This window comes from Cupressus sempervirens, chromosome 10 (assembly GCF_028749045.1).
Source record: "Cupressus sempervirens isolate cs-2001-9-10 chromosome 10, ASM2874904v1, whole genome shotgun sequence".
NCBI lineage: Eukaryota > Viridiplantae > Streptophyta > Pinopsida > Cupressales > Cupressaceae > Cupressus > Cupressus sempervirens.
Window position 1 is genome coordinate 49,364,686 of NC_143127.1, and position 72,089 is coordinate 49,436,774.

Consider the following 72,089-nt stretch of genomic DNA (forward strand, 5'->3'; position numbering starts at 1 on the left):
CCCAATACTGAGTCATCCTCATCTGAGGAGGTGAAGGCTTCCAATGATGACAAGGCATCTGAGAACAACCAACCCAAACCTACCCAATCTGTATCTAACATGGATGATCCTAATACCTCCCTTGGTCTTGATCCTATGTTTCTCGACATGGATAGCCTACCTATGGAAGATAAACATGTCAATCCACCCGTCATTCAAACCAATTCTTCACCTTGGATCTAAACATTCTAGGATCCAAGCCCTCCTACTTCTGAACATGATCCTGATGACATCACTAAAGCAAATATCCATATGTATGCCTTTGACCAAAGCTTATTCAACATCGATGATGGAATTTCCTTAGTTTTCCCTGAACTTATTGATTAGGACCAACAAGGACCACCAATGTTTCACCAGTTTGAAAATGATGATGCCATCATAGAATTCTTTGAGCTCCATGAAGATGTACCACAAGGTGATCACAAGTCTAGATTTTCCATTGATCTCAACATCATGGCATATTTTGGGGAGTCAACTCCATCTTCCAGTCGCAAAATGGAGAAAATAACAAAAAAAGACACAAGTAGGTCTCTTGGTGAAAACCTAAAGGCACCATTAGACCATGAAAAAGTAAAAATAAAGGACATATCTAAGGGTGAAAACCTCTTTGAGGCACCCAAGGATGGAAGATTGGACACACCCCCATTAAAGGAAAGATCAACATTACTTATGGAGATGACAAAAGAGATTAATCTGGGAACTCCTAACAACCCCAAAGTCATACACTTTGCAGCCTCATTATCACCAGAAGAAAAGGATGAATTTTTCAAATTCTTTCTAGAGAGGCAGATCAACTTTGCTTGGTCTTATGAAAACATGCCTAGATTAGATCTTGAACTAGTCCTTCATCACTTACCACTAAAACTAGGAATGAAACCAATAAAGCAAAAGTTGAGAAAAATGCATCCTCAAGTTGCCCTCCTTGTCAAAGTTGAATTGAAGAAACTATTGGATGTTAGCTTCATAAGACCCATTGATTATGTAGAGTGGATATCTAATCTAGTACCAGTAAGCAAACACTCTAGGGGCATCTAGATATGCACTGACTTTCATGATCTTAACAAAGCATGTCCCAAGGATGATTTTCCTTTACCAAACATAGATATCATTGTAGACATGATAGCTGGGTATGAGATGTTATCACTAATGGATGGCTTTTCTAGCTATAATCAAATAAGAATAGCCCCTAAATATCAACACAAGAAAGCTTTTACATGCCCTTGGGGAACATACTACTGGAATGTCATGCCATTTGGTCTTTAAAATGTTGGTACAACATATTAAAGAGCAATGACCACCATCTTCCATGATTTCATGCACATCCTCATGGAAGACTATGTTGATGATTTACTTTGCAAATCCTATAAAAGGAAAGATCATTTGAGCATCCTAATCATATATTCACTAGAATGGAAAGCTATAAGCTTCATCTAAATCCAAAAAAGTGTGTAGTTGGAGTTGTCTCTAGAAAGCTCCTAGGCCACATTGTTTCACAATGAGGCATTGAAGTGGATTTTGAGAAAGTAAAAGCAATACTTGACATGCCTCCTCCAATAAATCTAAAAACCATAAGAAGACTACAAGGAAGATTGCAGTCTATCCATAGATTCATTGCACAATTGGCAGATAAGTGTCACCCCTTTAAACACCTCTTATGTAAAGGAGTATCCTTTCAATGGAACAAGAAATGCCAAGAATATTTCCAATAGCTTAAGGATTATCTTCTACATCCACCGGTTTTAATGGCTCCCATTCCCAACAAGCCATTCATCCTATACATAGCTGCTATAGATACAACATTAGGAGCTCTCTTAGCACAAAATAATGAATAAGGAAGAGAGCGAGCCATATATTACATCAATAGAACATTTGTGGGCTATGAGCTAAATTATTCACTAATTGAGCAAGCATGTCTTTCTATTGTCTTTGCAGCCCAAAAGCTTATACATTACATGCTCCATTAGAAAATAATGCTCATCTCTAAGATTGACCCACTGAAGTATCTCCTAAGTAGGGCTGCTCTCACATGATGACTAGCCAAATGGCTCATGATCCTTAGTGAATTTGACATAGAATATGTAGCTAGAAAAGCAATCAAAGGGCAAGTGATAGCAAATCAGTTAGCAGAAGCACCTATGTCAGATGATCATCCCATGCTAATAGAATTTCCAGATGAAGCCATATTTCACATGGATGTAGCTAATGAATGGAAGCTTTATTTTGATGGATCACATACACAAAAGGGTTTAGGAGCTAGCATTATGTTTATCACTCCTCAAGGATACATAATCCCCAAGTCATATAAGATAGCATTTCATTGTACAAACAACATAGCAGAATATAATGCACTAATCACAAGACTTAAGATAGCCATCCAATAGAACATTCAACATTTTCAAGTCTTTGGGGATTCCCAGCTGGTCATCCACCAAGTCAATGATGACTATGAAACCAAAGATGATAAACTAATTCCCTACAAGTAGATGACAGACTTCCTTAAGTCTAAATTTTTCACTATCTCTTTTTGTCAGCTACTAAGAATACACAATAAGCAAGCTAATGCTATGGCCACCATTACTTCTATGATTGATATGCCTCAAAATGTGGGACACTGTGAATTCCTTGTTGAGCAACTTTTGATTTTGGCATTTGAGCTCCCTCAATCTGAGTTTGTGTGTGAACTTGTTGGTCCCAATTCTCCCTTGTATCAAGACATTTACAATTACCTACATGCCCAAATCCTATCACCCAACTTATCCAAAAATAATCATCATGCTTTTATCCATCAAGCTGCTAGATATGTCATCATCGGTGACACCCTTTATAAGAGATCCTTTGACCAAACCCTTCTCAGATTCCTTGACTCGCAAGAAGCTGAAACTGCCTTGCATGAGGTTCACAAAGGTATATGTGGAGGCCATTTCAATGGTCTGAATCTAGCCAAGAAACTTGTCAGAATTGGGTATTATTGGCCTACCATGGAAGAGGATGCCCATAACTTTGCCAAAACATGTCATAAGTGTTATAGACATAGCAATCTGATCCATGCACTAGCACAAGAATTATAGCCAGTCATAGCACCATGGCCCTTTTCACAATGGGCATTTGATCTTATTGGAGTTGTTTCTCCTCCATCTTCTAATGGTCATAAGTTCATTATCATAGCAATAGAATATTTTACCAAGTGGGTTGAAGCTATCCCTTTGACCTTCACCTAGCTATTATTACTGACCATGGTAGTCCATTTCAAAATAAAGATGTAGAAAAGCTCTATATGAAGTACAACATATACCATGGATATTCTAGTATTTACCATCCATAGGGCAATGACCAAGTAGAAGCATCTAACAAGACCATTGTTAAGATTCTTCAAAACACTGTCAATGATTTGGGTTGAGACTGGCACCTCCAACTAAATCTAGCTCTCTGGGCATATCAAAAAAGTGTGTGTGCTCCTACTTGTACAACACCATACTCTCTCATCTATGGCATTGAGGCCATAGTTCCCATTGAAGTTGAAATTCTATCATTGAGGGTGTCCCTACAAGATGTTATTGATGATGAAACCTACCGAATATCTAGACTCCATGAGCTAGAAATGCTTGATGAATGGAGATGAGTTGACATGACACATTTGCAAGCTTACCAAAACTAATTCAAATGGAGCTATAATATAAAAATATAAGGGAATAATTTTGAGGTTGGTGATCTGGTCCTAAAGATGAACTACAAGACTTAGCAGCATAGAGAAAAACAAGGCAAATTTGAGCCAAATTGGGAAGGACCTTATGTAGTTACTACATCATTTGGGTCTGGAGTATATCAGCTTGTGATGCTAGAGGGTGACCCATTTCCCATTTCCATCAACAAGATGCATCTTCACAAGTACTACACTTGATTCTATCTAAAAGTCCTAAAAAAATTGAAAAAAAATTGAAAAAAGTCCTTAAAAATATCAAAAAATAGCAAAAAAGTACTAAACAAAAAAGAAAAAAGTGAAAAAGTTCATGAAAAAATGGATGTCTTGATGAAAACCTTGCAAAAAAGCATCTTGGTACAAAAATTTGAATCAAGAGAAAAATCCTATCCAAAAGTGAAAACTTGACAAATAGGTTCTTTGGGTAAGTACCATGCTAAAAACCTAGCAAATAGGTGCCATGTGTAATCAGTTGTTGCTCCTCCATCTATCAAGATTCCATCTAGTTTGTTCCCCTTTTTTCATTCCTTGATCATGTCCATCATCTACAAGACATCCTTGGCTCCTTGACCATGGCTCATGAATTGGTTAGTGTCCTTTGTTATCTTGCCTAAGCATCACTAGTCTACACACACTCTGTCATTAGTCTTTGTACATAGTTTATGTCTTGTCTAGGGGCATATTACCTACATGGTGCATGAAATTGAATTAGAACTAGGGGAATATCCCTAAGAACTTTTTATCCATTGGACCTATCACATAACAAATTGGAGCTAACACTTGTATATGCTTTTACGATCCTATAAAAATCCTTTAAAAAAAATCAAATACAATCCTGAAAAAATCCTAAAAATCACATAATTTCCTAAAAAAATCATTAAAAATCATATAATGTCCTAAAAAAGAACTAAAAAAATCGTAAAATGTCCTAAAAAAACTACTAAAAATCATAAAATGTCCTAAAGAAATTGATCATGCAAAAACATCAAATATCCTCAAAAATCCTAAAAATCACAAAACCCATCAAAAATTTGCAATAAATCTTGTACATATTCACTGTGGATAACCATCCCTTTTGTATAACCATTTGCACTTTGTAGATTAAAACTCAAAGCACAACACTTTCAAGACAGTCACACTATCTGAGCAACATGAATGAACAATCAATCCAACATATCACTACGAACCTATCAACTAAATCAACAACCAGAACTATCACACCATCAACATGTCAAACACTATCTGAACACCTCAAAAATTAAAAAGAAAGTAATAATGGACAAGAATAGTTGTTGGCTCATGCTATTTAGTGAGTGATTTATGTTTGGCTTTGTTTTTCTTTGATCATGTTCCTATGCCACTCAATGATATAAGCTAATCTATGAGAGTGGTCGGGATGGTTCATGGTCATCTTTTTCTATTTCTATCTATTACAATGTACCTTTGAGGGTCTGGGGCATGTACATATGCATCAGGAAGGACAAGGTCATTCTCTATCTACATCATGTTTTTTTATGTAAAAGGTTTACACTTGCGCTCTAGCCCTTTATGCCATGATGTGTTGCATTCCATTTTCCATATCAAAATAAAGCTCCATTTGACATATAGTGCACTTTACAAAAACAAAAGTCTTCCCATCATACTAACTACTTCTTGTCTCATCTTCTCCTTCTTTTGTGTCTCCTTCTTCTACTACCTTGGTCTCATACTCTGATACACCAAAAGCATTGTCATCCCGCATTCCTACATGTGTCCAAAGTCCAAAATGATCCAAAGCAATAAACGTAACATTTATATTATATTCATGTTTCATCTGTATCCATTTTACATTTCAGTTGCATTCATTCCCTATCGTATTCACATTTCATTTGCATTCATTTCATTTCATTTACATTCATAAAAACATGTGGCAAAAATAAAAGATGGCATTTCCTACACATAACATGTGATAAATCAAGGCATGATGTCATAATATTAAAACCCACATATCAAAAGCATAAATGCATCCATATAAAACATATAAAGCATATGCATAACATAACATATAGGCATCATAACATAAGTCATCATCTAGTCCATCTCATATCATCATCATAATATAGGTACATCTCATAAATGTTACACAAAATTATCAGAGTACATGACCATGGTTTACATTAATACTAACTACCCGTAGGTGTGAACCATGAAAGAGCATAACTGAAACCAAAGAGAAAAATAGAAAAGCCCCTCTATACATGAGTATGTTAGTGTTATCCCATGCTATCCCTAGCCTCGTGACCTTTTTCTAGCCTCAAGGAGGATCCCTTGGCTCTCTATGGTGGCCTCATAGGCCCCATCACCCCCACACTACTCTTTGTCCTCTATGTCCTATGGGAATGAGATCTAGATGCATGAAAACTCTCTATTGTATACCCTGGTGGCACCACTCTCTCATACTGATCTCACCAATATTGTGCCTCCATGTGAGCCTTGCTCATCATCATTTCCATATCTTGGAAGTTCATATCTCTAATGCTACTAATGAACTCCTGAGACTCTTGTGCTACCATCTTTTTCCTGTGCATAGCTGCATCTCTCTTAGCCCTAGCCTGGTCTCTCTTAGCCATCGCCTGATCTCTCTCCACCATAACTGCATCCCTCTTTGCCACAACTTGATCCAATTGAATCTATAGCCCTCTGATCACCTCCAAAAGATCTAACAAACTAGGCCCTACCTATACTAGTACTAGTGCCCTATTAGTGTAGTCCATGGGATCCCTCTCCACATCCATCGTAGTTGCATCCCTATCCTCTGAGTAGTCATCCCCATCCCCACCCCCACTCCCTCCACCCTCCTCATCATCATCTCCCTCATCCTCTTCGCTAGCATCCTCCTCATCATCACCCTCATCCTCACCCTCATCATCACCCTCATCATCCCCCACATCATGCTAATCATCCTTATCATCACCTTCATCATCCCCCCTCTCATCATCCTTAGTATCATATCCCTCCTCATCCTCCTCATCCTCCCCCTCCTCATCATTGCCATCATCAAATCCCTCCTCATCCTCCTCCTCATCTTGTGGCCTCCCTTAGGGTATTGGTATGGCTAGATCTATCAAAGGTCTCAACTAATGTTATGCAAACCACCTCTCATACACTATTGTCATGCTTACATCCACTATATCCGCTACTGCCCCCCATAGTCTCAACTATAACTCTACTAATTGTGTGTATTCTACTTGTGTCCTAATGGGTGGTCCCCACTCTCAAACCTCTACTCTAGATTGGGAAAATCATGCGAGGCCATTTGGTACATCTTGTGTCTCCCCAAACTATCTTTGTACCTACTTTGGTAGGTACATCTCTATAACTAGGTGACTAATCACTGTGCGCCCTATGAGGTAGCACTCCTACCTATAGTATGGTAAGTGGTTATCATCATCATCCCATCCATGGAAATCTTTGTATGGTCTCCATATGAATTATGTCATCGTGTCTATCTAATGGTGAAAGTATGTCACATATCCCAATGGTCCTCGGGCTAGTACACCTCTATAGTTGTAAGCATATGGCATATATTCCACCAACTCTCACTCTAGCAAAGGCATAAATATGACAATGTGCTCATAGGCCCAAATTTGTAGCAATGTCCTACCAGTGCTAAAGGATAGTCCACCTCTATATGCTATCTAATGTAGATAATAATATAACATCCCCAACATGCATGGGCCCCAAGCAAACATGGTACCCTCCATGATCATCTGCTCAAGTACTCGACCCCATCCAACTAGGAATCTATGTCCCTATCTATCTGGTATAAAAAATTCTCTAATTGACTAGAAAATCACAATCGTCAACTACTCATGGCATGCCACCAATAGGTCCTATCCGATCTCATAGTCTCAGATCCCTAACTCTGCATCTCTGCATCCAAATAGACTGTGTAGAGCTACTCATCCTATAACTGGGTCATACACTACTAAGTCTCCATGGATAGGGATCCTAAGGATGTGCTTTACATCCTCTAGTGTCATAGTTGTCTCCCCAATTGGTAGGTTGAATGAACTAGTCTATGAGTGCCACCTCTCTATCAAAGTTGTCAGCAAAGCCTTGTTTCCCCTCACCTCTAGCATAAATGTCACATGATATAATCCTAACCCAACCAATATCCCCCACTCACTGGGCATCATTTGATGATGTAGTGCAACGCTTTGTGGCCTATGTCACCATATCCATAATAGGGGCAGCTCCTCTTACATAATCATATAGCCTATGTCAACCTCTTATGGTTTTGCATCTAGTTTACCCTACTTTTGACCCAAATTTCACTTAGTTTGACTAAATTTGACATTTTTCCTAAGAATTTTTAACTTTCTAAGAATTTTTAACTAATTTGACTTATTTTTTGAACTCTTCCTAGGGTTTTGAACATGTTTGCCAAGTTTCAGGTCATTTTGAGCTCATTTGCATCATTTTGACCCTATCCCTATCCATCGATCAACCCTTCTCCTCCATCATATCTAAGTTTGACCAAGTTTAAATTTTTTCCCACTATCCAAGCCTTAGTTAACCTATTTTTTCAAATCTTAATAGGGTTTTGAATATGTCCTCCAAATTTTGAGTCATTTTGAGTCTGTTTGCACCCTTTCGGGCCCTTTGCACTATTCATTATCATCATTTACCCAAGTTTGACCAAATTCTAAGAATTTTGACCACCTTTGACTATATTTTAGCATGTTTCTAGCATCCCCCTAGGGTTATACTAGCCTCTGCCAAGTTTTTTCTTAATCCAGGACCATCCAGACCCCAATCGGAGCCCCAGAGCATCCTAGCGCACAGTTGGGGTTCCCAACTGCGTCATGGACACAATTTTTCATGCCAACTATGTATAGGATTCACTTGGGAATTCCAACTACATCATGGATGCACTTGGTTTCATTTTGGGCATAGTTGGGGCATTTGGAAGCCCTACTTGGCCTAGAGACCCCTATTTGACCCCTGTTTCCCCCTGAAAAAATCCTAGGTACCTAAAAAGCATGGAAAAACATGAAAAAGTAGTAAAAAGTATGAAAAATAATAAATAGCCACAAAGATAGCCTTGATGTAATCATCAAAGTTCTAGCATCTACTCGTCATCGAAAGGTTCATACCCATTCACCACGGTGTTGCTCCCTCGATAGTTGATCCATTCTCCTTGCTCCAAAGCTCTTTTCTTCCAAATGAGAGAGTGAAAATGACCTTCAAAACCCTCTCAAATCCCTTTTGTAACTTTCTACTACCTAGATGGATGTGCATGAGGTCCTTTCTGTGTTGGTTGCAATGCCCCTTTTCACTCACCAGCCCAATGAGATCAACCTATCATATTCCTATGTTGGTCAATTTCTCAAGGGGGCATAAATATATAACACATTTCTAGGGCATGCTTTTTTGGCTTTTTCATTAGCATTCTTTGACATAGTGCTCTAAATCACATTGTATCAAAGAGGGGCAAAATGTAGATGCTCAAAAATGGTTTGCAACTATGGTTTCATCCTTCCATACTAATTTTTCTCATTTTCTCATTCTACCAACTTCAATCTTTTGGCTGAATAGATCATACTTTATCATTTGTATCCTCTTTCACATCAATTTTGTGTCACTTAAAAATCATTTCATAACAACTCAAAACCATTTCATATCAATTCAAAATCACCATAAATCAACTCAAAACCAATCCTAATCAACCTAAAACATATCAAAAATCCCAAATCTATCATCATTTATCCAATCCTTGGTATTTTTGTGGCTTTCAATGCCTTGGAAACCTATCAACCTATCGATCTTATCAATCTGGCCTTAGTACTGTCGTGGCTCTCAGTGCTAGGTCAAACTATCATTCATGTCATCTGATCTTTGATGTTGTTGAGGCTTTCAATGTCAAATCATGGCATTATCAACCATTTTAATAATATTGATGGTGTTTGTTGATGTTATTATGATCAAACCTTTTCAATCAATTTCAATCCTATAGCATTTACAATGTCGATTAAATGTTACATATCAATCAATTTATGTCATGTCTCCTTGGCATGTTATCAACTCCAATCAATCAATCTAACCATGGCTTTGGTCTACTTGTCATCATCTTATTCGATCTATATTATCATCACATTTTCATCAAAGGATACTATTGCATTTATTTAATCAATTTGGCCAATCATTTACTAATTTTCTCTATAGGATTGAATAACTCATAATTTAATCCTATTATTCTTTCTAATTATTCTTCCTAATTATTATCCTCAATTAATTAATTTTATTAATTAATTGATTTATCATTCACAAACCATGGAAATTCTTAATTTCCTAAGTCACATTTTCCATCATTAATTCCATTTTTACTAATTCCTATTTTGTGGAATAAAAGGATTTTAAATTCAGATATTCCATAGAATATTGGCATCATCTTCATGACACTTGAATATGACACCTCATGGATTCTCCTTTGACACTTGGCTAAGATATGTCATAATCAAACATTCTTATTCTCTTACGCATGTCCATATTTGGCTTATTTGTCATAGATTCTTGGCTTTAAGTGGGTTGAGGTGTCTTATGATGCATCATAGATTCTCTTCCACATTTAGCCAAGTTTGAATTTCATGTGTGATATAATCCTAGATTTGGCATCTTTTGTCATATGTGTCATGGATTCTCAAAGGAATTTCTTACCACATCGCATATCCAAGGGTGACAAATTTGATGCTCTCATCCTCCATGCCAATTATAAAATGAGCATTCTTTCTCAAATTTTTGGTCCTTAGGTCCTAATTCTTGATTCTTAGAGTCCCTAGCTTCTTTGAATTTTGCGTTCTTGCTCTTACACTAAAATCACACTTCTAGTATTCTCATGACATTATCCCTGTCATAAACTTTGCTTCGATATTGTGTGCACTATAGGCAAGTTGGAGCTACATCATTTGGAGAAGAAAGAAGGACATGGGAGCTACAAATGAAAGAGGGAGTTTTAATTTTGTTTTCTTTCTTTATTAGTTTTTCTTTCATGGTAGACTAGTGGGTGCTAATGTATGTTGATTGAGTTTGTGATTTTCTCATAGTATGTTATGCATTTAGCCCATTTATAGATACTATAGGCACTTCTGTTATCACAATAGAGTATCACAAGTTTAGTTACCTCTTCCTTCATACCTTGAAAAATATGTTTAATCCATACAATATTGGTAGAGTTGATAGTAGTAGCAACATACTCAGCTTCTGCTATGGACTATGAGGTACAACTTTTCTTTTTGCTGGTCCAAGTGACCAATCTTTTACCTAAGAAAAGTGCTCCTCCACGGGTGCTTTTTCTATCATCAATATTACCTCCCCAATTTGAATTAGTGTAGGCTTTCAACTGAAACTTTTCTCTCTTCTTGTAGTATAATCCAAAGTCATCAGTTCCTTTTATGTACCTCAATATTCTTTTTACTACCATAAGATGATTTTCTCTTAGATTTGTAGAAAATCTTGCCACTATTCCAATAGCTAATGCAATGTCTGGTGTACTATACACAACATACTATAACTTTTCAATCATTGATCTATACATTATCTAATTTACTTCAGCTGACTCATCATTCTTGGATAACTTATGTCCTGTTACCATTGGTGTACTGACTAGTTTTTAATCTTGTAAGCCAAATGTCTTGAGTATCTCCTTGGTATATTTTTATTGGGTTAAAAATATGCCATGCTTCAGTTGATGTACTCGCAATCCAACAAAGAATTTGATTTCTCCAAACATTGACATCTCAAACTCATGTTTCATTTGATTAGCAAAATCTTTGCATAGGGCATCAATTGCTCCAAAAATTATATCATCAACAAATATTTCAGATATCAAAATATCTTTACCCTTCTCTACCTTGATATATAGGTTGTTGTTGTCATATATTCTCTCAAATCCAATCTTCACAAGCTATTTGTGTAGTCTCTCATACCATGCTCTAGATGCTTGCTTCAAACCATATCTTTGTTGTTGTCATCAAAAAATCCCTTTGGTTGTTCTACGTAAACTTCCTCTTCTAGTATACCATTCAGAAAGGAAGATTTTACATCCATTTGATTGACCTTGAAAGCTTTGTAAGTAGCATATGCAAGTATGTTCTCACTCTTTCCATCCTTTCAATAGGGGAAAATGTTTCCCCATAGTCTAGTCCTTCTTCTTGTGCATAACCTTTTCAAACTAGTCTGGCCTTATTTCTTGTGATCTCACCATTCTCATCTAGCTTGTTTCTAAATACCCATTTGGTACCAATCACATTTTTATTAGTTGGTCTTGGAACTAAGTCTAGGTTTTATTCTTCTCTATCTAATCTATCTCTTCTTCCATAGATTTATGCCAATTATCATTTTGTAGTCCATCTTTTACTATTTTGGGTTCAATCTTGCTCAACAGACATGATTCATTCCTTAATCTATTCCTTGTCATTGGTTTGGCTTCCTTGTCACCAATGATTTGTTCTACAGAGTAATGTCTTCTCATATACTTGGATAACCTTGGTTTTTTCCTTCTTTCCATTTTAGTTTCAGAGTCACTGTGCACATCTCTTTCAAATATTTCATCATCTCTTTCATGTGTACTAATTTCAGAATCGGAATGTGTATTATCTTCATTCTACAACTCAGCTTCTAAATGCAGCTCAAAATTCATTGGTTATGAGTCAACTGATACTAAAATTTGTTTTTGATTCCCAACTTGCTTGGCATATTCATCTTTAGCAAGCATTCCTTCATAGAAGTATACAAAGGATTTGTATTCTTTTGGTTTCTTGATTTCATCAACTTGAGCTTCTGCATGCTCATCAAAATTTACATTTGCACTCTCCATAATTTTGTTAGTGTTATTATTCAAACACTTATATGCTTTAATTCTAGTGGAGTATCCAAAAAATATGCCTTCATCACTCTTTGCATCAAACTTTCCATTTCTAGAATCTTTAAGAATATAGAATTTACAACCAAACACTTTGAAATGTTTTACATTGGGTGAGTGACCATACCAAAATTCAAAAGATGTTGCATTTGTACATTTCTTGACTTGTACTCAATTCAGGGCATAGATAGCTATACTTATAGCTTCTCTCTAGTACTTCAAAGCAAAATTTTTCTCCATCATTAATGTTTTGGCATAGTCTGTCATTGATCTATTCCTTATTTCTACAATTCCATTCTAAGGTGGAGTTCTCGGTGTTGATGTTTATTTTTTAATTCCTTTGTCATTGCAAAATTACTCAAACTCTTTTGATGCGAATTCTCCTCCTCTTTCTAATCTTAGGCACTTCAAACTCTTTCCTATTTCTTTCTCAACTCTAGCCAAATACCACTTAAACATTTGAAATGCATCAAATTTTTGTTTTAAGAACATGGTAGTCATCATCCTAGAGTAGTCATCCACAAACAATATTATGTATCTATCTCCTTCGTAGCTTTGCACTTCTATTGAGCCACATAAATCAATATGCACTAACTCTAGTACTTATTTGGAAGTATAGGTTTTTCTTTTGAAACTTGATTTGGTAATCTTTCCTAATTGACATTGTTTGCACATTGTATTTTTAGGCTTCTTCAGCTTAGGCAAACCTTTGAATTTCTTCATTTTGCTGATGCTAATCAGATTATCAAAGTTAACATGACATAGCCTTTTATGCCATAACCACACATCATCAAATCTAACAACAAAATAGGATGCATCTTCCATATCTGGTTAAAATAGATTACTCCTAGTTTTTTCACCTTTTCCTATTGGATTTCCATCAATTTCATGGATTTTGGTAGATTTTTTTCCAAATTCTACTTTGCAACCTATATTGCCTAATTGTGACACACTTAGTAGATTGTAGTTCAATCCTTCAACATAATATGCATTATCACATGAAATTTTCTCTATAAGTTTAACTGAACCTTTTCCTTTGATTTGACATGGAGCATCATTTCCAAATCTAACACTATTTCCATCATATTGAGTAAAGGTAACAAACTTACTTTTGTCTCATGTCATGTGATGTGAGCATCCACTATCTATGATCCATTTGTCATTTTTTTTTACACAAGTTACTATTGTTGTTGCCTCATCTTCATCTAACTCATCCTTTATGGCTATATAGACTACCTCATCATCATTTTCATCAGAATTCTCTTCTTCACCAATGTAACACTTTTGCCTATATCTTTGTAATATCTACTATCATCTTCTCTTCTATTCTTTTTCTTGTTGCCTTCTCTATATGTCTTCTTATGTGTGCATCTTGCTATAATATTTCCTACTTCATTGAAATTAAAACAAATGATAGGAAGCTTGCCTTTGAATTTATCTTTCCCTCTATGAAATCTTCTGGCCAACAATGCTTCCAATTGTTCCACATCTTCTTCATATGTGTTGCTATCATTGGATGTGTTCTTTACCTTTTTCTTCTTCTTCTTTGGTTTTACCTCCTTAGTGTCTTTCAATGATATCTTGGCCTTGAAAGCACATTCAAAATTCTTAGGTCTATAGTTATCAAAGTTGGACAACTCAAATGCAATGAACCTTCCCACTATTCCTTCAAAAGTTAGTTTTTTTTCTAGTATAACCTTAACTCTTAGATGCCTGAAACTCGAATAGCACAGATGGGGAGCAAGGTTCTTAAGTATTTTCTATTAATAGTGTCATCTTCTAAATGACCACCCAAACTTCTTAGTACACTTACTACTTTCATTCTAAAGGCATATTGAGCAACATTCTCACCTTCATCCATTTTCATGTCATTAAACTTTCCTCTAAGGCTTTCTCTTTTTTCTCTTTGAACATTCTAATTTCCTCCATAGATATCAATCAAGGTTTTCCACATCTTGAATACAGAGTCACATCCCTTAATGTCATCAAATTTAGCATAATTGAGGGCAGAGGCAATCTCCAGCATTGCCTGATTGTGCTCCTTTTTCTTCATATCTGCTATAGTGGGTAAAAATGGAGCAACATGTTATACTTCAATTGAGGTTTATGCATGATCACTTATTGATCCAAGATGTAGCTTCCTCAACTTTTTCCATGTAGTGAAGTTATCCCTGTTGAGCTTGGGAACTTCTCTCTTGGACATCTTTGATCTTCCTGCTTCTAGTACCTTTAAACTAAATCAGTAGATGGCTTTGATACCAATTGTTAGAAATTATTTAGAGTAACTAAGAGGGGGGGTGAATTAGTTATTCAAGTTCCAAATGTCATAATAAAACTTTTTCACCAAGTAAAGTGAGCCCATTAAACCATTCATGCATCCAAGCTTAAACTTTCCTACTTAGCAAGTTACTAAAAATCAACATGCAAAAATAACACATGTATATGGAGACAATGAAAATAACTTTGATCTAAATTCTACATGCTTCGTTGACGGAGTGGATGTTGAGTCTTCATATGATTCCGATTTTTCTTCTTCATATGCTGAAAGTGTCCATGAAAGTGATTTTAGAAATGATTTTAAAGTTTTCACTAATCCATTATATGGTGAGGACTTTGATGTTGATCAGCACATTACTTGTCCTAATGTCTACAAAGGCGCTTTGCATGGAGTTATCAATCCTCTTTTTGAAGAACACATGGAAGTTTCAGTTTTAGAAGAGAATAAGTTTGATGATGATACTTTATCTTACTGCTATAAGAGATCAGAATGTTCTTCTTGCGAGTTTGATAGTGAAACTAATGATTATGTTGCATCTGAGGAGGTAAATGACAAGGTGTTTAATGAGACGGTTATTGAAAATCTACCTATACCTTATTATGATTTTCATGATGAACTCTCTGATGTGAAGACTAATTTGTTTGCCGATTGTGAAGAACCATTTGAAGGTTATGGATTAGCTTCAGATTCTGACATTGATGATATATGTGAGTACAAGTCAGAGTGCTCATTTGAATATCATCTGGTTATGCATAAGGATACACATTTTCAAGGTATGTGTGATCCCTTTCCCCAAGTTGAATATGAAGCCTTCATATTCGAAATTGATAGCATGTATGAGTCATTTGTTAGAAAAGGTTTTCAGTTTCAGTCTGATATTTTTGAGCATGCTGATCAGAACTTTCATAATGAGCTAACGATTGAAGATGAATATAGTTTTTATATGCATTATGGAAGTAAGAGTGCTGATTTTGTTTTGCCAAGAGATTTGTTATATGATGATAATATGATTGGTGAAACTAATAGCAGAAGAAAATTCAGTTTACCTCATGAAAGTTCAGATGCGAACCATGTTTATGACAGAGGTAAACAATTTTGCTGAAGTTCGGTGGCCCGGGGCCATCGTGTGTACATAGTCTTGGTAGTTGTAGTTGTTTCCTTGCTTTCAATAAGCTGTTCGAGAGAAGTTCTGAAGTTTTTGGGAATGATCTGCTTCCTCCAAAGATCTGAATCCTTGCCATGCCCTCAAGGGGCATGCATCCCCAGACAGAGCCACTGTTGGCGCTAAAAATTGCATGGTCAATTTTGAGCCCTGTTAGGAAAAATTAGCCCTATAAATGCTTTTAAATGAGATTGTACCCGGCTGTCCAGTTGAGACCCCTAAGGTATTTAACGCTTCTGGCACCTTCCATTCAGCATGCCTAAGAATTTTGTAAAGTTAGATTGACTTTCTGAGTCTTTTGGCAAAGTCCTGTTTCAAGGATTTGTCAAATTTGCAATTCTGCCCTAGTGTCAAACAGCGACAGGAGGCTGTGTTTGAACCCAAATATCTTTTGTCCAAAATTGTATCATAACTCGCCACTTTGAGAGTACCTAATATCCATATCTAAAAACCTATGTTTCATATTTCGAGTCATTTCGAGTCCGTTTGACTAGGTTTTGAATCCCTCAAACTTGGTCAGTTACTGTTTTCATGCTGATGCACTTTACACATAATTCTGGGAAGCCCTGTTTGACATGTTGTAACTTTTGACCAGTTGACCCAAATGTTGAAATTCCTTTTGCGTTGCATAGTTGACGTCAGAGACTTCTTATCTTTAAATTTTTAAGTCTTGAAAAATCCGTTTGGTCAGTTTTCAAGCGTGATTCCAAACGCAATTTCTAACTTTTACTGGTGTCAGCATTTGCAGATTGATTGGAACCCCTGTTCGTGACATCATATCTCCTGATCCGTTATAGATGAGATCAAATGGTTTGTTTCCCTATGTTCTATACTGAAAATACTCCAAGTGTGTCAGTTTTCAAATCTTGACGAATCCGTTTGCACACTTTTCCAAGGTCATTCCGTTTGTAAAAATTGTTATGTTGTCATCGTTTCCTGTCGTACAAATCCAGGTAGCCAATTTTAGACGCTTGCCAAATGCCCCCAGTTATTCGTCATGAGCCTAAATCATAGATCCATAATGTCCTCATGACAGAGAATCACTGCCCCAGTTTCCAGATCCCCAAGTGCCCATTTGTCCAATTTTCCAGGCCATTACCAAACGCACTTTCCAGTTTTCTAACATGTTTATCTGCAGGTGAATTTAAGTTGGCAACTTCGGAGGTCAATATTTTTTGATCCTAATGTCGTCATGCAATGAGATCTTGCAGGCCTATTGAACATGTCAGAGAGAACAGAGATCCTGAGTTTCAGAGTTTGGTTAGTTGTTCGGGTCAGTTTTTAAAGGCAGTCAACAGACCTCGTGGCACAAAATTGATAGTTTGCAAATCAATAATAAAATGAGTTTTTAACAATCAGTTCAGTAATCAAACTCGATTCTGATAAGTTCCAGATGGTTAATGGATCATTTTTGCAAGTCAATTGCTTGAAATGCAATTTTTTTTTTAGCCAGACCCATTTTGGGCCCGACTAATTTCCTCAGAATGCGAAGTAATATTTGCGGATTAAAATTGTATTGAGTGGACATGATAAGCTATGAGAAAAGGAAAGATGATGCTCATGATTTACAACTGGCCATTTGAGCAACCTTCCATGATCTAGTATTACAAGGAATTTTTCTGTTGAACTTTTTAAAAATCAAATGCAAAAATTTACAAGAAGATTTTCAATGAACACATGGATCCTCTTGTACGCATTCATTTTAATACGGAGGAATGATGCACACAAAGTTGAGATGCAAATTTTCTGTGGCGATCTAGAACCCTAACAAGAATGGCTAACAGTGACTCTAATGTTGAGCAGAGTGAAATAGTCAATGGCTCTAACTTTATTGATAGTGTGGGGCTGATTCTGTGCAGTACTGATGCAACTAAATTTTTTAGGGATTTCCTCTGGTATATCTTCTATCTGCCTGTGCTGGGGCAACCTTAGATGGATCTCCATGAGCATAAAAGCCAGCCCATGCTAGAGTGGGGTATCCTATGGTGAGGAGTTGTTTGGAGGCAGGGGTCTCCACATAATGTCGTAACAGCAAAGAACAAAAACCATGCCATCTAAGCACAAGATGCCCACTCATGTGGATGAAGCCGCAGGGAGGACACCATGGGGAGCTTGACACCATAGTAAAAGACAAATGAAGCTGCCCACAAATTTGAAACCGAATCTGCCAACATTTAAAAACGAGCACACACATTTTAAAAGATGCCCACCATAGCATAATCAGCAGCTGCAAACTCATCTGGAGCAATCCTCACACACCAACAAAGCAAAGCGAGGAGCTGAAAATTAAAAACAAGACCATTGCCAATTAAAAAAGAAGCTATTGGCATCAAGCAGAGTAATCAATGCATTATGTGAAGAGCTCACGTTGTTTTAAACAGAGGCCCATGCAAGTGCCAAAAGGAGCCTGCAACAGTTTAGGAGGAATGATTTCCAACCCACAGGCAAGCACATCAGAGAAGAAGCGCCATAGAAGTAAGTAGCCACATTTTTACAAAAAAGAACAAGGGCTTCACATTTAGCTGAAGAAAATCTTGCAGTAAAAAAAAAAACACGCAAGCAAAAACATAGCTCACGCATCCAATCTGCCAGTTAGTGCCAGTAAGAGCCATCAGAGTTTGGAAATAGTCTGGGAAATTAGAAAGAGATAGAAATAAAATAAATTAAAAAAATGAAGACGTTTTTAGCATAGAAGACACAGGTCAAGGTTTGCAGGAAGGTTTTCCAAACGCAGCAAATAAAGAAGACTTCAAATGACGAACACGCAAATCCGAAGCATCCACGACTCGCATGTTGCACTGAGCTTGGAGGTGCAAACCAAAGGAGGTGATAAAATGCATGAAGAAGAGCCTGTGTTTGAGAAGAAGATCTCCACGCATCTTTAAGCACAATCAAGTCCGCAGTCAGCAGGAAGAAATGGTGATTGCCCCACATAGAGAACAAAAGGATCAGTGAAGACACGATCAATGTCTTGGAAAAAAGCGCAAAGCAGGGAGTGAAAAGGGATTTATCCCACATGGGTTCCATGGAAAGAATTTTAGATGTTCAAATACTAAAGCAATCAGATTGGAAGTTGTCTTAAGGACTTGAGGCTTTTAGAAGCCATGGGAAGTGCGCGGGACCCCCTAAATCCGGCCGAAAGAAAAATTGATGTCGGTTGTCCGTAAGAAGATAAATTTTGAAAGAACGTGCATTTACAAGAAATGATTTCAGCAAGGATGTAAGTTTCCGGAAAGGTCACAAATCCGGTAACTCGCTACTTCGCCACTGGAAATTTCTCAGAATTCCGGCCAGCGAAGTAGCGAGGTCGCCGAAAAAACGTAAAATTTGGCGAGATCCAAAATGTACTGTGGAGTCCACGTTAGTGCTGTCACCAAATTAGATCATGACAAGTGGCAACGAGCAAGAGGGGATGTATCAAGTTTAGAGTAGTTGAAGGAGATCGTGACACGTGGCGCATCCAACGGTCCTCGCTTACTCGCCAAGCGGAAGATGCACGACAATTAACATGGCAAAGTAGCGAGGAGATGACACATGGCGGATGATGTAGACCATGTAGGCCAATCACAGAGTGACATGTGGCACTTGGTCAACAAAAGTTTGACCCCGGATTTAGAGGATAAGGGAAAATTTCAAAGGAATTTTAAAAAAAAAATTTAAAATTATTTTCTAGTGGGTGTGCACGTTCAGAAAATTTTTTAAATTCAAGAGGTCATTTTTACAAAGTCTGAACATTAGAGATTTTAAAATTTTGATTTTTTTTAAAATCTTGAGTTGCAGACCTAAGCTTTTTATAGCCAGAGGGGACATTTTTCAAATGGCAATTTCAGGCGCTTCCGATAACCAAAATATGAAGTGTTATATATCGCCAGAATCGGGAGACGACGAACTTTCCAATTCTAGAGTCAGTTTTTGCACAGGTATCAGTTAGTTTGAGCTACATGAGGTTTTCTATCAGGTATCTAAAGTGCAACCATATTCATACCAGGAAGTTCAGATTTGTTTTTTGTCAAGATAGTGACCTGGATATAAATAGAAGACAATGAAATTTCAGTTAGGGTCGAATTTGTTTTGATTTACTCAGTAAAAACTCATTTTCACTGGCTTTTTCATGGGGCAATCAGATATTTTTGCAAGTAAAGGGTTTTCATCATTAGGCAAGGATATTTTGCAAGTTTGTTACAGATTAATGATGAAACAAAATCAGATCAGAAGGGATGAAAGAAGAAAGAGGTTTTCAGTTGCACAAGATGGGATTCCAAGTGGACACTTGTCGTCTTCAGTTTCAATCCGGGAATTCATCTCTAGGCTATATCTTGCTTTCTTTCTGTCATTGTGGGGGTTCTAGTTTTTGCACTAAGAGACCATTCTTCAGCATTTCTTCTTGTATTGAACAGCATTTTAAGTTTTATGCAGATAGTTCTTTTCTGTTAGGTGATCTATGAGTTATTTTCTGTACATTTCATGTATTTGATTTCAAGGAAAACAAATAAAGTGCAGCAAAAGTTTGAAGTTCAGTTTGAATCTTGTCTCCTGATTATGGCTCTGTTATTTCTTCTAATTTGTGATCAAAGAGCATGAATTAGGTTGCATTACATTTTGAAATGTATGTGGTTAAAATGTCTTGCTTATGGAACAAAGAACCATGTAATTGCTTGATATTTGTCACAGGGTTTGCAGATTTCATGATAGGATTTTCTGAGTATGAGATTCATTCTGTAGCAGATGTCTATTCACAAGGTGAAAGATAGATCAGGGATCTTAATGTAGAGATACATTTGAGGTTTCCAGGAGATGTATGGTTATGATTCATTTAATTTCCCAATAGATAAGGCACTGGTCAGAGATAGGATCATTAAGTTCTGTTGCTCTTACTTGGGTCTTGCTGATATCAACATCTTTAATCAAATGAATTTCCCTTTCATGTTGAAGAGCTATAAACAGAATGCCCTCACTCAGCCTATGAATTTCATTGTTTTGCATCTAGCTACTGAAGATATATGTTATTTCATAAGTTATTAGGAGAAATAAGGGTTTCTATCTACTTTGTTTTAGATTCAGTGTATGCTTTGATAACTGGTATCATATAAGGAATCTATAGGTTCACCCGCCTAGGTTTTGCAGAGCCTGAAGTGCAGAAGGAGTATAGCCTTATAGTTGGCCTGGTGTCTGAATGGATGTGTTGACAATGGGAGTTAGCTGCCCCTAGATGCATCTTGTTCTCATCAGGGTAAATGGAAATGGGTAACGTTTTCAATCACCAACATATCCATTACATAAGTTGCATGCAAAAATCTAGGTGGTACAGAGTTAACCCTTGATCTGTGGTTAAAGTTATACCCTGATATCTTACTTAGCAATTTTACTCATTTGTCTTGAATGGAGTCTACCTTCATGTTTCTTCTGTCAAACCTTCTATTTAAGTTTTTCTCAACCATCGTCCTAACATTCTTCTCATTAATAGGGTTACAACCTTCATTTCTCAACCTTGTGACCTTATGAATTAGGTCATTGTCAATAACAATCTATGCATCACCTAACCACAACATATCATCATGTGTCCTACTCAAAATAATTTGGGTCCAGTCATGATTGTCGAACTCTATATAAAACATATAGTTCACTAGATTTAATCCATCTAGGTGGACATACTCAAACTTCAAAGACAATTCATTGTTGAACATTTTCCCAAATCCTAATAAAAACATCATCACCAATACTTTCTATCTTGCAGTGGATATAACTTCTAATATCCTCAACATGTAATATATTTTTCAAAACTTGCAAAAATGCACCCAATGGGTTATCCACTATCCAATAGCAACACAAATGGATGTTTCTTGAATTCATATCATGGTCTATCACTCACATTATATACATCCTGACTAGCCATTGAATTGTAACTACAAATACTAAAAAAATTGGATTCAAGTTTCACAAAATACCTTAAAATCTTGATTTAGGGCTTTTGCAACTTTTCACTTCACAAACTTCACTTCACACTTCAATTTTTTGTCAAATCACTCAATACACTTTGCATGAACAAATGGTACACACAATATTTCTTGTGATCCTTAAATCATTTCAAATCACACTGTGCATTAAATGTGTATCTACCATATATTCAAATATTGTCTATGTTTACCAATAAGCTTAATTTCTCAATTCTTGCTGACTACAATCATATCTAGACTTGCACACTTGACCATAGCTTCATGTATATTTCCTTTACCTTCTATTAACTATGAAAATTCCAACTCTCTCTCTAACATCAGTTCTAACAAATTGATGCTCTGCTACTACTATAATAGCTAAATTTAGATAGGTTAGTCGCAAACAATCTGTGACTTCAACTTCTAATGCAATGCAAGGTAGGAGAATCCCAAAAGGAGATGTCCTATCCCCCAGGAAATAACCATACCATGGAAACACAACAAAAATGGAAGATTTGAAGCCAAATCACAATAATTTATTCATGGATATAATTGATTACATGCAATGTATTGGTTTGTAAGGCCTTCTTGGTTATGGCTAAATACAAAACAAGTAATAGTTATGCAAGATCCCTTAAGATCCCATCCAAACCCTAGCTAGTCTAGATCCACACTTAGTTAAAAACTTCCAAGGAAGATCCAACTAATACTCACAAGCCCACTAATTAATCTCTTTGTTTCTCAAGCCTTAGCTTCTAGCCCTTCTCAAAATTCACTCCTCTACCACCTCCTCTTCTCCAAGATGGACGAATAATCATAATCCTATTGTAAACTGCCTCATGTTTAGCATTATATCCATAGACTCGAGAAAAAATCACTCCCCATCTACTCTCCACACTCACTCCTCTAAATGAATGAATAAAATAATGACTAATTACTTCATCACAGGGTGAACCCACAATACTGGGTACCACTTTTGGGGGACGAAGGAAATCATGAAATGATGAAAAATTCGAATATAGAATTTTACGTATGTTCACCTGAACATGCTAACAATGTTCATGCAAACATAAAATAATTATATGTTTGCACGAACATATTGAGTTTAAATAAGGTATGTTCACGCGAACATACCATGTTAATATGTTCGTGCAAACATATTTGTAATGACGACTTTGTGATTAAAATTCCATTTTTCCATTTGAGATCTTGATAAATTTTCCTTTTTTGTATGTTCGTGTGAACACAAATTATTATACATGTTTGCGCAAACATGTTAAATTAAATTTTTGACTGCCAAATTTTTTTCTCATATGTTCGTGCGAACATGTGTTCGCAGGAACATATTAGACAAGTTCATGTGAACATAGTGTTCGTGCAAACATCTCAAATTACAAATTTTTGGTGTTGTTTTCTAGAGAAAAAATGAAATTGGCTCTTTTGACCCCTAAAATTGAGATTGAATGATCTCCTACTATAAAATAAAAAATGCCAATTTGTGCTACTCAGAGCAAGCTTTGCAACAACTATAATTGTAATGCATATTATATTCATTAAGACTTTCAAATATGAGTTTAACTCATTATAGGTTCATTATCAATTCAGCATCAACTGACTTTGACACCTCAGGAAAATTAGTAAATTAGGTTTAAAAAAATTTGAAAAATATGTAGGAACTAGCTTATTGAGATACCTTTCTGTTCAAAAAAAAAAAAAGGTTTATGATAAATGGACTTCAAATTATCTGTGTCAAACGAAACATATGTCTAAATTATGATTCATGTCACTTCAAAACTTCATAAACTATACAATATTCAACCAAAATGAATCAAACCAATGCATCCTCTAGATATTGATGTTATGAATCTAACACTAAAAGAATTACATCATTATCATTTCTAGAAAAAAATTTATGTGTGTCAAACGGACTGTCACTCTTTAAACATATTGAATTTTATTATATACCACTTTTTGTAGGAGATGTAAAAATTGACATAAATAAAAAGAAATTCAAATTAAAAAATATGGTTACAAAGTAGGAACAAAGTACTCAAAATTATTAGTTTATGTCATCTTGAAATTATTTATAGTTTTCAAGATATAGTCACTTGAACATGACATTTGTTGCAAAAATATTGATTTCAATGTCAAAATTGGTCAAAAAGTGGAACCCATTATTGTGGGATCACCCCACAACCTCTACTTATACCCAACTAAACCAAAATTCGGCCTAGTAAGCTACAAATTAAATATCCCTTACATCAACTACTTGAAGAGCCACAAGTCAGCCTCCAATAGAAATTAAACACCAAATGCCTTTAAAGGCTTACAATACTTATTAAATACATCAAAATTAATTACCCAAGACTCAAATAGGTCCACTCAACTCCACCAAAATTCCTTAATCATGCACAATTGCTAACAACCCTAGGATTCTCTTGCATCAACTTCCCTTCAAATGTATCAAAGAAATGTTCTTCCAAAACTATACAGTTGCTCTCTAGATTACAAGCTTTCACACATGCTACCTTGAATTCATCAACATGTTCCTTAATTTCTTCCTTTTGATTGTTGTCACTTCCATTTTTACTTCTTCTTCCATTCCTATTATTTAGATTTGTATTGAATTCCTTTTGTCTATTCTACAAAATCTTGTTGTGTGTCCAAAGTTATTGCATAACTGACATACAGGTGCATTTCTCCTCTAGTTGGTTCCATTTGGATTCACAAGTGCTCTATAATTCCTCACAATGTTTCCAAGGTTATTACATTTGTAACATACAATCTTATTTCTTTCACCATTAGGTTTCTCACCATCAATAGATCTGCTTTAGGATCGACTTCTTTCATTACCTACAAGGTTAGTATTCCTAAAAATTATATGATTCCCATTATTACCATCAAATTTAGATTTCTTACATTATATTGCTTTATGTCCATAACGATGACAATTATAAAAATAGAAATTTTTAATAGGCTTAAAAGACTTACCTGTATAATCTCTCTTCATATGTCCAACTTCATTACATATGAAATATCTACCTCTGAGTTCATGTCTGACTTCCTTGGGTGAATTGTCTTTCTTATGTTCATCAACTTGCTCTATTATCTTAGGTTCAACATATTTTTTTGACAAATTAATTTTCTCAACTTCTTCAAACTACTTAATCTTTTCTTTAGGGGTTTCTACAATAGGATTTCGTTCCTTCTTAATCTCAACTTTTATGCTAACTTTTCTCCAATAAGGTATCCAAGACCTGTCTTGTCATAAGAGGGTCTTGGTGAAATATAAATTCATCAATCTTCTTTGAACTTGTGTAAAGTTTCTATAACTTTTGTTTGTCTTGTGTGAATTCTCCTTTCACAATAATGTTGTACTTTTCCAACTCAGCATGTTCTATCTTAATAGAATCTAATTTAGATGTCACTTGACTCAACTAGGATCTAAGGTCTACATTCTTAGATTTTAGATTAGGCTCACTTTTACTGTCATTGGACTTAAGACTTAACTTTGTTAGGAATAAGGTATCTCAACCTTGGATAATTCCTATTTTTATTATTCATTTTTTAAATGTAATTTTTTCAAATTATGTAATTAAATGTGAGTGTACATGTCTAGTTGGCATGTTGATGTATCACTCCACTTGTGAGTGTCGACATCTCGAATTGTGTTTAAGGAGATTATAACAGATTCCTATGACGTGTAAGATCTATATCTAGAAGATTCAATGATGGGTGAAGACATGAAGACACATGAAAATTTATCATTGAGTACTATACACTCGAGTCTCTAGCTCATGCATAGGGTTTGGGGCATCAGCCCAAAAAAAATTTGGGTTCCTATTTTTCTAGACAATGGTAAAGCCCTAATATGGTTTTCTTTGGAAGTTTCCCCAAAAAGGGAAAGTGCATGATATAAACATTTTTAAGGTTGCAGATTAGAGAGTGAGAAAGTGTGTTGTTGCTCTGATACCATTCCCCCACTTTTCAAACACCTTGTAAGAGCAACAAGAACATAATAGAACTAACCATTATAGGACAAAAGGCCCATAGACTCTGAACACCATCTAAACTTCTCTATGCCCACTGGTTTTGTCAATGCATCTACAACATTCTTTATAGTATCTAACTTCTCTAAATTTACCTTTCCATCTTCTACCGTATCTCTCACAAAGTGAAACTGCACATCAATGTGCTTCATTCTAGCACAGAAAGTTTGATTCTTTGCAAGGCAAATAGCACTCTAACTATCACACCATATAGTAATGTGTCTTGCATCAACACCAACATTAGAACACAACCTCCTAAGCCAAATGACTTCCATGTACAAGCATAAGTAGTAGCCACGTACTCAGCTTCTATAGTGGACAAAGCAACCATAGGTTGTCACTTACTCATCTAACTAATGGCACCGCTAAACATAGTGAACACATAAGCATCGGTGGATCTCTTGCTATCAGTATCACCTACCCAATTTGAATCCACAAACCCATGAATAAAAACTGAATGTAGAGCTCTAGAAGAGTTACCATGATAAAAAAAAATGGAGTAATCTGATGTACCCCTCAAATATCTAAATACTCACTTAATTGCATCCCAATGTACACATCCAAGATTAGCCATAAACTGGCTCAGAACTCCCACTGCTTGGGCAATGTCTAGTCTAGTATAGACCATAGCATACATAAGGCTACCAACTACACTAGCATAAGGTACCCTACTCATGTCCTCCACCTCACTAGGAGATTTTGGACAATCATCTATAGATAACTTTATTCCTATAGAAATAGGAATACACAATGGTCTACAATCTTTCATGCTAAACCTATGCAACACAAACTTCACATACTTACTCTGACTCAACCAAAGTTTTCTATTAGACCTATCTCTACTAATTTCCATACCCAAGATATACCTTACTGCCCCAAGATCTTTCATCTCAAATTGTGTTGACAAATGAGATTTAAAATTAGAAATCATACCCTTACCCTTCTCAAATAGAAACATATCATCAACATATAATGCAACAATAAGAAGGCAATCATTTTCAACTCTAAAATAAACACAATGATCTAATTTAGATCTTACAATTCCAATTGACAACACAAAGGTATCAAACTTAAGGTACCACATCCTAGGAGATTGTTTCAAACCATATAGAGACTTCTTTAATCTACAAACCAAATATTTTTTACCTTTAACAATGTAGTGCTCATGTTGTGACATATAAATCTCTTCCTTCAAATCACCATGAAGGAAAGGTGTCTTCACATCCATCTATTCTATCTCTAATTCATATGATGTAGAAAGAGATAACATAAATTTAATGGATGTCAACTTTGCAACAGGAGAGATTATTTCACCATAATCTATTCCCTCTACATGTGAGCACCCCTTCACAACCAATCTAGCTTTGTACCTTTCAACACTGCCATCTGCACTGAATTTCTTCTTGAACACCCATTTTCTACCAACAAGTTTCTTTCTTTTAGGAAAAGGTACAAGGTCCCAAGCTTTGTTTTTATCCAATGAAGTCATCTCATCATCCATGGCCTCAATTTTGGAGCCTGCATCTTCCATATCCAAAGCCTCTTTCATAAATCTAGGCTCATCAGTTTTAGTAATCAAAGTGAAAATACAACCACAATCTAAAACATAAAATAACCAAACATTTCTGGCTACTTTCTTTCTCTTATGAATCTCTTCAAGGGCTGAGGTTGAGGTTGTTCTTCCTCTTCTTCTAAACTATTGGAGCTACTAGAGCTCTCCTCATCATTAGACCCAACATGGTTTTTCTATTTAGTCTTCTCAAGGGTAGGAAGCAACTAAACAATATCTTCTTTCTTTTCTTTTTCATCTGGTTGTAGCACAATAGGAGAAGATGTTAGCTCTCTAAAAATGACATTTTTTCTATACAACACCTTACCAGTCATAGGGTCCTAAAGCTTGGATCCTTTCACACTAACACTATATCTAATGAAAATACCTTTGACAACCTTTTTTCCCAACTTAGATCTTTTCTCCTTTGGAACATGTGCATAAGCTTCACAACCAAAAATATGAAGATGTCTAATTGAAGGCTTCTTACCAAACCACACCTCCATGGGTGTATTTTCAACAAGAGCTAATGTAGGAGATCTGTTAACCAGATAGCAAGTAGTGGCCACAACTTCAACCCAAAACCTCTGTTCAAGACCAGATCCACTAAGCATACTCCTAGCCTTCTCCATCAGTGTCCTATTCATTCTTTTCGCAACTCCATTTTGTTCTGGGGTATAAGGAGTTATCTTATGCCTCTTGATACCTTGTTCTTTATAGAACTATTCAAACTTTGTTGGGTAAAACTCACCATCATTGTCAGTTCTCACACACTTAATCTTCTTACTAGTCTGATTCTCTACAAGGGCTTTAAATTCCTTGAACTAACTAAAGAATTATGTCTTAATTTTTAGGAAATAAATCCATGTCCTTCTACTGTAATCATCTATGAAAGATAAATATAGACTTGGAGATTGAAGGAACTTTTACAGGACCAAATACATCAAAATGAATACGATCTAAAACATTAGAAGATTTGTGAGAACTAGAGTACAAATGAACACAATTTTGTTTACCATAGACATAATGTTCACATAAGTCAAACTCGAGATTACAATCATTTATCCCCTCAATGAGGTTCTTATTTTTTAGGGTTCTGAGACACTTCTCAGCAATGTGGCCAAATATTATATGTGTGATATCCCCATTTCGGCATATAAATTAACTAATAAGTAAGTATTATATATAAAGAGTATAATATTAATAATCAATAATTTAATTTAAAATATTATAATTATACTAAGATTTAAATATAAATTGTTATATATTATATAATTATATATATATATATATATATATATATATAATTAGATATTTATATGTCATAGATAATTAATATATATATGTATGAAAATAGTATATGATATTATATCTTTGCTATATATTAAAATAATATTTAATAAAAATGATTCATATATTTAATATATAATCATATATAATTAATATTAATATATAATATATAATCCTAAATAATTAATATAATAATATATAATATAACTACCTTATTAAATATAATTAATATTAATGAATAGACACATCTCTATGAAATACTGATATATATATATATATATCTGGAATATCACATGTTGAAGAGGATATCATAGGAATTATTATAAAATTGATACAAATAAGAGGAAGATTAGTAAATGTATTGAAACGAGACATTACAAGTGGTATCAAAGCAAACCTTCCTGTCAACCTATGAAGTTTATTAGAGAGAAATTTACAAAAAAAAATTCTTAGGGACATTACATTCATAGTTCAGACTACATAGTTTTCGTTTATAAGTCTAGAAAAAATGATTATAAAATATAGTCATGCAAGGAAATTTGATATTTAAATTTAGCTATATTAGTTCATATATGCAAGCATAGATAAATATGAAACTAGTAGCCTCATTAATTACAATTTTTTTGCCAATAACATATGCAGTCTTCAATCTAAGACACCGGTTGAGCTTTGGATGTAAGCCCATAAATGTAGCCCAGTGATAAACAGAAAAAATAAGCCACAAAGAAGACATACAAGCTCAAAATTGAAGTCACAGCGTCTAGAGAATCTCAATGTTAACAATTTTTGAAAAACACAAGCCTCAAATCTAATGATAGAAGCCCTAATTAATGATCCACAATGCCTTAAGAGGTCTACAAATGGATCATCATTCTCTCCACAACTTGGTAGCTAATATTTTAAGCAATTCAAACCCTTACACTTTGAAACTCTACCATGAGTTCGATATTTTGATTTGTTTGCTTTAAAATTTGGTGGCACAATTCACTAACAAATAAACTACCAACTCAAATTGGAACCAACTAACATGATTCACAATACTTCACTAAGAGGATTCCCAAATCCTTGTATTTCTTCATGCATCAATTTAGAAAAAACACAATATGTAGAAAGAGATACCCTTTTTTCTTTGACGTACATTCCCACCTGAAAATCCCATCACGTACAAAGAAAAATATAAAATGAAGGATAGATGAAATGTAAGCATGAACACCGTGAATATACAGGTCAAAATCATATTTAAAAGAGTGATTACTGATTGGCTAAACTGTTGATGAAAAGTAACACATTAAAAGAGGAATCAATCTTTCAGCAAGACATAATTAAATAAGAATCACCTAAGTCAAGAAGGAAGACACCCTAGAAAGGGCTCGGACCAATTACTGCTTCACAGTGATAATAACACTCCAAATTCCTATTTCCAATATCACATGTCATGTCATCATCATACTTTGTAAATAGGAAATTACAAATTGAGAAAGGTGGATATCATTGGTCCAACCCATTGACCTGCTCAAGGAAAGGGGTGAAGAGCTCGACCTCAAAATTTAGACAGTAGCCAACATCCATGACATGGTGATGAAGTCAGAGCTAAATTCTAAGAGCTTAACCACCATGATGGATCAGGCTATGTATATGAATCCTTCTTGAGTTCAATACTTGGATTTAGCGATTTGGTTTTGCAACCTATGATGGGAGTCAGATCGAGTGGCTCCAATTATTGTTTGTGCAAACAGTGCTTATAGTGAACATGATCTAGATCAAGTAGTGAAGGACCTTATCAATGATGGGAAGGATAAAGAAAAGTAGTTGAGAATGACACTTTGCTTCATGAGGGAGACTCGTATTTTCAACCCTAGGTTGAGCATTTCCCAAGAAGTAAAATCTTTTACTAAGCACGCTAAGGAAGATGGTGGAGTGTAAAAGATAAAAGAAAAATAAAAAATCATTCTCCATATTGTGTCAAAATGTAAAAGGGAAATATTCCAAATTTACAACACATTTCAATGCACTCCATGTGATGACATCACATTAGCATAGAATAAGGGGCTTTAAGTAGAAACTAATATGAAGATTATCCATACAATCACCACCCAACACATAAAGGTAATGAGGTAAGTTATATATCTTGTTCATATATTATTAATATGGAGTATTATTAATAAGAAATATTATTACTAGCATTTCTTGTTATTGTGATGAATATTGAATATTTGAATACCTAATATCAATTCTTATAAGGGAGTGAGATTGATTCTGTAAGTTGATAGGTAATAATCAAATAATTGTCGAATTAAATATTCACCATTAAATAATGATTTAATGTAATTATTGAATTGTTAGTGAGATTAGCTTTCAATCATTATCAAAAATAATATTTTTAAGTAAAATCAATAAGGTCATCATTTTCCAAGATAAGATAAGGCTTGCGGTGGAATGGGCTAGGTGACACCACTTAGAGGTACTAGGTAAGGCCTACAGTGAGATGGACATTGGGCTACATCATCCAAGGGTACTAGGTAAGGCCTACAATGGAATGAATACCCTGGGGTACATCATACAAAGGCACTATCTTGGAGATGATGATCGGAGAGAGATAACAATAATGAGGGAGAATGGTGAGGCCCATGATTGGGTAATAGGGCACCCTATTATAGTTTCTCCTCTTGTACTCAGAAAATGATGAGTTAATAAATGAACTATACTTTTGATTGACAAGTCACTAAATTGAGACCATAAATACCTTGTTAGGGGATTGATATAAGGAAATCCAAAAAAAAAAATTATATATAAATGTGTACTAATAATTTTGTTGTTGTAGGTTCATGATCAATGAATCACGTAACAAGTATATTGTGTGTTGAAATGGTGTCTACTTCATGTCTTCAATTGTTTGCATTGTATTTTCTTTGTGTCTCCATCTGTCTGCATCATGTTTGCTTCACATCTTCATCTTTCTACACTATGTTTGCTTCATGTTTTCATTCTTTAAAGATGTATGTTTCATTAATATTGAGAACATTTTGTATGCAAATATGTTTTGTATCTATGAAGGAGATTGTGTATGAATGATTTTTCTTGAGGACAAGAAAATTTGAGAGGGGAGGACTGTGATATCCCCATTTCAACATATGAATTAACTAATAAGTAAGTTGTGATATTGCTATCAGGATTTAACTGTGTGATTTTTGAGTCAAACTCATTGACCCATATTTCATGAGTAGTGATTCAACATGAATCCATCTCTCATGAGAATAAATGGAACACTTAGCACTCATTGGATCTAGGTGATGCTCACAGGGGTGAAGCATCGGGACTTCCCGGGAGGTGACTAAGCGCACTTAGGCTGGAGTAGTACTGGGATGGGTGACCTCTCGGGAAGTCCCGGTGCTTCACCCCTGTGAGCATCACCTAGATCCAATGACTACTAAGTGTTCCATTTATTCTCATGAGAGATGGATTCATGTTGAATCACTACTCATGAAATATGGGTTAATGAGTTTGACTCAAAAATCACACAGTTAAATCTTGATAGCAATATCACAATTTGACTTGCTGTGGAAATTACTCCTACTTATCTAATAAGTAAGTATTATATATAAAAAATATAATATTAATAATCAATAATTTATATAAAATATTATAATTATACTAAGATACAAATGTAAATTGTTATATATTATATAATCATAAATATTAATTTTATATATATATATATATATATATGAGTATTATTATATATTGATATATAATTAGATATTTATATGTCATAGATAATTAATATATATCTGTATGACAATAGTATATGATTTTATATATCTTTGTTGTATATTAAAATAATATTTAATTAAAATGATTCATATATAATATATAATCATATATAATTAATATAATAATATATAATATAACTACCTTATTAAATATAATTAATATTAATGAACAGACACATCTCTATGAAATACTGATATATATGGAATATCACACATTGAAGAGGATATCATAGGAATTATTATAAAACTAATAGAAATAAGAGGAAAATCTATAAATATCCTGAAACAAGACATTACAATATGCCACAACATTGTCTTTTCTAGAGGAAGCTTGCCTTCCAAAGTGTTTGCACCCTTAGGTGTAGATGTTGCATTGCCATAAGATCCAATAACCACAGTCTTCTTTATTGTTCATTCAGATGGTGGGGATGAAGTGACAGTTGCTCTCTTCTTTGAAATAGAAGAACTATTGCACTAAGAAATGCATGCATCAAGTTAAAATAGAGTACCTCTCCTAGTACCCTTAACAAGCACCATAACTCCTCTCATCATCTTCCATCCATCTTTAGAAAAAACAACTTGCACACCTACATCATTTAGCATACTTACAGCTTATAGGTTTTGTGCCAAACTAGGGATGTGCATTACCCTATTGATCCCCTTTACTCATCCATCAAGGAATTTGATAGTGACCCATCCTCATCCAACTATCTTTATGTGAGAATCATCACCCAAGTACACCTTTCCACCATCAAAAAATTCATACTTTGAAAACTAGCTTTGATGAGAGGTCATGTGGAAAGAAGCACCCAAGTCTATCAACCACACATCATCAAATGCATGCACTGCCAAGGCTATAATGAAAGCATTTCCATCTTCTTGAGAATTTTTTGAACTTAAATCTGAGGCCTTCTTATTCTTCTTTAGCTCTTTACAGTCTTTATGGAAGTGCCTAGACTTATCACAATTCCAACATTTTTCCTTGAACTTTCCAAGAGTCTTTGATTTTCCACAGGATTTGGATCTACCCTTTCGAGACTTGTTGTCATTTTTCTTACCCCTGTCATTGGATCTCCCATGAACAACAAGAGCTTCCTCAGTTGAATCTAAAGACTTTATCCATGTCTCCTTAGATAATAGTGAAGACACCACGTCATCCATTTTGAAAGTGACTATAGTACTTCCAAGAGCCATCACAAGATGGTACCATGAATCTGGCAAGGAATATAATAGGGTCATGCATCGATCCTCCTCTATCTTGACACCAAATGATGCTAACTGTGCAATCAGTAAATTAAAAGCATTTAGATGATTTGTAATAGATCCTCCTTCCTACATTATTAGAGAATACAACTTCTGCCTTAGGAACAACTTGTTCAATAGAGATTTGGCCTAATACATAGACCCAAGCCATGTCCACAAACTATTTGTGGTCTTCTCATTAACAAAGTTTAGGAGAACTGAATCAACTAGATAGAGTCTAATGAGATCCTTATCTTTTCGATCCTTGAGATCCCTATCTGCTTGAGATACTATTGCGGGTCTCACATCAAGTGAAGCCACCTCCCATAAATCACGATCTTCAAGAAAACCTTTGGTCTTGAGTTTCCACAACTTGAAATAACTACCATTAAATTTCTCCACCTCTGCTCTTTTGTAGATGAACTTACCATCACAATTTGCAAATAAAATTTAGAATGCTCTTCACAAAACTCCCACTTAACTTGAGATTAGCTTAAAAAATCCTACCCAACAACTAGGATCAAAATTTGATCAAGCTTTGATACCACTTGTAAGGAAACTCAGGTGTGAAAACAACTTCCTACACTAATCCCTTAAGGAAAGTATTGTGCAAATTCCTATTAAATTCTTATAATCCCTTAAGGAAAGTATTGTGCAAATTCCTATTAAATTCTTACAATTTTAGATGTGATATTATGTAAACAATAATATTGCATAATATATTTGTTTCTAGATTTGATTTTGTAGAGATTTTTACCATCAACGTTTCAAATCACACTACATGATCCATCATTAGGATGAAAATAGAGCAAGAGATGTAAAACAAAATGAGTTGCAGAAGTTGACTGACCCAAAAGATAAAGGTACCAAGAGGAAGAGAGATTGCACGCTAATCAAAGGAGGAAAGAAGGTTGGACAAGGAACCAACAAGGGCACACTCCACACACAACAAGAAGGAAAGAACATAAAATTAAAAAAGACCAAGAAATCAATCAAATGTAGGAAAAGTAATGACACAACTAACCAATTCTTAGAACATAAGAAATATGCAAGGACAAAAAAATACATAATAAAAAGAAAACCTATGGAAAAATAATAAATATAAGCAAATGAAGCAAGCAAGTAATATTACCAAGATATATAATCATATAAGGAGACTATGTAAGAAAGAGTGTGTGAAAGTGAGAGGTAAAAAATGGGCATCCAACACTAAGAAACACAAAAAATAGTAATAAATAAGAACAAGAAAAAATCACAATAAGAAACAAATAAAAATGAAAAGAAAGTTCAAAAATACATATAACCAAATAAAAACAACAATCACTATATATATATATATATATGTGTGTGTGTGTGTGTGTGTGTGTGTGTGTGTGTGTGTGTGTGTGTGTGTGTGTGTGTGTGTGTGTGTGTGTGTGTGTGTGTGTCTTTAAATAAGACACGTGCACACATAATATAACAAGTGTATGTGTGTGCATGTATTTTATTTAACATGATTGTTAATAGATGAACAAAGAAAGAAACCAAAAACTAAACAAATAGAGAAAGAAAACACATAAACACAAAGATATGCTGATGGGGAAAAACATGTTAATAAAACAACCCCACCCCTCCAAAACCTGCACAATGTATTATCTTCAACACATAAGATTACAACACACTTGCAATGCAAGTTCATTTAGGAGAATGACATAGAAGACCAATCCAGTAACAACATACCATACCAACAATACACTTTCCTTAAGGGATTAGTGTAGGAAACTATTTCCACACCTGAGTTTCCTTACAAACTTAAGTTCAACAATTTTCAACTCATGTTTCAAGATCTCATTTTCACATTTTATTGTATGTTCACATCTACGCATTGGCATACATCATCATGACATTTTCATAGAGCTTTCCTCATCTATGCATGATCTAACTCTAAATGAGTCGTCCATGCACATAACATATATCTCTGCACTACTACAAATTGTCTAACACTTAGACAATTTTCTAACTCTAAATGCATAAATGAAATGTTGAATACATGTTGCCATAAATGACAACTATCAAGACATGTATCTAACCATATTGCCAACAATTCTATCCTAAATTTTATATATATATATATATATATATATATATATATAGAGAGAGAGAGAGAGAGAGAGAGAGAGAGAGATTGTTTTTTGAGTCTTTGTAGTTATGAAACTTAAATTGTTGGCATACCTCTAAACTTAAAATGGCTATCAATTTTGCCTATGTTGTCTAACTTGGATGAAATAAAAGTTGGTATTGGAATTTTGAACCTCCTCAATGTGATGTCAACCTCTAATTTACACCAGCAAACTCCAATTTTACCTTGGATAGAAATCCATGAACAGGAAGACCCAACATCCACCAAATTATACACTCAAATATCTCAAATGAAAAACTTGGCATTTTATTAGCTTTGATACCATGTAAGATTTGGCTACGAAGGTGATCCATAGTATAGACATGGACATTTGGAATCTAATAAGACTTATAAGGTCATTAAATATTGTAAACATGACCAATAGAACCATTCCAATGTTATTTGTATCTAAATGTGTCAATATATGCAAAATTGTCAAAGTTGGCTAATAAAGGCCTAAAGAGCTAAGTAAGGAATAATAGGGTAGAGATAAGAGTTGGTTGAAATTTGAGTTTATAAGGTCAATAATAGACCATTTAGATTTAATGAAATAAGAAACATATGATAAAGTTATAAAAATGATATAAATTGTCACATTGACATCTTTATTGTCAATGTTGGACAACTTTAAGATTATCAAACAGTCGGTTCTAGTTTGGTTGTAGAGTAGTTAGAAAGGTTATTTGACAGTTTTAAATGTTTGTGTCGGTCTATAAAAGCATGAAATGATCGAGAATGCGGGGCATGCTCAATGTAATGTGTTTTGAGCATCAATAAAGGACAAGTTTTTGCATGTTTCTATGTTTGGACTGATATAACAGTGTTTTAAAATGGTTCTTTCATGGTTGATCTGTTACTACTTAATTGATCTTTGTTTGTAGATGAAAACACAGTGAATGGCCTTCCATTCAGTGTTTGTTTCATTTGTTTTCATTCTGTCTCAAACAAGTTATAAGGGTTTTTGTAACTGTCATAAACCCCAACTAGGGTATCTAGAGAGCAATTAAAATGCTGTTTTCTCCTAATGTCACGTGGATTTAAGCCCCATGTTTTCACGGATATGGGAGACTATATATATGACCTGTCCCTTCTATTGCAGAGACCCATGCAATGAAATGCATTTACTTCACCACTGTAAAAGATGACTGTAACGGTCTCTGAGACAGGCTTAACAGAGAAAGAGATCCGATAAAAAGCTTTGTCCACAATCAAGTTTAGGAGTACGTATTGAGTGTAGCGTAAAAAGAATATTGAGAGGATCAGGAAATGCCTTAACATCTTAGTTAGAGATTGTGGTTCCAAGGAAGGCCACTGAAGTGTAGTAGAACGGGGATTTCTGAGTGATGTTCTTGGTAAGGAGAATTAGAGTTTGCTGCAATCACTATTGTCATGTCAATGAAAATCACAACAATTAGAGATAAGGATCTATAAACGCATGTCACAAATTCATCAATCTATGCTAAACAGTACCTTCATCTAGAGGGAATGGAGGCACCAACCTCGCAACAGTTGAGCAAGCAAGGTGAGAGTGATGTATTCAAAGAGCATGACAACGATAAAACTATGTGCTCAGTATTAAAATAATTGTGATTGTTGAGTGAAAGTCAAGTACCAATGAATTTGATGGGATCAACTAGGGTAGGAGGATCCTAGGGTGAAGCAAAAGGAGGAGGAGTAAGTATATGGTGCCACGAGTATTATGAAATCGGTCAGGGAAGGGGCAAATTAGTTATTGAAGTTGTGTGATCAGTCCTAGTGATTAAGACTTCGAGATTGTGATCAGGAGTTGTTTGGATCGGAGTTGATCAAGAAATGAAGAAGTGACCATTAAAAGGTCTTGGGAAGGGCAAGAGCTAGAAGAGTCCCTGGGTTGAGTCGAGTTGGTGAATTGAAGGAGTGTCCAGTAATGAGGAGTTTTAACTCACAATGTAGAGTTGCAGTTTTCCTAAATGCTGAATCGAATAGTAATGGTGTGCTGTAACTTCTCCACGTACATAGCATCATGCTAGAATAGGACCATACAAGAATGTCTTTACATAATGCTCAGCAAATCCTTGTCAACTATTCAAAAAATTATAATTCGTTTTTCACAGCTTTCCAAAAGAATCAAACCCAAAGGTTGACAATTAATGAAAAGTATAAAAAATTATTATAAAAAAACTAAATAAAACAAATAATGACCACGATTTATCTAAGCTACCTGGTGTTGATGAATCCAAAACAGCAGCTATCAGCACCATGAATACATTATAAGAAAAATAATTCCGCATGAACAACATAAAATAAACAATAATTCGACATATAGCATTGCGTTTTAATACTAAAGAGATCTCGTCATATGTGACATAAATATTTTCATCCATGAGTTGTACTCTTGCATTATACTAAACAAGCCATGACTGTTGTTCAGGACAAATGAAATTTCCATTGAAAATTCTGAACCAGATCTTGCAACAAATTGCAGAGGAAACAAACTATAATCTTATGAAATCCGATGTGCAGCACAGCTAACAGCCGAGTTAAAACATTCCCCTAATACATAAAGCGCAAAATGAGCCTCTCCTCAAACAAGAAACGACAGCCAGATATATGGGCATGAATAAATAATAACAAATATCTAATTAGAGCAGCAAAGCAGCCCCTCCGAGCAAAGCAGCGCCAAAGACCGCCATATTGTGAGATCCCAGGGCAGAGCCACCGGATGAGCCGGTGGCGACCGCGGACGGGCCCGGTGCTTCCGCTGCGGTGGGAGATACGGATAATGCGGGCGCTGGGGCAGTGCCGGTCACCGCAGGAGCAGCTGAGGGCGATGCCACTGCTTTTGCGGGGGATGGAGACGGACCAGCCGGTGACATCTTTGGCGCGGCCACCGGAGTACCGGCTGGCGCCTGCGCAATGGAGTATCCCACCATTCCCAACACCAAAACAATGCACAGCACCATTGCGCTAAATTTGCCCATTTTCTTCTTCTTTTTCTTCTTCGACTTGTAATGTGCAAGGCAAAGGTACACTGGAAAGCTTGTGTCCGTTGTGAGAGGAAGAAATGAGAATGGGAGGATTAAATAGAGAGCGGAGTGGGTCCAACGTGGCAGACAGAAATGAGTCATTCTCGCGATTTGCTTCCCCAACGTCGGCGTCGCAGCACGTTATGTGGGCCATTTTACCAATTTTAATATGGCGTCCCTTTCAATGCTGGTTTTGAGTTTGGCTTGGGCGTGACGCGTTAATTATGGTGATTTAACCCAGGTGTCGTGGGTGAGCTGGTTAAATAAAGATTATTTGGACTTAATAAAGGTTTATCATTCCCATAGCGAGCTAGGTATTTTGAGCTGGCGCCACCTTGTTTTTGCAGGCTCTTCTTTTGAATATTTGGTGAGGGAAATTTGGTTAAAAGGCTGGTTCCAACGGGCAATGTCCCACTTGCTCAGCCTTTCAAAAGTAGAAAAGAGCACCTCACCTAGAGCTTTGATTTCTTTCCAAAAGGTATGGATGAAACTATGTAATGTCCAAAAGTTTATTAGCTCACTTTTCATGGGGGGCCTCTTCTTGGCCACTAGCTTTTTGTTTGTTTAAGGTAGGTTGGCCAACCAAGTGCTTCAATCTTGTAGTGGCTATCAAGTCACAAGTTTGATATTTTATACACTATTTTCCACAAATTAGAGGGAAAAATGATTAAGTAGTTCTTCCATATAAATTACGAAATTAGTGGCTACATACTCATTGCCCTTTAATCTTATATATATGAAATTTATGAAAGCTTTTTCTTATTGCATTATTGTTATGTGTTAAATTTATGAAAGTTTTTTTAATGCATGATTGTTATGTGTTAAAGTGAAAATCGGGTATGTGAAGAATACAAATCTAATATTTATTTTTTGTATATAAATTTTGATGACAAAATAGTACGGAGCATTTATTCTTTGTATATGAAGTTGAAATGTTATAGTGATACTTGTTATATCTTTTAACATTCTTTGAATTGTCTTCTATTGTACTTTTTATATTTTCATTGATTCAAAACAAAAACAAAAAAAAAAGTACTTCTAGAATGTTATTGTGTTGTAAAGTATTCGTGTTTAGAATTTTTGTAAAAAATTTAATAGCTCAAAATTATTCTTGCGATTCAACTTGGCATCTAGTCTACCTTATCTTGGACTTACATATTACCAAGTTGGGCTTCAAGAAAGGGCAAGTTTCAAGGTAAGACTAATCCACTAAAGTGTAGCGCCTGCCCCTATGTTGCATTTCTATTATCCTTGCCAAACTCTTTTAGGCCAGTTTTATACTTGATATTTTGTAGCATTACTTTCAGATTTTCAAATATTATTTCAGACTTAGTTTATTATATGATGAGATTACTTGGTACTCTATATTTCATGCATGTATGATGATTATTCAGTGTTTTCAGTTATCGATGATGATTAGTTAGATGGTTTATTATCACATGTTCTTTCTTATGAATACTTACCCCATACTGCATGTGTATGGTGTGCGTGTTTTTTTTCTTATGTATGGTGTTTCTGATGTGGTTAAGGAAGGGAGTCATAGTCACCTGCTAGTCGAGATCTACACGATGCACCACTTCCTGCCATTGTCTGTTTAGCTTAGAATATTGTGTCTGTACATGCATGGATTTTATGCAGGTTGCAGGTACAGGGTATCGACTTCTCTAAATTGCCAGGATGAGCGTACCCTATTGCATTATCTCAATGGTAAGAGAGGGGAGATAAATTCTTAAGTCCAAATCCTAAACCCTTTAGCCTATTGTCCTAATTGATAATTAGGACAAGTATTTGAGTTAAGTACCCTCCGAATGCATCAAATGATGTTATTTCGTGATTATAACCCTTTGTTGCTTTAGTATGTGTTTTTCTATGATGAGTTTTCGTATGTTGCTTTATGAGTCCTTGATGTATTTTCTATTAATTAAGTCTAAATTAAAAAAGATTAATTAATGATTTAATTTAATGGAGAATTAATATGATATCTTTAATATTTAATTAATTGAGAAATTAATTAAATAAAATAATTAAAATTGGAGATAAAAGTTTAAGGATAATTTAGAACATGATAATATTTATTTGATTTAATAATAATTTATTTAGAGTTCATTTTTAAATAAATGCTAAATATTATTGTTATTTAAATTAATTAAATATTTTATCAATTAAGTTTCTAAAATAAATTAAAAGTTGAAAAATATTAAATTATTAAAAGTTTTATGATTGCATAATACATGCATGAGACTAAATTAAATAAATCAATTTAAAAGAGGTCAAGTAAAGATTAAATAAATTAATTTAATGGATTATTGTATGTGCATGGAAAAGATAAAAGAAAGATAAATAAAAGTTAATAAAGAGTTAAAAAGGTGTGAGCAAAGAGTTCTCTGAGGTGAAGGCACAATTAGTGCCCTGATTATAGGGAGAGAACTCCTTTATCACAAATTGGGGGTTCATTTTTGGGGGGCTGGGAATTTTGGAGGAGAAGAAGGAAAATTTCAGAGAAGGGGAAAGTTTTGAAAGAGGAATTGTTTCTACAGATTTATGGAGCGTAGCAAATTAGCATCAGTGTCTAGGTAGACGCTTGTGAAGATTTGCATAATTCTAATACGTTCTTTTAATTGTTGTCTTCTTCGTGTTTGCTAAATAATTGTCTAGATAATTCTGGTAAAGAATATATATATATATATATATATATATATATATATATATATATATATATATATATATATATATATATATATATATATATATATCATGCTTGTGAATTCTGGATATTGGAAAATTATTCTATATATGGAATGTTTTAATTGATCAATATAATTTCTTCCCAATAGATTGTAAATTGTGAAAACTTATCAGAAAGGGTAGAAACCTTATTGGAAAATCTTCTTAAAAATATTGATAAGAAAATAAGAAATGGGGATCTATTTTTTGTCTATCAGATTTAATTCTGAACTTTCGGTAAAAGAATATATATTTATTTATTTATTTACACAATAAATATATATTCAGTTTAAACTAATTTTGATTATATTCGAATTCATTATTTACAAAATCTTGTTCTTAAACGTTTTCATAAAACTAGCGTTTTTCATAAAAATTCCATTTTTCGAAATTCGTTTTATATAAAAAAAATTATTTAAAAAAATGACTTTGGGAGGGGGGGTTTTTACACCACCCATCCCCACTGTCACTAACCGTAGTACAGACTGCGGCAGCAACAACAATACGTAGTACTATTGCTACGGTCGCAGCTGGCCTGTGGCCGACAGTTTTTATTTTAAAGCCACGCAACCTATAAATGCACAATTTTTTTTAAAAACATTTTTATTTATCATTTTTAAATTATTAAAATTTGTTAATAGTTTTTTTTAATATGTATAAATTTTTAATTTTTAATTTTATTAATAATAATTTTTAATTTTATTAATAATAATTATTAATAAGATTAATATTACTAATATTTTTTTTTTATATAAATAAAATATTATTTAATAATATTTTGTTTATAAGATATATATTATGAGCAATATAATTAATTAAAGATATTAATTAATTATTTTAAATTAGGTGATCATTTAATTTAAGTCTAGATTAATGAAAATCAATGGGAATCTTATCATCATCAACTTAAAGTCAATATAATAATATTTACCTTAGTAAATTTAGGAAATTGATCATGGGGTAAATATTTTTTTTATACTTAAGCTATTATTTAAATTTACTATAAGGAAAACGATGAAAATATTCCATCACTTGTTAGTAAAATCTGAAATGGAAACTGCAACTCCACATTTAACTTAAAACTGAAAGAAATGTGCTTGTATCTTGTTTTCCTTATGGTATTTATGTTTGGGATTCTTTTGGGTTGACTAGATTGTTGACCAAGTTATAGGACATCTACCAGAGGCTTGGGGGTTTTGTTAGTGTGGTATCATGTTGACTCGACCTTGATCATTATTGCTCAACCATGTATATGATGGTATGTTTATGATGAGTATATTTGTTGTGTTGAATATGATGTTTCAGTGTCTTGGTGAAATAGCAGAATATATGCTATGAGATACCTGAATAACCGATATGAGTCATTGATCAGTATTGTTGGATTATTTTCGGTTGCTTGTTGAGAACCGATGGATATTTTGATTTATCTTGTTGCTTTCCAGTTGCTCGTAGAGAACTGATGTGATTACTATGATTATCTTTATGATGCTTTCCAGTCACTTGTATAGGACTGAGGTGATTTTTTTATGATTATATGATTTGTGATTTCATGAGCCTAGGGTAGGTTATCTATGTGTAGTGTCAGGAAGTGGCTTGCAATGAGGGACGGGAGACCCGAAGTGGCTCTGGGGATGACTCATTCTAAGTTGTTTGTTTTAATAAGTGAAAACATCTCACCTAAATACTGACTTAAATGAACCTAATAAGATAATTGTATGTTCCCTCCCATGCCTTGAGTGCTAGTACAGACTAGGATGGGGTAGAGAGAACGCTTGGTTGCGACCTTGCATTCCATAGTATGCCTTGTCAGTATGAGAGGGTACTAGTGGCCGTAGGATTACTGGGGACCCGAGATTCTTAAGGGATTGCTCAGGTAACTTCCAATGTGATTCATGTGATGACACTTTTCCGCTTACATAGTAGATACCTACGTGTCTTTGTGGTGCCTCTGGGTTTAGATGTCAATCTATTTTAGGAACCTTTGAGTTAGCATACTTATAGGATTTCCTAGACTTAGAGAGTATTTATGTTATATGTTTTGTTATCCTATTTGGGACTTGAGATTATCTCCTCAGCGCGGTGGGAGTGGACCATTTAGGTTCCACGTGGTCAGGTGGTAGTGCTTTTTACTCTTACCATTGAGATCCATCCGAGACACCGTGGCTGGAGTATTCTTGTTGGCATATACCTTCATTCTGTTCATGGATCATTATGATAGATGGTTATATTATATGTGGATGTTGTATCAATTTTTGATGGATGTATATCTCTTGATGTATGGATTTATTATGTATGATGGATGGTTTCATTTATTTTATTGCACGTATATCATGGATCTGAAGAGGATGATGTATATTTATCTTGCTTATGTATATTCTTTTAAGCCTTTCATACCCTATGACATGTACAGTGGATGAATGAGCATTTCGAATTAATTTGCCAAGAGGCATTCGGAACAATTGTATATTTTATGAACATTGGACTTTTTATTATTCTTACATATGGATGTATTAAATGATGGACTTAGTTTTAGATTATATCTAAATGTGATTCAACGTCATGGGATCTTTAAGGAATGCAACTTGTTATGTATGTTATTGCTTCCGCTACTTTGTGTTTGATGTGTATGTTATACTTTCTTATAAAAAAAAAAAATGCTATCAAACTTAGTCAAACTTTAGGTTATTTCTTTTGGATCCCTTGGCAGGGTGTTACATAAAGTTACACACAATTGTATGTAAACCACGTGCATAGAGTAAGTTTGAGTCTCAAAGTCAAATTTGGACCAATGGAGAGAAAACCCATGTGCCAAGCCAACTCCATTGATGTTATATATTTATTCTATTTCTTTTTTGTTTATTAAAAGTGTATGATCATTAATGTTTGTTTAGGTATAACAAAAACTAGACATATGAAGTGAAAAAGGTGCAAGTTTACATAAGAAAGTCATTTTTTTAAATACTAATTATAAGTGTTATTTCTCATAATTCCATCCAAGGGATAGTTGTTATAGATGCAATGACATTAATCGTGGTGGAAAGTCAAAGAATGGAATGGAAAATAATATATGTGTTTAAAAGTGGTTAAGTGCCATGCAAGGTGCAAGATTAGGGAAAATTACTGCACCAAAAAATTAACATGGTTATTGTTGTTCTTATTGAATAAATAAGTTAGAAGTAAGTTTTGGATGGGAAGAATATTATAGTGTGCTCACTGCCCTTACAAGGATCAATACAATGATCAATATAGATTGAATTGTCTAAAACAACATATAATCATGTTTGATTACAATTCTATGTATGCATAAATATCTAATACCATATTTTGTTGATTGCTTCATATCTTTATCCTTCACTAATTAGTTGATTAGGTCAACAAACTTTGCACCAAACTTGCATACTACACCTTCAACACCTCTGATCATGTATCATTTAATGAAAACAAAATCTACTTCATCAATCCTATACTTCTCTCATCCCTAATTTGATCTTACAATGTCACTATAATCACCCAAAAATGGTCCTCTAGAGTATGAGCCCCTTTTCTAGAAATTTTGTATGGTTTATCCATTGCTTATTTTTTATCAAATCATCACTTTTTTATTTATTCGATTATAATCTATGGTTTTACCACCTTAGTCAAAGTATTTTATTTAATTGAAAGAACTTGTCCCCTTTTAATTAAATAAAATCACCAAAGTCCTTTTATTCCTAAGTGTGCACATGAAAAGGAATTTTCCTATTTTTTTTTTTTAAAAAAAAATGCATTTTTGTCTCACATGAGGGGCACACTTTTCAGGGAGAATGGAATCTTTATTATCCTCCACACATCTTTGCCTCTTAAACACCACTGTTGATCTTCCTTAGGTGAGATTCTTGTGCACATGGATCACTCAAGGATCATTCTTTGCCCTTGATTTTGCCTCTTATTCTCTACCATCTATTTTCTTTAAAAGGAGGCTCTATCCTTCCTCTCTCGTCTCACACACTCATGCTATTGATATGCTGCAAGTTTTCTTTGTGCTTGTGGATCACTCATCTTGCATCTCCATTCTCTTATTTTTATTTAGCTTAGTTTCCTTTTATGCATAGCTTAACTAGGTGGTTTTCTAACTCTTCATACTTGTTAGCTTAATTTTGCATCTTACATTGCATTCTAGTGTACTTTCATTTGCATTAAATTACGTTCATCTTGATTCTTGGATAGTGGAACTCTTGCTTCTACTCTTTGAATCTCACGTTCTATGGTGCACCTTGCAAGGGTTGCGTAATTGGCTTCATTTGAGAGTCACAATCTCATAGCTCTTGCACATTATAGAGAGAGAGTTGTAGGCTACATCTTGAGATGCTCTTCATCATGGGTATTTTCAAGTATAATGGTCTACAGAAGTGTGTCCAAATTTTATGCACACATATTTGGTGCTCACCATGGGGCTAGATATTCTTGTTCTCCATTTTGCTAGTTTTCATCACTTTTGACATTTGTAGGTTCAGTTTTAGTTTTGTAGTGAGAAATATCATACAATACTTTTTATAGTTTTTTACAATACTCTATGTACTGGGATACGAATCAAGGCCATTTTTGCAATCATACTAGTATTTTGTATTCTTTGGTACTATCTTCTTGGGATTATCATACTGCTATGATACAAAGTTTCTATTGAAGTTGATGAAAGATCAACCCTATAGCTCCCAAGAATCACTTGCATGAAAACAATTGTCACAGAAAGAAAGAATTAAAAGCTATGTAGATTGGAATTCCTAGATCCATAGATGAGACATTCTTGATGAGAAAAAAGAGAAATTGCTATTATCATGTTGAGACTAAGTTTGAAGAGTTGATCAATCAAAGATGGAAGGTATTTTCATGGCCTCCAAAAATAGGATTGAAAGAATGTTTATATGGTAAATGATCCATCTCACCGAAATGCATGAGCATATAACTACTACAATCGCCTGGTACATAGGATCAAATAATGAATACATAGCTCACTCTATTGAACCAAGAAAGCAATAGAACCAACATAACCCCCCTACAATGTTGAGATGTATGACACGAACACTAATACTGAATGCAATATCTCCTACAAAAAGAAGAACTAGGAACATCAAGAGTGCAAAAGAAGTACAAACACCTATAATAGCATGTGTCATCGACACACCATGAGGCTAATGTCATGGAAGGAACACTCACTCGACAAAGGAAGATGGAAAATATGGACAACATGAAACCCCCACAAGGCACTTTATAATGTAGTGCAAGTACAATAAAACACAAAGATGTGCAAGATCCCAAAATGCAATAGAGTGTCAATTTATCTTAGTGCATTTGTAAAAATACTACAAAAAAAAATCAACAAAGATCAAAAGAGACATAAGGTTGATACAAGAGATAGTACAACCCATGAAAAATTATCTGAAACAATAAAATCGATCTTCATACCTAAAACAACCAAGATATTTACCAGAGTGCAAAAAATCAAAAAATTGAATGGGATGTACTTAGAGGAAAATCTAAAAAATAAAATGTCTCAAAATATGTCTCCCAGAGTAAAAAATAGAACCTCTAACTTTGACTTCATAAACTATACCTAACCAAACCACATCAAAAGTCCAAATAAACTATACCATTGGAACATACTCAGAACAAGCTTTTTGAGGATATTTCATTTGCAAAGAATGGAGTTCAAAGGAGCAAGTTATGGCCAAAAAAAGTGCTAGAAGGGAAAAGAAAAAAAATTTGTCATCTCAGGATCTTCGAGATCGAGAACTCTAAAAAATGAAACCTTGTAAAATAAAAAGCACATATCTAAAAGCCAAGCCAAACTTCTCATAAATAGAATAGGGGCATGAAGATTTTGAGCTTTGATACCATGTTGAAGTTGATGAAAGATCAACCCCACAGCTCCCAAGAATCACCTACATGCAAACATCTATCACAAAAAGAGAAAAGCAAAAGCTATGGAGGCTACAATTCCTCGATCCATAGATGAGACATTCTTGATGAGAAAAAAAGAGAAATTTCTATTATTAATAGTGTATGATTTAATTAATAATAAAATACTTTATTACTCTAATAATGTCATATTGGGTTGAAGTATTGCCCTATTACACTAGGAAGTATTGTCTGATACTGTATTATCCATAAGTATTGTTACCTATTTGGATACCCTAAGCTTGTTGATTTTGTAGGGGTATATTTTATTGCTTTCATTACTGTTAGTGAATAGGTTGTCTCCCAAGAAAATACATACAAGTTAACTCTAAATGCCTAGATAAGAAGACTAGATCAGCACTAATAGTTGGATAGGTTATCATTGGATTCATAACCTTCCTTTGAATTTTATCTTGTACAACTCCCCATACATGATTTACAATGAATCAAATACAAATTCTTTTAACTAGAAAGCACAAAAAGTTTACAAACATCTACTTGTAAACACGAAATAGATGTGAAATCTAAATGACTAGAAAGAAAAGAATAACAAATAACACAAAGTCTATTTGCCTAGATGTTGCATTATGAAGCAAACAAATGTTGAGATAATGGGTGTTGCACACATTGTATAATATTGTTATATTTTATTATTTTATTTTATTATGTAATGTTGTGCCTAGATGGACGTGCAACATGTAAAGGTTCCCATGGAATATTTTTGATGAGTTGTATTGTAACATTGTGATAATATTTTATGTAATTATTTAATATTGGGGAAAAGAATTAAATGCCCAATATTAAATGTGGGGTTAGTGGGTTAGGTAGCACATGGTTTTAGCACATGGTTTATGTAATACCAATAGGTGGTTTTATGGGACTTGCTACTAAATAAGCATCCACAAGGGTTGTTGTTGTAGACAAGAATAAGAGTGAGAAAGGCAAGAGTCAAGCAAGACAAGGCTTGACAGGTTAGCCAAGGCAGCATTTGTGAAGGTTGGAAGCATGGCATGGGATGTGTGGATTCATGCTTGTTCACATAGTTTGTTTGGTTGTGGCTATGGCCATGAAGGCTTCCATGGTTGTATGGCAATGGTATTTTTTGTTGAATAATACATGGTGATAGATGTTTTTGGAGGCTGGGTTTTTTCCCTCAATGAGGGTTTCCCAGGGTATATCTTGTATCACATTTTTGTGGGTATGTTGTCTATTCTCTTGCATGTGAATTTTAATTCCATGTTTATTTTAGATTTATTATGAGTTATGTGGAAACAGTTATATTCTTTATTGTCAAGTTTTCTTACAAGTGGTATCAGAGCTATGATTTTATTATTGTAACCCTAGATTGAATCCATGGGAATGCATAAGAGGATAAAAGAAAAGGGCAAGATATGTGAATGATTTAGTGCAGATCTAAGGGCTTTGGATTTGCTATTATGATGGGATGTTAAAAGATTTGGGCATGTGAAATTGTTGGACAAAAGAATTTTTTGGATGTTTCATTTAAAATGAGGGTTTTAGGGGGGAGCTTGAGAAATGACCTCCTGGGTAAAAAAAAACCTCACCATTGGATCGGGGTTGACATTTTCATAAATTTTGATTTATAATATGCCCTAGTTTGGCCATGTTTAGAGGAAATGAAAGAGTTTTTTGGTTTCATCCCATGATGGCCGTCAAATTTAATCTCATATGAATTTTTGTCACTAAAATATATACATACATACATACATACATACATATATATAATAATAAAAAAATGAAAAATCGCAAAATGGTAAAAAGATTGTCTTAGTAAAACAACCATAACTTTCTCTCAGAATATCGGATTTCAGAGTTCTTATAGGCATTGGAAAGCTAATTTAGAGCACTACAAATGGTGTAGGTTTGGTTCTGTGATTTTGAAATTTTGGCAAGTTTTAAGAGCCCTAAAGGCAGATGTTTCTTATTTTGACCACAAATTAGGGCATAACTTGGGCATACAGAGTCAGATTTTGGATTTTGAGTAGTCAACGAAAAGCTCTTGGAGAGCTCTACACATTGGTTTAGATTTGGTGTAGGTTTGGCATGATTTATTTGTTGATATATTTGTCTGAATAGTTTATGGTATATTTTGACTATGGTAACATTGTGAGTTTATGGCATTGGAAGATTTAAGATTTGATGTCATTGTATACTCAAGTTTGGTCTCATGATGATATGATTATCAGTATTTGGTTTGGATATGTATGATGACTTATTGGATCTACAAGTTGTGTAGTGTTGTAAGCGATCTATACTTATAGGTTGCATTTATGGCTTGGTAATGGGTTGTCTTTGCCCATTGATCTTTCATTATTGATGCATATTCAAATTGGTGGCTTGGATTTGGGTTGTCTATGCCCTAAGTCACATGATTTTATGATTTTAACTTCATGTAGAAGGGATGAGATGCTATTACCAGGTATAGTCATGGTGGAGGATTGTGGTTGACTATTTTATGCTGACAGGTTGGACACGTTGAGAGACAAATGCTTGGTTCATGGATGTGATCATGGTGTCATGGATTTTGGCATGACATGATTGGTTATATAGGTACATCCTTCATGTTCAATAGCTTGTATTTTTTGATTCAGTTATGGTGGAATATCTTCTTGGTTGAGGATCATGGTTATTTAGTTTCTTTTGAGGAGCTCATAATGTGCACTTTGAGTTCTTTGATGGTTTGATGCCTTGGTTGATTCTCATGGTTAGAGGATGAATTTTTTTCATCATTATGTCATGGATAGCTTGGATACATGGTTTAGTGGGAGCTTGTGTCAGTGATGGGGTGACAGTGCAGGATTAGTTCCTGATTTGGTTTGGATCTTCATGTAGGAGATGGATTTTATGATGCCATAGGTGACTTGGTACCACAGTTGAGTGGGATTTTTTGGCATTGATATATTTATTGAGTGTTTATAGATTTTGGAGGTTTGTCTTAGATCATGTTGCTGCAAAAGTGTCTTTGACATTTGCATGTGCACTTGTTATCTTCATGGTATGTGGAGATGGTTCTTCCTGGTATGTGAAGATGGTTTTTTTCATGGTGTGTGGAGATGGTTACATCTTGAGGACTCACAGGGTTCTTGGCAAAGGTGTGGTTTATGCTTTTATTTGGCATGTTATCCTTGGTATGAGGATGGTTTCATTTTTATGTCATGGTATACTCTTGATATGCATTTAAAGTTGTGACATGTTATAGTATGTTCATGTGGAGCATGTTATCTCTTTAGTTGAGATGGTTAGATCATGTTGTTATGTTTATGTTCCTAAGGCCATGGTTGAAACTTTGACATTGATCTTGCTTTAGTTTCTTAGTATTGAGTACACTGATCATAAGTTGGATACTTCATGATATTTCTATGTTGCATTTGGAGTTGGCATGGATTGATTGGTTACAGGTGCTCATGGATACTTAGAGATGGTGGTGATGCTGATTTCTCTTGGATTAGAGAAGTATTTGTTGGGACGATTGATGGTTTCAGCAGGAAGTCCAAGGGGCAGTCACCTGATATGGACTTGAGAGGAGATTGTTCTTAGATGAGTCTTGGTTGGAGACTTGGGTATCTTGATGAGCATTCTCATTCACCACTCTTGGTCTACTTGGTGGTTTGCTACTTGAGAGGTATAGCCCATTGTTTCTCTCGGTTGCATTATATTTATGCTTGTCTTTCATGGATATGGATCTTGAGCTATAGTACATGAGTTAGTTCTGGAGGGTTCATTTGAGAGATGGTTTAGCATTGGTTATCTTTATTTGCATATGTTGTTATGCTGGTTGAGTTTGGGAGATGGTTTTATATTGGGCATATTCCTTAGATTAGGAATGGTTATTCCTTGGTTTAGGAATGGTTTATGAGTTTGATCTTCTTGTGAGAGGCTTACATCCATTATCAGTTATATGGTATGGTTTGGGTGTTTTTGAGGCTTCTTGTTGGGGTTTTATGGAGGAGATCATACTTGCATAGTTTACATCTAGAGGTGTGTGTAGAAGGACATGATAGAGGTTATAATTTGCATGGTTTCTCTGGTCTTGGTTATCTTCTTAGATGTTCAATTTTTTGCCTACATTGGATTTGAGATTGGTTAGAGATTGTGATCACTAGTTTGTGTTCATGTAGGTCATGTTAGAGATGACATGGTTATTACTTTATCTCTTTTCTCTATTGGTTGTGGAGAATTTGGGAGAGCATTGGAGACTTGTTACAAGAGTTGTTCTTACAGGATATTAGTTTATGTATTGTGGATGTCCTTGATACTACATGGATTCACTTCTTTGAGATGTTGTGAGTGGATTTGTTATAGATTTGACATTATCTTTTGCAGTGGGATCTTCTTGGTATATATGTGGCAGGTATTGCTCTTGAGGCTTGTGATTATAGGTTATAGATTGGATATGTTGGTGATATGAGATTCACTTGTTATACCTTTGAGGTATGGATAGTTGGATGGGTTTGGCACTTGTTGTGGGTGTTATTTCAGCTATGGATATTTTGACAACTACAAATACATGTGATTACCTTTGGATTAGGTTTTTGTGCTTGAAATTTTAGTTGGTACAAGATTTTATGATCTTTAATGTGACAGGTTGGGTGGTTTTCTATTTGGATGGCTTTTATGTAGGTCTAGTGATAGTGGCATAATAGGAGGTGAGATCATTCATGTTCGAGATGCCGGATACTTTCATTTTGGTTCAGGTACTAGGATGGAGCACTTGGTGTACTTTGATCCATGATGGTGGATGTGATGGGAGGGATTGTTCCCTTGTTCATTTATGTGGCTATGGATTGACCCTATGCAATGTATACAACAAGTGGAAGATTGTTGAGATAATGGGTGTTGCACACATTGCATAATATTGTTATATTTTATTATTTTATTTTATTATGTAATATTGTGCCTAGATGGACGTGCAACATGTAAAGATTCTCGTGGAATATTCTTGATGAGTTGTATTGTAACATTGTGATAATATTTTATGTAATTATTTAATATTGGGGAAAATAATTAAATGCCCAATATTAAATGTGGGGTCAGTGGGTTAGGTAGCACATGGTTTATGTAATACCACTGGGTGGTTTTGTGGGACTTGCTACTAAATAAGCAGCCACAAGGGTAGTTGTTGTAAACAAGAACAAGCGTGAGAAAGGCAAGAGTTGAGCGGGAGAAGGCTTGACAGGTTAGCCAATGGAGCATTTGTGAAGGTTGGAAGCATGGCATGGGATGTGTGGATTCATGCTTGTTCACATAGTTTTCTCAGTTGTGGCTATGGCCATGAAGGCTTCCATGGTTGTCTGGCAATAGTTGCTAAATAATACATGGTGATGGATGCTTTTGGAGGTTGGGTTTTTTCCCTCAATGAGGGTTTCTCAGGGTATATCTTGTGTCACATTTTTGTGGGTATGTTTTCTATTCTCTTGCATATGGATTTTAATTCCATGTTTATTTAAGATCTATTATGGGTTATGTGGAAATGGTTATATTCTTTATTGCCAAGTTTCCTTACAACAAACACAAAGAAAGTATCTTCCATCCTCTTGATGAAATGAGGAATTAGCGCTATTAAACATATTTTCAAATGATAACATAATCAGGAAATAGTGGCATTGAAATGTATTTCAGAGAAAACTAAAAACAACACAAAGATCATGATCAGTGAAGGAAATTGTTACAAAATCAAAGTTTTGACATGCAATTATCCTCCAGTCTCCCTTCTCTAAAGTGTAAAAGATAACAAAGATCTTATTACACATTTGCAATCAAAATCACTGTCTAAAAGAAAAATTGAAACTTTTTTCTCTTGCATTACATAAAACAAATCAAAATTCATCTCTTCCTCTAACACACAGTTTAGAAATAAACTCTGCCCTCTCTTCCTCACAAGAAATGGAACAAAATTGGAAAACTTCCCCTCTCTAGTGTAGCACATAGTCTATAGTCTCTGGAAGAAAAAGTGGGACTTCTTTGTAATGATAAAATCTTCAATAAATAGGTCTCTCCCTCTGTTTCAGTTTCCCAACAGTTTAAATAACTAATTCTTGGTATGTGTAGTTTTCTATTTTCATATTACCTTCATTTCTCGGCAACACAATGTCTATCTTCTTTATAATAATCAAACATCATGATGTATAACTTTATTAAAGCTCCCAATTAATCATCGAGCTATTACAGTCTTCACATATATGTTTTAATTCCACGTGATGTATAAAGATAGATGATTTAAACCAATCATTGTACTCTATTCTGATTGGTATTCTTAAGATTTAATTATCTTGAAATTGCATAAGGTGAGCCATAATTGCTGCTATAGATTACAGCTGCTAATTTATATATTTACATTCACAATTAAGTCCAATTTCCACATGTTCCAGAGCTTCCACATCTATGCACATCTTTTTTACTTTGCTTATGGGTTAAAGTCTTCCTTTGTTTATGCAGTGCTCTATCCAATTAGCCAATAGAGAGTGAATGCCACTGATATTCGAAGGAAGAACCATCATAATTATTCCTTGCTAAAGTTTTATTTAATGAACTTTTACTGCATTCAGGTTATGGGCTTTGTTTTTAAACCTACAGCTAGACCCTATCACAAGGTTTTGCATTAATGAGTGCCATTGAATCATAATGCAATAAATGTTCTAATCTCAGCATTCCAACATGACTTCCATGATTTAGAAGCCACCTTATAATGATATATGTATATGTTCCCTTCTTCTTTTTTATTAGACTTCCATCTTTAATCACCGAATCCATCAAAAGAAGAACTCGAATTCTCATTCAGGTAATGTATGTTCGAAGGTAGATGGTCATTTATGATCAACTTTATGTCAACATTTGCTATTACTCGTATAAATGGGTCATTTTAGCATGATTATGAATGCTTAGTTTGACCCATTACCATAGCTTATGATTTGACAAGTGTGAGAACTTCATTTTTCACTTCATAATAACTCAAAAGTGGGTTTGGATATTCTATTAGGTGATTATCACATTATTACCTCACACTCACCATCAATTTGATTCATTTGCAATTACCTTGATATTCTTAAGCATGTTATTTGGGAGTTATACATTGTGCCATGATCATTACATATTTTGCAAACACTCTACAACTTCCTTCTTATTCTTCCATGTGCTCGGGTCTCTTTCCAATATAAAGATGAGTTTCAGCTTTTCCCAATGCTTTTGTGCATGATTAAGATTTGGTGCAACATATTCTCATGTTTTCTCCATGGTGGTGAACTTCTGCATACACTAAGTCTCGGGTTGGGTTCTCATCAATTGAAACAAGTTATTTAATGAAAACTTTTTCACCACACCTATCGGGTTCTTGTTATGGACTTCAAATGTCCATTACTCTTACCTTTACTAACCTATACTTCTTGTTGGTATAAATAAGTATTTACTATTTACACTTACTTAAGTTTACTTAGGTTAATGCATTATTTTATTATTTTATTTTGTGAGACACTTAGGATTTTGCACACCTTTTTGAGTTGTCATGTTGACAACATAGGAGTATGCAACTCTATTTTAGCACATGGTGTCTACAACACTTATTTGCATGTCACACCCTTGTAGGCTTATCCTCTCATCATTGCACTTACTTCTGTGCTTAATGGAGGATAACCCATATTTTGTGGACATGCGCTTGGTTGTATGACATATCATGTAGTTGATTACGAGGCATTTTAGATGTATCTCAGAGGCTTTTATATATAGGCACTCCTAGTGTACTCTTGGTATGGCATATTGAATATATCGTCATTTTGATCATACTCTCTCTTTCTGGTCTATAGTTGTGCTTGTGTTTGAGTTCTTAGTTCCTAGGTGAATTTTTCCCTTAGGTAAATTCTTACATGGTATTAGAGCTTGGAGATTTTCTCATCACATAGCCATTCGAGACCATTGTTGCTTCAACACCTTAGCCTAAATCTGGAGTACTACAAAAATTGGGAGCATCTAGAGCAAGATCTGACCTTGCCATTGCATCTGGAATGCTAATTTAGTAAAGATTGACTATAAACTCGACTACCTTGGCCCAACGTTGATCGTGAGGCCAAAAAAATTTGCAAATCGGAACCCAGAGGCCCTGATTTGCAGTTTGGGTATGGTCATTATTTTCAGATCTGCGATTTAATTTTTAGATCTGTAATTTTAATTTCTTTGCAATTTTATTTTTTCGACTATATTTTTCAAAAAAAAAAAGCCCTACTTGCTAGTTGAAGAGAAATTCTTTTAGTAAGTACTTGGGTGTCAGATCCCAGCCCTACACAAGGTATATTCCATTTTAGTCAGCATATTAATCTATGGGCTCAATAATTTTGGCCACGCAATGGTCACCAAAATATTTTATTGGTGGCATACTAAATTCTAGCTTGTAGTGCACATCCGATGACTACCCAACACCCGCGGCCAAGGCAACTGGAAAAATCTTGTTTATCTTGTTGATGCAATGGATTGCATATAAATCACATTATCTACGATATCCCCATACATGTGGGATAAAACCAAACAAAATCGACCATGCATCTAAGCATATTCTGATACTGTTGCAAATACTCAGTAAACGGATTGTGATCGGCAGCTTGAGAAAAGATTCAGCAATCAGCTTTAGAAGATCTAACCATGAGTAGCATTTGGATTTTTTTGGCACCAAGCATCTAGTTTTTGGCCCCTATGCAGTTGATTCTAGCAATGGGATTAAAAAATTTAGTGCCATTCAAAGACCTTTGCATGCTTGTTCTGAGCCCACAGACCCAAACATGTGGACCAGTCACATATTGCTGACACTTGGCTACATCAACCTATTTCCTAGCTCACAATTAATTTGACGCGAAAATGGGACCATGTCAACATCTAGCCTTATGCCTGTGTGTACATGCACATGTAGAAAATCTAACACATTCGCAGGCCCTCCAACATAGGCTACACGTTATTTACCATGTGTCTACATCATATTTGCCATGATTTTACCAAGTCAACATCAATTGTATGGTCCACATAAAACTCATCATACTTTTTCCACATGTCATCCATATAGTATGGATAAACATGTCATTTGACACGTCAACAGGGGACTTTTTTTTTGCTGATGTCAACCAGTCACGAGAAAATATTTGATGACCATTTCACCATCAAAACTAGGCCATTTACAACTATAGTGATGACCATTTGACCATCAAATTTAGCATCATAGATTTCCTACCAAACCCCTCTCTAGATTTCTTTTCAATTTGGTAGCCCAACTTTACGAGCCCATAACTTAGACACTCAAACTTTGATTTAGGTGCAATTTTTTTTGGAATTGGGTAGAATTTCTTGAGTTTTCTAGTGGTGGTGTTGTTTTATGGTTTTGGTGCACATATTTTGTAGAAATTGCATTTTTTGGCAACTATACCTGCATAATCCTACATTTTGCAACTTCAAATGCTCCGTACGGGCACATCTGGTCTCTTTTCCAAGTTCTATTTTTTCTGAAAGTGTGTATTTTTTTGTCTACTTTCTAGATCTAAAGTCAAATTCTAGGGTTGTGTGGACCAAAATCTCATTTTTAGAATCAGGCCTTCTTTTGCATTGTAAAGCTTTGATTCTTTTTCAAAATTATTGTACATCTAAGCTACAGTGCTTAGTGACAAACATGAGCCTCATAAGATAGTTGTAAAAGAAAAATCAGAAAGTGCACTTTGTTCATTTTGACAAGTGGCCCATTGTACACACACTACTTATAAAGTGCCAAAATCATCTTCTTCTTTTTTGCCGGGGGGGGGGGGGGTGGTGTCTTTTGATTGAGTGAAAAGGTGGGGTGTGTACTATTTTTTTGTGTCTCTCTATTATCTCTTTTCATTTCTGCATCATGGGTTTTAAATGTCCACCTCTAACTTCATGCAACTATTCTACTTGGAAAGATATTGCATGGAGTAGATTAATGGAAAATGGATATAGTCTTTATGTTGATGGTAAAATTCCTAAACCTACTAATGCTAAAGATCTCATTAATTGGCAAATACAAGACCAACAAGCTTTAGGAGTTATCAAGTGTTGTGTACAAGGGGATCTTCTCTTTCACATTACCAATTGTTTAGACTCTAAAGAAGCTTGGGATAAACTTGAAACATTGTATGGTAAGGTGGATGAAGAAAAGGGATTTCGGATTGAGGATGATCTACTTTTCTTGGATCTAAATAATTTTGACACAATTCAAGATTACATCATCAAAGCTAATGAGTATAGGGCACTTCTGAAAGATTGTGGAAATCCCATGAAGGATGATAAGTTGTTACATCACATCCTGAAGAGGCTACCTTTAGAGTACGCTTTCTTTGTTTTTAGTTTTAATACTCATAGGTTGACCATGGGATCTACTTACTAGAAACCTTCATTTGATGCATTTGTAGAGATGCTGATTATTAAACAATCTCACTTGATGGATTTAGGACTTCTCAAGTCATCAAAGACCAAAGCCTTGGTGGCTAGTGATGAGCACCAATCAAGTCAAGGGGGAAAACACAACAACAACAAGAAAAAGTAGTGGAAGCAGAAATCACAATCCGAGGCACAACAATCTTCCTCCCAACAAGGCAGTTCTTCTTCCAACAATAAAGGAAGTAATGAAAAGAAGGAAAAAAAATTTTGTGCATACTACAAAAATCCAAATCATGATGAGCATCATTGCAAGACAAAGAGAATCAATGAGTTAGAAAATCTGCTTAGGAAGAACAAGATTCAAGTGCTAGGTGCTTCCAAGGATTCTACTCCAAACTCTTCAAAGGGTAAAGGGCAAGCACTTATGGCAAACATAAGTTCTTCTTTAGAATGGATACTTGGTTCAAGTGCCTCCTTCCATATGGGGTCTTCAAAGGAAGACCTTTCTTCATTGAAGCAGTCAAAGGTACCACACATCTTCATGGGAGATGATACTAAAATGGAAGTTGTAGGGAAAGGACGTGTGGAAATGGAAAATGGGGAATTCAAAGATGTTCTCTACATTCCACACCTTAGATCCAATCTCCTATCAGTTCACCAAATCACTCACCTTGGAGATGGTCATAAAGTTGAGTTCTTTCCAAATTCAGTGATGGTGTGTAGTCTTAGTGACGATTCATTGGTTGCAGTGAGGAACGTCAATAATGACAAGCGGCTTTATTCATTCTCCCACTTTGTGCCAAGTCTCCTTCTCAAGCCTTGTTAACTCACTCTGCTTCACAAATCAACTTACACTACTACATTTAACATCATTTTTCAACCAAAAATTTTGACCATCAACTAAATAAATTTAGGGTGGTCGAAACGTAAAGGCAAAAATTTCATTTTTTTACATATAAGACCTATGTTGGTCAAAATTTTGACCAACACAGGGCTTATACATCCTCAAAGTTCAAAAAACATTTTCCCAATTACGTTTTTCACGCTCGGTTTCATTTGACATTTTTGGAGCATTTTCACATGGTTATCTCTACATTTTCGCATGGTTTTCTCTGAGCCCAGTTTTGTTTTAGGTTTTCTCCACCCACTTGATTAATGATGCTTTCTAGCCCTAGGAATAATATGAAAGGGGGCCCTGCATTTGCATCAATATAGGGGGGGTGGAATAGTAGTTCAAAACTCTCGATATTGTCTTTCTTTCATTCTTCCTGATGTGCTCAACTTCAAAAGTTGTTCCATTCATGACCTCCAATCACACCTGCATCTTCGGTGGTCGAGGAGAGGGATTTATCTTCAAGCATATTTCCATAGGTACATGTGTATTTTTGTTGTAGGTTTTTATGATAATATTGAAGATGGAAGTGAATACTATTACTACTATTATTATTTTTTATGCCAAAGTTCAGCCACTTTTGTATAATATAAATGGGAGAGTCTCTGCTCAAGTGTTTTTTCTCAATGATGTTTTGATGATAAGTGCTAAAAAGAGTCTAGTTGCAAAAAGAATGTAATTTACTTGTTGTTTCATTTTATTGAAAGTGTGTAGATGCAGATTTATCATTTGGAATGTTGGTATATTGTAACAACTATTATACTTTTTGTTATAGTAATGAAAGAAAAGAAAGAAAATGTATATGCAGAAGCTATAGTTGTAAAAGCTTAGAAGAAATAATAATGACAATTTTTTTTTTTTTTTATAAATATAGTTGTTTTGGTATCATATTTTTCTTGTATTTTTGTTTTATTAATACATAATTATATTGTATCATTTAGACAACATTCAAAAAAAGAAAAAAAAAAGAAAAAAAAATTGAGTGTGTTTCTCTCTTCAACTCTAGAACATTCAACGTAAACATCAACACATAAAGATAATAATTTGAAATCTGGTGTGTTTAATGCTTGGAGTTGTACCCTCAATACCTAGGCCATGTGGGCTATAAAACATGATATTCATGTGATTTTATGTTAGATGATGATGATGATAATGAATAATCACCATCTACTACTAGCTCATGTAGTCATAAAAGGTTTTCAATGCACCTCTAACTACAAGTATGCCATTGAAAACTTGTGATGGAGATGACTCCTCAAACTAATAAACTATTATGGAATTTTTTTGATGAATATGACACCTACAAATACTGGACTATCTTCAAAAACTTATGATGAAGATGGCACCTAAATTTACTAGACTATAATTGAATTGATGTACTTTGGATCCTTCATTGAAAGTTTCTATCATTTTGTTAGAAGATGATTTATCTTCTAGTTCAACCAAAAGAATTTATCTCCTATATTTCAACATTACATTTAATTTTTGCATTGCAATTAGGTCTTCCTACAAGGGTTTCCATTTGGATGAATAACAAACTTGTTGTTGTTTTAAAACTACGAAGCAACAAAATGCTTAATACCAAGATGATAATACTCACACAGTCTAAAGACTAGCCAATTCTTATTATCAATCGTATGTGCACACCATTTGGGCCAAACTTCTACAAAACCAAGGGTGGTTTTCTACTCTTTTGGCTCTACAAAACTAGGGTGGGTATACCTAGGGATGATATGAGACTGGGAAAACTGTATGAGAATTATCTTAGTTTCATTCTGATTCTCATCTCAAATTCTCCAATACATGTACAATTCTTGATACTTTAATAAACACATCCCAGATAACAAATATGGCCAAAAATCTTCTATAGGTCTACAGATGTTCTCAGCAATAATGGTTAACTAAAGCTAAAACATTCCATGCAAACAAGTAGAGGCCAACTTTGAAGATCTACAAGAAATAAAAGTAAAGTTGATTATAATTCTGCATTTTGAGAATCATGTGTGACACATTTCTCTTTCAATTGGATTAAATTTGATCAGTGCCTAATCCATTGGGGTTCATAGTCTACTACAAATCTCTAGATCTAATTTGTTGCCTTACAACAAATTTTATCAGCAATTCTTATTAGAAATCGTCATTCAAAATCCTTTCCACTACTGTAGCAACCTTATCGAATTCATCAAAGCTTTTACTTAATCCATTGAATTAATAGCCATGATAAATAGATATACAACCTAATTGAACTGCATTACTTATACAACATCAAGATAACCAAGTAATTAAAAGGAGACAAAGTTTAGAAAGAACTGATATGGGGACAATTCATAATTTGTATTCATTTTCCTTGAAAATTGTATACAATTTACAATAGACTCAGAATGACCTTCAGAAAGAGACACAGATCATTCTATATTCATGTATTCTCAAGATTTGACAGAGAAAATACATCATGAATTTTTGTTCAAAAATGGTGGACCAAAAACATACTAAGTGTATCACTTAGCAAATAGAATTCAAACCTTTTCTCTTGCCCTAGAATTTCACTTATATAGTGTGAAATGAAACAACCTTCAAGCTAAGAGAAACTGACATGTGTCTTTTACAAGGAATATCTACATACACCTATCACAAAATGACAAAACTATGGGTAACAGAAGATATCAAAATCAAATCATTCCTTTCGGTGGGTCAGCTTTTGTTACATGTTCTGATGTTGCTAAGTTGGCTATTGATCTAATTTATCTTCATATGTAATTGCTAAATTAGCCAATGATGAAGCTTGTTCTGACAAGGGCACATTAACCTCCACCTGCAAACTTCCACCACCTTCACTCTGCATGGTAAGGACAACTTCTACCTTTTCCTTTTCTTTAATTGTATTGGCATCTTTTGGTCTCGGTTCTGCAACTGAAAGTGACAGGTTTTTCTTTTCTTCTTCTTCTAATTGGGTTTGAGTAGTGATGGTATCAATGATTTGGACTTCCTCACCCTGCACCTCATCACTGTCAGTTTCATCTACATCAAATTGTTCACTAGAAGCCATTTCTGCCATCCGCCTGTCAAATAATGTGTCATTTGGCCAATTGAATTGCAAAATATCCTTCTATTTCTTTATTATATAATCAACCTCATTATCAATGTCAACAAATTCCTGTTTTAAAGAATCAAAGAATATTTTGGCTTTCACCATTTCTTCTGTTGTGGTGGCCCACCATGCATGCCCTGTTTCATTTATGACTTGATTCATTCTTAAATAGAATAAATCATCAAGTTCCTTCGCCCATTACTCTTTGCTTTTCAAACTATTTTTCTTATCTAGGGCATGAGGAAATAAATTGAATTTTTGGCTCTTATATTTGTCTAAGTAGCCTATTATTATCTTCTGTAAATGTATCCTTTTGCTATCAAAATCAGCAAGATCAGAAATAATGTCAATGGTTTTATCAATTTGATCATGAGAATTATTTATAATAGATAGAGACAATAAGGTTAATGCTTTCTCCCTTCTCACCTATTTGTTCACAATAGGCTTTAGAGCCTCATCATCTGCTTTTAACTCCTCCTAGATGTTAATCACCCTGGCCAATTGATCATGGATTAGTGGCTATTCAACCTTGTCTCCTAGATATGTAAGAGCTATTTTTAGTTTATCTTCATATTTAGATTCCAGCTCTACATGTAAGGCCCACAGTTTACTCTTTTCTTCTTCAAAATCCTCAACAATGTAATATTGTGGCCCTTGGGGTGTGTCTGGTATTTCAATGAGAGGGGTAGATTTGAAAGGTTCAATAGGGGGGCAAGGGTATGTTATTTTAGGCCTGGTGGATTTTCCCAGTAGCTTGTTCTCAAGCTCAACTCTCCTTTTTACCTCTTTATTGTAGGCATCCACAACTGCGTCATATTTACTTTGTAATTCAAAACATTTCCTTTTCCTCCCTTTTAGCAGTAGCCAAGGCAAACTGAGAATAATCCACATTCATTTGGGCTACCTATATGTGTGAGGTATCAGCAACTCTCCTCACAATAATATTCCCTATCAGTCCTGAACCATCAGGCTGTGCTGATACAATCCTGGATCCTCTTCTTAATGACCACATAACAAGAGCATCTTGATCATCACTAAAAGCAGTCCTTGCAAATTCCTTTTTATTTGGGTCTTGTAACTCTAGTCTATTAGAAACAAAGTTGAAAATCAATGCATCTACAATATCCCAATTAGGCAACAATAGTACGTTAGAAGTTTTTACCATTTGCCTGCCCTCCTTAGGGGTAATGTTCTGGAATTCTTGCATCATTTTCTCCTTTATTTGGTTTTGGATGGAGGCTTCATCCATTTCTAGATGCTCTATTTTCATGTTCTTACATCTTTCCTCAAAATTGTGGATGTTTTCCCTCTAAGAAAATTGATGGAAAGCCCTAGACCTTACAAAACTGTCATCTAACAAATTTTTTTGGTTGGCTTGTTCCAAAATAGGGTCCAATTCCCTTCCCTTAAAATCAGCTATAGTCAGCTCGAGGCTTGGCACAGGAGGTTCTTGGGGGTTCCCTTCATCGATCTCTGCTTGAGTGACAAAAACTCCCCCTTGTGATCCAATTTGTTCAATTTTCTCAATAGTGAGCTACTCCTCCCCGGTTCTCAAAGGGGTCTGTGAAGGTGAATACTCCTCAACATGAGAATCCTCCTCTCTTATTATTTTCCTCCTCTTAGGGGAGGGCTCAGTAGGCCTCACTTCCAAAACCCTACTAGTGGACTCAATTATTTGTTAGCCTTTTTCCACTGTATTCTTTTTATTTTGAACAATAGTATATCTCGACCTTTTTTGGACAGTTAATTGACCTGCCCTTATATTGGGAGTAAAACCCAATCTTCCCATTACTTCCCTAGCCTTAGCCGGGTAGAACCTAATAAAGAATTGCTTCTTTTCATTCATTGCCTCTATTATTTCAGGAAAATTATTCATAAGTTTTCTCATCTTATCTACATTTGTAACTACATCGTCCAAAGGTCTATAATCTAGATCAAAACAATGAATGAAATCCAAAATTTTAAAAAATACTTTCCACTTTTCTTTCCTAGTCTCTTGCTCCTACAAGGAGTACTCATTCCTTATTAAGTCTTCAGGAAAATAAAATTCATGCTCAATTTTACCAAGCTTAATTCTTTTCCTCAGAGCCAAATAATAAAATCTTTCAGAATCACAAAAATGAGGATGTGAAGTGGCCATCTTATAAGGATTCAAAATCTTGTGCAGAGAAAGCCAACCTCCTTTTGTGATTACAAAATGATGAGCCACTATGCAAGTAGGAAAAATTGACCCCTTTTGTCTTTTCAATAGAAGGGCTTCCTCCACTCCTCCCAGCCGCCACAATATCTCAGCAACTCCTACCTTCAAAGGCACTTGGTAGGGTAGTAGGTGAGGGCTTCCTTTAAAACCATATATTCTAAATATAGTAGAAATAGAATATGGAATGACATCTCCCCAATTATGTGAAACTTTCAAACCACTTGGGTTGTCCATAGGCCTAATGAGATTCATTAATGCTTTGGGGATTCTGGGATTGTCCCTTAATAGGAGGCATCTCAACTTTGAAATGAAATACCTATCAAACCTGACAAAACTGGTATTCTTTGCATCCCAAGTCATATCTGCACTCCAAAATTGAACTAGTAATGCTTCCCCACTCTCTTCTTTGTCTAATTCCATTTCTTTAGTAAAATATGTTACTCCCTTGAATAAGAACATTTGCATTAACAGAGAATAATGGCCAAAAGTTTTTTCCACCTTACCCTTAGCAATTCCAATTAGTCCAATGTGAATCTCCTTAGCTAAGTAAGAAGAAAAATCAAAAATTATATCCACACCAAAAGAGGAAATCTAAGTAATCATATACATAAAATCCATAGGCATGAACTCTTCTTCATCTCTCCCAAAAACTTTACACAAGGACCTATATATTTCTATAGCCCTAAAATTGAAGTATGCCCTTTTGAAAGGCTCCCTAGAGGATGTTGTTATTGCTGGCAGTGTTCCAATTCTACCTATGTGTGCGCTCAGCGCTCCTTGCCTAACTAAATCTCTCTTAGACATATACTCATTTTCTAACCCTTTCAAATCAATGGGTACATGATAATCAGTGACAGGCCCTAAACTAAAAACTTCCCTAATCTCCTCTGTACTAATTGTAATCAAGATTTCACTGTCAGTTCTCCTCACTACCCTAAGGGCTTGGTAGTAATTCTTAGCTACAGCTTCCAAAAGATCATAATCCATGAAAACACTAGGAACCACCACTTTCCCTAGACCAAAATTACAGATGTTGGCATGTGGGACAAAAAGGTTCCTCTCTTAAAACCATTTTTTGAATAAAACAAGACCAGTCTGTGAAGTTGTTACATCCCTAACCCAATTTCCTTTGTCATACAGCCCATCTGCTATTTTCAGCCTAGGGTTTAATGAAGTTAGCCTGTTCACTTCTACAGTTTCAATAGTGGAAGAAGGGAGTAGTTCAAGCAAATCATCGTGGACATTCCTATCCAAATAGTTCTCTTGACCAGAAAATGCTTTCTATTTTGGAGCCATTTTAATTAACTCTCGAAGGAATTGAAATAGCAGAAGGATTATAATGCAAGTACTTACTTTGAATTTCACTCTAGTTCTTCTCAGTGTTACTACAATCTTTCTGCGAACAAACTGCTTCACAATCTTACTGAATCCAGCACAATCTTCTCAACAACTATTTCTTCTTAGAAATGCTCTGAATCTTTGTTCAAGTACAGTGGAATTAAGAAAATCTTTTGTGTTATACTCTATTTTTCTTCACATGCAAAGCTTTCATCTCTCATAAATGCACAAGGTGGCATCACCTTCTATATTCAAATTTACACCATGGATTTACGAAAAATCCTATGATCCAGGGATGCAAGCAAAGATGACCCATGTTCCTCTTGACAAGCTAGCAGTCAACCCAATGAAAATTTTCCATGTGTACCTTTCCTTCATTGTTGGTGCCTCTGAAATGGACCCACAAAACTCTGAGGACACGTGTCACTTAGGCGCTATCTCGCTATACATAAAGAGTGAGCACCTTGCCATAGCGAGATAGCGCCTTTCATTGATCCTGATTTGATCATGCGGATGACATTTGATGCATTTCTCAAAAGAAATATGGTGGGCCCCTTGTTGCCATGTCGCTATTCGTAACCTTCGTGCAACTCACCATAGCAAGATAGCGACAATCATGGATATGAGATAGATCTGACGATCAGAGTCTTTCATATATTTTGTGAATAGGTCGTGGGTCCAATAATTGATGATGTGATGAAATCTTGGCTATATTACCTACTGCTTGGGGCCCATATTTGTTTATTTCTTGGCCGATCACTATGTTGCTAACGGCAAGAAGAACAAGTTCCCAATAGCGACATAGCGAATCCCAGTGTCTTTGCTTTTCCTAGCGTATACGTGTAGCCCATTAGATGCTAGCATGTTCCAAAGCTTTATAATTGATATCTAATGGAGTACTTTCTGGGACCCACTTACTTTGAAAAGTTTCCTCAGTACTACTTTTTGTCTAGGTGCTATGTCGCTAATGGCAAGAGACACCAATTCTCCGATAGCGACATAGCGATTTCTGGTGACTCATCAAAATTTAGGGTTGGAAAGATAAAGGAAAGTGAAGTCATAACTACCCTCGTTAATGCATCTGACACATAATAAAACAACACATGCACCACGCAGCCTGAAAAAACTTATGATCATCAAAAAATTTAAAAGTGACTGCTAGCCATTATTATTGGTGAAGGCGTCATGTCGCTAACGACGAAGTGCCCAATTTCTCCTATAGCGACAAAGCGACTAATTGGATAAGCTAAGATTTCTATTGATGCCTTTTGTACCTCAATGTTGTAATTCCTTTTCAGGTTCTGACATGTTTGTTATAAATGTGATGAAATATCTCTAAAACAATACAATCTTCGATCACCGTATTTCCACTTGACGGTACCGCTTTTCAACTTAGCGGTGGTCGCTATGTTGCTAAGGGTAAAATACTTATATCTTTTCATAGTGAGATGTTAGATCTTTTAGGGATCGAGCGGTTAGAAACACAAAAGAAAAGATGTGACTCAAGGCACAGAAAGTTTGAAAAGGATGGGAATCTTCGCATATTTTTAGTTTTGCGCCCGAAAAATTTAAAAGAAAAAAAGACCTAGGGTTTCGACAAAAATTTGCTTCAATGACCTACAAAATATGACTTGGCTAGAAACCCTATTCACCATAGGTGGATCCCAATCTAAATTCTTCTATACCTTGGACAAAGGAATTCAATTATGCAAAAATTTAGACCAACAAAACTATCATGGAAAAATTGTGACGAAGATGCCACCTGCAACTATTAGACTATCATACAAAAATTGTGATGAAGATGACATTAAAAACTATTGGACTATCATGTGTACAAGTCACAAAATGATTCCAAATATGAAATTAAGTGTACTACATAGGATAGTGATGACTGAATTTCCATGCCCTCCAAATTTGGTGGTTGTAACATTTATACCAATTTCATTTGTGGGATACACACTCTTGATAAGTTAGTTAGCTTTGCAACTAAGGTTAATGGGGAATGTTGACACATGCAACCTAAGAATGAGTTTGAATTTGGTATTTCCTTGGAGATATTTACTTATTTTCCAAATAGAAGGTATCATCTCCATTTTGTCTGTCATGATAAGTTGTCACAAGTTTTTTGAATGAATTTATTTTCTTATGTTTATTTCTTCTCATAGAATGAACAAAACTTATTAATGCTCCACCAAAAGCCATAGAAGGAACAACAATCTAAAGTTTGGGCTTGCTGCTACCAAGATCTCCTCCCTTTCCAAAGAACCCCAAATAGCAAAAGTAAACAAAAAAATTCAAGACCGTTTAAGCTTTACCCAATAATAATATCCCAGGAGTCCAAAAACAACATTTGACTACAAGGGTGGTGACAAGAAGTGTGGGGCAGCATCCCTTCAGACCATATAAATTCTTCTACAATTCATGTTTTGAATGCCATAAAAACCTAGAATTAACATTAGAATCCATGGTTTGAATAATATAAAGTCTTAGAATCAATCAATACAAAATCCATGGTTTGATTGTTGTTAAAACTTAGGACCAGTACTAAATTTCATGCTTTGAATGCAATAAAGACTCAGAGTAGTCATATAATGTTTTGTAAATCAACATTGCACTCTTCCCTAGAACATCCAATATAAAACCCTAGGTCACATTGCACTCTTCCCTGGAACATTCAATATAAAAGTCAAAAATCATAAACAAAAAATCAATCAATTTCATTTCTAGGGCTTTTATAATTCCTCAATAAATTTTAACTCATGAGGCTTCACCAGTATGTCACTTTAATGACTTATATAACTATTTTTTGTGTTTGAATTAAGTTATGTCATTATTAAAGTCATACTTTTCCATTAAAATAAAAAAACCCCTCAATAATACTTTATGAAGATAAGTAATAAATTTACAATATAACCATTATAAATAGCTTTATTACTGTTACTATAATTTTAATATCTCATTGATTACTCATCATCTCTCTATCTCATCTGAACCAGTTGGTCAACCATTGCTTCCATCGCACAACCAACTACCTTACTAAAAATATTAATGGTTCTCTCTATTAACTCCTAACCTACTATAACTAGTAATTCCTTGAATATTTCATAAAATCAGTAGTGCCAAGGGTTGTCACTGCGTTGAGATCGATCCAGGTGCCTTGCCAAATGTAAAAATGTTGGATACATAACTTACTATAAATTGTAAGTGTACCTAACTGAAACAAATGAGGATCAATCATAAACACTTATGTACTATAGAAGGGAGAGATCCTCTTGTTTTTCCAGATGGGGCCCTCTAGCCATCAACCTTAACCTACAAGGGCCAATAATAGGTCAATCCAAACATAAACCATGGCGAGCTAAAATGAGGACATTACACTTTATAACTAATCCTACTTGTCAAAAAACACATAGGACACTTCAACAAACACTTTGATAAGCCCTGTTAACTTCAACGAGCTCTATTCATCTTTAGAGATCCCATTTTTCATCACAAAATCTCCATTAAATGATCTCTAGCTTCTCATGGAGTTCCTATGTTAGAAGCTTCATACATAGTATCACTTCCATCATCTGCAATAGTTGGTGATAATCTAGATGTAACCAATGCATGATTGCCAACTAAAGAAATACTAGAGCCAATATTGAGATCTAACTCCACAATAATAGCTAATGAGTTTCCATGTTTTTTTATCAATGGGTTAATCTATTGAATTATTAGAAAATTTACAAGTCAATAAAAAAAACTAATCAAATCAAGCTCGGTGTTATTCTCAATTATAACAACAACCATTTAGGCCAACTGTTTGTAAACTACATATTGATATTTGGTTGAAACTCAATAGTTTGGATGCTGAATCCGATAATGTTTTTATGGTTGTAGAAGAAGAACTCATTTTTAGCATATCCTTGCTCAAAATAGTTTCCACAAAAATTAAGATCCACCAAATATTCTACACCTCAAAATAGAAAACAATAAAATGATGCTAGTTGTGCACACCATGTTTACTTTGGTTCTAATTATCTTCCTACCAAATAATAGTATAGGGATTTTCTATAAAACAATGCTACTAGCTGCCACATTTCTAAAATGCTCAACTGCATGCCACTATCGACTATACTCTTGCACCTATGCTTGGTGCAAGCACTAGTATATAGTACTTAAGATACCACTGAATATCTAAATCACTATTTTTCAAAGAAGTTGTAAGGCATAATTCGAGTGAATTTAAATACTCCAGGCAATTCTTGAGTGTGGATGTTTCAATTCCTTAGTGTCATAACTTGAATATATTTCATGCTTATCATTTCCTCTAGCAATTCTTACGTAAAACATCATTAAAATAATTATTCCCTTTGACAGCATCAAAGAGTGTATATATACAATATTTTTGAAGTTTTTTTGTGCTAAATGAACCTTTTGTGATCAAGTCTTGTAAATATCTTGGTTGGTACAACTGCAGATTTCTTACTAGCTTTGTACTAGTACCCAAGATTAACATTGATGACATTAGTAGAATTCCAAGTTTTGCTCTTGTATTTCTATTAATTGTACTTGATTGTCGAATATGTTAAAGAAGAAACAAATGCCAGTTAATTTACAGGCTGTAACTGACATGAATTGCTTGATGTATTTTTTAAATGTTGAGATGCATATACTAAGAATTTTTTGTTGCTGCAGGCCAAGCCACAACTGACAGACTGGTCAAAGCTTCCAACTATTGTGGATCCTGTGATTAAAGAGTTGTTGAACTTGAAATATCTTCAACAAGTAAGTTGAATGCAAAATATTTCTTTTGAAGGGAATTGACATTATTTTAAAAAATACATTTAGTTTATACAATTTTACTCATGTTTTGGTGGATAAAAACTTAACGTTCTTCCACATTTCTTGCCCATTTTATTGCATATCTGAAATAAGACATAATCTTGCCATTTTCCAATAGCTAAATGTCTTTAACTATGATTGGAATTTGGCATAAAATGTATTTTTTAGGTTAGATTGTTAGCTAGTTCTGGTTGATCGCCATTTGAAAATTAGAGGTGCTTACAATTTGAATTCATAACAACCATTTCTCATCAACTTAAATTTTTTTTTTAGTACCCATTGCATTGACGTGACACTTACAAGGTTGAAGTATTGCAACTTCCTAGAAGGTTTGCCTACTCAATTCCATGATGATCCAACTTTCCTTGATCCTTGGGAGAATGATGCAGGAGCATCAAGGTCAAGGTTGAAGGCATGAGAAGACATTAAGGTCTCAAGATAACTGACATGACCATGTTAGAACAGTTGATGTAATAAGACCCTGTGAAGGTCCTTTTTGATATGTTTGTAATCATTTTAGTTACATTTGAAAACAGTAATTAACAAAAACCATATGTGCAGATATAAACATTAATCACAACATGTCCAATTTATTTGTAGGTATATTTTCCTGTGAAGAAAGACCATGCCTGACAATATGAATCTAGAAGAAAATAATGAGACAATGGGTGCATTGTGGGTTCAATTCAGAAGAAAACCTGATAAATGTTGTTGTCCTTGCAAAAAGTGTAAGGGTTTAAAGAATCGAAGAATTCTAATCACAACAGCCCAGAGTCATTGTAGGCAATATGGTCATGTTGAAGGGGACCACAATTTTTGTCCATTGCTGAATGTGGATTTCCTACTGGAGGAACATGGAGGTGTGAATATCCAAGCTGAGGATAACACTCCCATGGAAGAAGATGATAATGTGCTAGAGGACATGATTGAAGAAGATGGTATTGGGGCAAGTGATGAAGAGGCTCACAATGATGGTACTAGCGAATTTGGTAATAATGATGAAGATGGTCTTGATATACCTTTACTTGAGAAGGCACATGAGCCCTTATACCCAGGCTTCCAAACAACTCTACTATCGGCTATAGTGTTGTTGGTGAACTTAAAGGTTATGAATAGCATATCCAATGTAGCAATATCACGTATGCTAAGGTATATCATTTTTGTCATCTTCAATGTTAGCATACAATTACTATTCATTATATTAACAATGCATATTTGTTGTTGTAGGTTGATTAGTGAGTTTTTGTTACCACCATCAAACATTTTACCTCGTTCGTACCGAGAATTATCTAACATTATGGATCAGATTGGAATGAAGTATCAGACAATACATGCATGTCCCAATGATCATATTCTATATCATAAACAACATGAATTTTCAACAAAATGTCTTGATTGTCATGTTAGTAGATATCGGTCAAATCAAATAACAAAAAAAGTGCCTCACAAATTTTTTTGGTACATTCCCATTATTCCACGTTTGGAACGGTTATTTAGGTGCGCTAGCTTGGAACAATTTATGGATTACCATGCATGCAATAGAAGTTAGGATGACATTATGTGAATGTCTGCCGATGGTTCTGCATTTAAAGAGATAGAAGAAACATGGTCACACTTTAAAGAAGAACC